This window comes from Bubalus bubalis, chromosome 12 (assembly GCF_019923935.1).
Source record: "Bubalus bubalis isolate 160015118507 breed Murrah chromosome 12, NDDB_SH_1, whole genome shotgun sequence".
NCBI classification, from domain to species: Eukaryota; Metazoa; Chordata; class Mammalia; order Artiodactyla; family Bovidae; genus Bubalus; species Bubalus bubalis.
In genome coordinates this window covers 79687122-79759210 of record NC_059168.1, presented here as the reverse complement: position 1 = coordinate 79759210, position 72089 = coordinate 79687122, and the positions used below count along the sequence as shown (strand labels likewise).

The window sequence follows — 72089 nt, the reverse complement described above, 5'->3', positions numbered from 1 at the left end:
CAACAGATGTTGGAGAGTTAAAACTGTTGTATTTCAAAGGAAACGGATGCATTTACTATAAAGTACAGTAATATGGTTCTTTTGATCATTGTATTATGATTTAAGTCAGACATCTTCATTGTTTGTGCAATTTCTCCAAACCCATGAAAGATGATATATTTCCGTCTGGCAGAAAACCAACACTCTGGATTGGGTACTGGGTTATTTAACCATCTCAATAAATAATTTACACTTGAGGATATTATGCAGAAACCTTTTCAATTAACTGGTGTTGACAGGGAAACTAAATATAGTAGTCAATGAAAATTTTTTTCAACACATTCTTGACCTAACAGGCAGAAAAAAATCTTATTTAAAAAATTATTTACTCTAGAAAACCAAGGCACTAAAGGGAAAAATTGTGAATAATAATGGTTATAAATATGAGAATTAAATATCTACATTTTTTTTAGAGAAAAATTTTAAGTTTAAATATGTACATTATTTTAGTTCACTAAAAGTAGTGTCCACTGGAATAGTGGAAGGAGGCTCTAAAATCTGAAAAATTTTGGTTCAAATTCTGAACCCATCAGGCTTCAGGCAAGTCACTAGGCTTAGGAATAGAAATACCTTCTAGTGTTGTTACAAGGATCAGAGATAATATATGTAAAATATCTCATATAAATAGCAGTTTTTATTATTCTAGAAAAGGGCTTTCTCTTAATTTGTCCCATGAATTGATGATGCAAATCTTAGGGATTAGGAAAAATGTGACATTATTTTAAAAAGAAAATAAGCTCTTTAATTTTTTTTTATTTTAAATTTTATTTTATTTTTAAACTTTACATAATTGTATTAGTTTTGCCAAATATCAAAATGAATCCACCACAGGTATACATGTGTTCCCCATCTTGAACCCTCCTCCCACCTCCATCCCCATACCATCCCTCTGGGTCGTCCCAGTGTACTAGCCCCAAGCATCCAGTATCGTGCATAGAACCTGGACTGGCAACTCGTTTCATACATGATATTATACATGTTTCAATGTCATTCTCCCAAATCTTCCCACCCTCTCCCTCTCCCACAGAGTCCATAAGACTGTTCTATACATCAGTGTCTCTTTTGCTGTCTCGTACACAGGGTTATTGTTACCATCTTTCTAAATTTCATATATATGCATTAGTATACTGTATTGGTGTTTTTCTTTCTGGCTTACTTCACTCTGTATAATAGGCTCCAGTTTCATCCACCTCATTAGAACTGATTCAAATGTATTCTTTTTAATGGCTGAGTAATACTCCATTGTGTATATGTACCATAGCTTTCTTATCCATTCATCTGTTGATGGACATCTAGGTTGCTTCCATGTCCTGGCTATTATAAACAGTGCTGTGATGAACATTGGGGTACACGTGTCTCTTTCCCTTCTGGTTTCCTCAGTGTGTATACCCAGCAGTGAGATTTCTGGATCATAAGGCAGTTCTATTTCCAATTTTTTAAGGAATCTCCACACTGTTCTCCATAGTGGCTGTACTAGTTTGCATTCCACCAACAGTGTAAGAGGGTTCCCTTTTCTCCACACCCTCTCCAGCATTTACTGCTTGTAGACTTTTGGATCGCAGCCATTCTGACTGGTGTGAAATGGTACCTCATAGTAGTTTTGATTTGCATTTCTCTGATAATGAGTGATGTTGAGCATCTTTTCATGTGTTTGCTAGCCATCTGTATGTCTTCTTTGGAGAGATGTCTATTTAGTTCTTTGGCCCATTTTTTGATTGGGTCATTTATTTTTCTGGAGTTGAGCTGTAGGAGTTGCTTGTATATTCTCGAGATTAGTTGTTTGTCAGTTGCTTCATTTGCTATTATTTTCTCCCATTCTGAAGGCTGTCTTTTCACCTTGCTAATAGTTTCCTTTGATGTGCAGAAGCTTTTAAGGTTAATTAGGTCCCATTTGTTTATTTTTGCTTTTATTTCCAATATTCTGGGAGGTGGGTCATAGAGGATCCTGCTGTGATGTATGTCGGAGAGTGTTTTGCCTATGTTCTCTTCTAGGAGATTTATAGTTTCTGGTCTTATGTTTAGATCTTTAATCCATTTTGAGTTTATTTTTGTGTATGGTGTTAGAAAGTGTTCTACTTTCATTCTTTTACAAGTGGCTGACCAGATTTCCCAGCACCACTTGTTAAAGAGATTGTCTTTAATCCATTGTATATTCTTGCCTCCTTTGTCAAAGATAAGGTGTCCATATGTGTGTGGATTTATCTCTGGGCTTTCTATTTTGTTCCATTGATCAATATTTCTGTCTTTGTGCCAGTACCATACTGTCTTGATAACTGTGGCTTTGTAGTAGAGCCTGAAGTCAGGTAGGTTGATTCCTCCAGTTCCATTCTTCTTTCTCAAGATAGCTTTGGCTATTCAAGGTTTTTTGTATTTCCATACAAATTGTGAAATTATTTGTTCTAGCTCTGTGAAGAATACCGTTGGTAGCTTGATAGGGATTGCATTGAATCTATAAATTGCTTTGGGTAGTATATTCATTTTCACTATATTGATTCTTCCAATCCATGAACATGGTATATTTCTCCATCTATTAGTGTCCTCTTTGATTTCTTTCACCAGTGTTTTATAGTTTTCTATGTATAGGTCTTTAGTTTCTTTAGGTAGATATATTCCTAAGTATTTTATTCTTTCCTTTTCAATGGTATTGTTTTTGTTTAGTCATATCTGACTCTTTTCAATCCCATGGACTGTAGCCCACCAGGCTCCTCTGTCCATGGGATTTTCTAGGCAAGAATACTGGAGTAGCTTGTCATTTCTTTCTCCAGGGGACCTTCCCAACCCAGGAATCAAACCCATGTCTCCTGCTTGGCAGGCAGATTCTTTACTGCTGAGCCATCAGGGAAGGTCTTTTTTTTTTTTTTTTTTAATACAGATGCACTTATTTGAAAATTAATTACAGGGCAGAATAAATACCTACTGGTTATGGCAAAATTAATTGTGTTGGCTTTGGAAAAATCATATCTAATCAACTGAAGGCAGGCTGCTTACTAGAATACACAGGACTCAGCAGACAAAAAATGGACAGCAGTACTATATAGAAGCGGTAAACTATAGAAGCTTCCAGGGCAATTTGTGGGGAGATTAATTCTTTTTAGCCTATGAGCCTTCTTTGTTGACATTCTAGCTCCCCTCCTATTAATTTCAAATTACTACTGACTACAGTTGTCAAAAAGGTGACACACTTACTAGAGTTTTCATGCTTGTCATGAGTTTTGCATAAGATTATGTAGGAAAATCCAGCATTACTTTCACAAGTCAGAAAGGCCTTCTTCTCCCTGTGAAGGTTGAAGTCACTCTCTAAGGAAAACTAAGACACCATCTTCCAAGCCAGTTAAGTCAGCTCCATATACCCTGGCTATCAGCAGGGTGGTAGACCGCTTAGTTTTAGATCATTAATTAATGAATTAAATAACCATCCTAATATCTTGTGGGTAATATGTATATTACAGCTCTGTACCGGATGTTAATAGGAAATAAGAATGTTCAAACATGTCCCTTCTTTCTGGTTCTTGAAAACTGACATCTAGACTTCAAATCTTCTCTCACCTTTATTTCTCTGATTTGATTTGCAACAGATAAATAGAACTATTTAGTCCTAGGGTAGCCCAGGTTTCAGTTATGAATGTCTTTTTAATCTGTTCACACTACCCCAAACACTTATGTAGGATTATCCATTATAAGTCTTTCTACAATCTTAATCAAATTGCCTGCTAAAGGAAGCCTGATATTTATTACATTTTTTCTTAAATGGAAAACAGCTGTGATAAATTAATTCACTCACCAGAAATCTCATATTAGAAATGATTCTCAGAGATTTTCTTAACTGCCAGTCTTTCCAACTATGAATAATATATTCCTCCACCCCTGTGTCTTTGAGCATGGCTAATTCACTTGGCCGCTTTTCTACCTCTCTGTGAGGTATACTCTCTAGTATACCTCACCCCCTAGACTAACAATATTTAGATGATAAACGGATATTTAAAAGAAGGAAAAAAAAAAAAAAAAGAATCACTCAGAAGGCAGCATAGTCAGCCACAACAGAACGCAGGATTACAAGGTCCACCTTAAGATCCAGATCCATCCAGAGCATCAACCCCCCTCCCCTGCTTACGCAGGTATCACTGCTAATGTCATCAAACACGCCACCTCAGAATTAACTTCCTCTCCTCTGGTTCTATAATAACAAATCAAGATTCTGATTTCATTCCCCAGGTGAATTTCTTTACTTGGGTAAAAATGTTACCCAAAGGAAAGAGACTTCCCTCTCCTTTTGTGGTTTTTTGTTATCAATAGAAATTTGGACAAATTCAAATATCTGAAACTGCTAAGACCCAAGCATTGTATACTGATATTCCCAAAGACTTGCCATGTTGGCTGCCTCTCATCATCAGCCCCCTCTCTTTCAAGCTGTAATATTCAATTTCTTCATGTTTTCACTTGCTCATTTGCAAGGTGATTTTTATTTACAAATTTATGTTTCTTCTCTCTAGTCAGTAATTCCAGTGGTCTGTTTTCTCTATAGAAAACAAAATCTATCCCAGATAGTTTAAGGAGGAAGAGATAGATTATAGTACACTCGGTGCCTAGAGAATAATGGGAAGTGCTGGAAAAGTGGGATAGGTTATAGTCCCAGGAATGACTCCAGAAACACAACAGTACTGACCTGCAAGGGGGAGTCTGGAGGGCGCCCATGGAAATACGGAGTCACCGCTGGCAGCACCACAGCTAATAGTTGGGATCAAGAATCCGGGATCAGGAGCCCACCGCAACTGCAGCCCCCTCTCAATAACCATTAAGAAGTGAATGGACAGAATTATGAGGTCTATCCCAATTGCCTTTTTCTATCAAAAAAAAAATAAAATAAAATTTAGAAAAACAACCAAAACCCCCTATCAAACTAGACAAAAAGAAATTACTCTGTACCCACAGCCTTTCTTGCCAGCAGAAAATAGCCAGAAACACCAGGAAGAAGTATTTCTTTTTAATTATCTCTTCAAAATGTCACTCTAGGGGTGTCTTCTTGCTGGAAACAGATTTTCATCCAGAATATAGACAATGTATGTTTTTTGTTTACTGTGTTAAAACTCTCCAATCTATGCAAGCTAAAAAGCATGCTCCAGATGTAGGTGGCAAGGAAAATTGAATTGCAATTGGCCACATCCAGAATGTTTTTGGTTCTATTCATCTTATGTTTCTATAAATTTAACATGTTATATTGGAGTTAGCCTATTTTTCACATAGCCTACTGCTCACAGGTGATCGCTTGATGTGTGTGTATGCATTTGTGGGTAAGATTGAAGTTGTCCACTGGAGTTCAGTTCAGTTCAGTCAGTCAGTCGTGTCTGACTCTTTGTGACCCCATGAACCACAGCACGCCAGGCCTCCCTGTCCATCACCAACTCCCGGAGTCCACCCAAACCCATGTCCATTGCGTTGATGATGCCATCCAACCACCTCATCCTCTATCATCCCCTTCTCCTCCTGCCCTCAATCTTTCCAAGCATCAGTGTCTTTTCCAATGAGTCAACTCTTTGCATCAGGTGGCCAAGTATTGGAGTTTCAGCCTCAACATCAGTCCTTCCAATGAACACCCACTGCTGATCTCCTTTAGGATGGACTGGTTGGATCTCCTTGCAGTCCAAGGGACTCTCAAGAGTCTTCTCCAACACCACACTTCAAAAGCATCAATTCTTTGATGCTCAGCTTTCTTTATAGTCCAACTCTCAAATCCATACATGACCACTGGAAAAACCATAGCCTTGAGTAGACAGACCGTTGTTGGCAAAGTAATGTCTCTGCTTTTTAATATGCTGTCTAGCTTGGTCATAACTTTCCTTCCAAGGAGTAAGCGTCTTTTAATTTCATGGCTGCAATCACCATCTGCAGTGATTTTGGAGCCCCCCCAAATAAAGTCTGACACTGTTTCCACTGTTTCCCCATCTATTTCCCATGAAGTGATGGGACCGGATGCCATGATCTTCGTTTTCTGAATGTTGAGCTTTAAGCCAACATTTTCACTCTCCTCTTTCACTTTCATCAAGAGGCTCTTTAGTTCTTCTTCACTTTCTGCCATAAGGGTGGTGTCATCTGCATATCTGAGGTTATTGATACTTCTCCTGGCAATCTTGATTCCAGCTTGTGCTTCTTTCAGCCCAGCGTTTCTCATGATGGACTCTGCATATAAGTTAAATAAGCAGGGTGACAATATACAGCCTTGATGTACTCCTTTTCCTATTTGGAACCAGTCTGTTGTTCCATGTCCTGTTCTAACTGTTGCTTCCTGACCTGCATACACATTTCTCAAGAGGCAGGTCAGGTGGTCTGGTATGCCCATCTCTTTCAGAATTTTCCGCAGTTTATTGTGATATGCACAAAGTCTTTGGCATAGTCAATAAAGCAGAAATAGATGTTACAAGCCACTGGAGTTAGTTGCAAGTTATACTTAGTGTGATGTCCTATGTGAGATCCTATATAGTTTCATTCCAATGGAGGCTACAACTAATGATTAACTATGTAATGTGTGTATCATTGAACGTCCCCATAGCACACATAAAGAGGAAAAATAGCTAAATTCTCATTGGAAAGAATACTCTCATTTGATTTTTTGCAACGTTTACTTTAATGAGATATTGTTGTTGTTCAGTTGCCAAGTCATGTCCAAGTCTTTGTGACCCCATGGACTGTGGCATGCCAGGCTTCAGTGTCCCTCACCATCTCCCAGAGTTTGCCCAAGTTCATGTCTGTTGAATCAGTGATGCCATCCAACCATCTCATCCTCTGTTGCCCTCTTCTCCTTCTGCCTTCAATCTTTCCCTTCAATATAATGAGATACAGATCCCAACTCTGCTGTTCCTTTCCTTTCTACTTTGCCATAATTTTCTAATTTAAGTATAGTCGCTTTTTTATAGCTTCCATTATTTTTTCAAAATACAGTTATCTTCTTTTCCAGTTCACAGGAAATTATAGAGCAAAAAATGTGTGCTCAGAGAAAAAGGGAAAATACACAGTGACTTTTGCAACACCCTCAGCTTCATTTATCTATAGGATGGCTCGTGATAGCTCTGTGTGAGCTTTTGAAAGTTCAGCCAAGCCAGCTGCAGTGATCAGCACGGAGACAATAGCTCCCACACACGGGGCTACATGGATTAAAGAACCCGATCCATCAGTAAATCTGCCAGATGGCAGTGGAAGAAAGCTTGTAACTCTCTCACTTTCATTTCAACAGCAGCAAACAATGTTCCATGTTTAAAATAAACTCTTCCAGATGAGCTAAAGATAAACTCTGAGGTTGGTGGACTTGAGCTTGCTAGGCTGCAGCTCTGAAGTGTTTGATTACATTAACACAAAATCCCTGGGTAGAACCTGCTTCTGTCAACAGAATGCTTAGACTCGAACACCTACTACACAAAGCCATTTCCTGTGCTTTCATGGGTTGGTGGCAGAAACTCACTTGGCTTTTTTCACTGAACTAATAATGATTGCGTGTGTATATGTGTGTGTGTGTGTGTGTGTGTGTGTGTATACACACACACATATATCCCTGTTCAGCATTCCTCAAAGCATGTATACAACTCCTAGATATACATAAAATGGCAACACTGTGTGTAGGTCTGCACAGATAAAAGTGTTTTGAATATATTTACAACTGAAACTTCTATTTACTCACTCATTACTGCTCCCTTAGTAGCAAAAAAGATGCCATTAGGATTTAGTCTTTCTGCTGATGACTGGATAACTATTCAATCTATGGGCTATACAAAAAACAAAAACAGGAAGGAAAACAAAAGTACAAGTATTTTTTTAAGTTAGAATTTACAAAGGAAGCTTGAAAACAGATTTTAAGACTTGCAACTTAAGACAGATCAAGCTGTGATACATCATGTGGGACACGGCAACTTCTGAAGATACAATGACATACTGAAAAAATAATTCTATTAAAAGTGTTCAAGAATTTATTGGTTTAATGCAATCTGTAGGAGCTTTAAATGAGAGGGAAGCAAACAGTTGATGATGAAAATACGTCTTCAGTTCAGTCACTCAGTCGTGTCCGACTCTTTGCAATCCCATGAACCACAGCACGCCAGGCCTCCCTGTCCATCACCAGCTCCCAAAGTCCACCCAAACCCATGTCCATTGAGTCGGTGATGCTATCCAACCATCTCATCCTCTGTCATCCCCTTTTCCTCCTGCCCTCAATCTTTCCCAGCATCAGGGTCTTTTCAAATGAGTCAACTCTTTGTATCAGGTGGCCAAAGTATTGTAGTTTCAGCTTCAAAATCAGTCCTACCAATGAACACCCAGGACTGAGGCTACAAAAAACATTTAGGACCAAATATATCAAATAAATATATTGGGACATTAAAAAATAAAAGATATTCCAAAATTTAGATTAGAAGGCTTTGGGAAAATATGATACAGATACATTCATAACCAGTTCCTCCAAACTGAAATTTTTCTTATATGTCAGTGATAGCTCTATTTTATACAATAGAAGCCTTCTTATTTGAACTTGGTGGGTCACATGAAAAGCTGATTAAAGAAGGAAATTGTAAAAATGAATAATATGCACTGCAACATTATTATTTGAAGTAAAAACATTTAACATGTTTATTCATTTCCCAACTTCTGATATAAAGCTAAGGGTTTGTCTTCACTATTTTTCTGAGTATGAGCTCACTTAGAATTCTATCTTCTAATAGTCACATAAATAGGGTAGTCTATGATTTCCAGATTTTGTGTCTCTAGAATGGAGTGAAAGTTTAAAGCCACTTGCAAAGATTGAATATGGACAACTTTTAGATTTTTGTAATATTTATTTTTAAGTATTTGACAGTTGTTCTGAGACTTTATCCGACAGTAAGTTTCTATTGATTCACCTTCATTTAGCTTTTACAAAGCACTCAGCTTTCTTTTCATAAACTTTCATTTTCTCTTTGTATTTATATTTCATCAGTTTGCATTATGATTAATAACTTCTAGTGTGATTAATAAAAGGCATAGTTAACATACACGTGTAGATTTGGTTTGGTTTCCTTCGCTGCCTCCTAGGTCCCCCGAGCCTTAGAATAATGTCTGACACATTCTAGGTATTCAATAAATATTTATTAAACAAAATGAATGGTACAGAACTTACCCTTCCTAAATGTATCACAGAACAGGTGAGGGCAGGAGTGCCAGTGACAGGCTAGAGGGAGCCTCCCAACCTAGTGCATCCCCATGCTGTGGGCCTCAGTCACCATGTTTTACAAAAAGAACAGAGAACTGGTTATTATAGCCAGTCTGTTAGAGATGATCGCTGGCTAAGAGTGCTTCTACTGTACTTTGATTAAACATCTAGCATAGCAAAAACTCTTTCTTTGTATAACTGAGTGTTCCCTCTAACTTTCCTTTAGGAATACTCTCTATTCCTCCATGTTAACCTGTAACTAACTTAACTGCCTGCTGTCCAGGGAAGGTTGGGAAACATGTGAAGCTCCTTCTGTGGGGCCAAGCTCCTGAAGAGTGATTAGGAACATGTCTTCACTGCAGTGTTCCTTAGCACATTTGGAATCAATTAAATATTTAAATACAGGTTCTCTTAGATCTCAGGCCAGGCCCAGCAGGTTTGTGAGAGAGGGAGCTGAAGGCAGATAACTGCTATTCTTCACACCAGAATCTGGAGCCGCAGAGAGATTTGAAAAATATACTCTCTCCACTTCCTGGGTCTGCAAGCAAACAGTCCAATGAGATGAGAATGATTAAGAGAAACAACATGAGCCTTACTAAGAAATAGGAGTAACAGTGTACTTGAGAGCTGCTGCCTTACACCGTGTCTTAAAAACAAAAAGAATATATTCGGATGCTGCATAAGTACAACAGTATGGCCTGAGTGATTCAAGAATGTTTTTATATTTTTTAAGGATTATCAAAAAAAAGAATATGTAGCAGAAAAAGAATATATACCTGTGGCTTAATAACCTTAAGTATTTATAATCTAGCCTTTTTTATTTAAAAAATTGTTTTAAATTATGTTTTAAAATTATTTATGTTAACTGTGCTTAGTCTTTTTTGCAGCTTGGTCTTCTCTAGTTGCTGTGTGTGGGCTGAGTTGCAGTATGTGGCCTCTTAATTACCCAACCGAGGATCAAACCCGGGACCCTTACATTGGGAGTGTGGAATCTTATCCATTGGACTACCAGGGAAGTACCCAATCTAGCCTTTAAAAAAAAAAAAGTTCGCTGGCTCTTGATTTAGAGGGGTTTTTTTTTCCCATTATGTGTACTCAACTAATTACTATTAACAGTATGGGGACGACAGGACGACAGAGGATGAGATGGTTGGATGGCAACACCAACTTGATGGACATGAGTTTGAACAAGCTCCAGGAGTTGGTGATGAATGGGGAAGCCTGGCGTGCTGCAGTCCATGGGGTTGCAAAGTGTTAGACCCAACTGAGCAACTGAACTGAACTGATTAACACTACAGTGATAAGGTACGTTGGGAAGAGGAAATGAACATGTGGCAGGCATTTTGTTAAACTCTTTACTCTGTTGGTTTCTTCACTGAACAATCCTCCAAAATAGGCATTCATGTCTCAATGACAGAGCCAAGAAAACAGAAGAGATGGTTACTTAACCTCAGGTCACAGAATTGTTCATTAAACCCAATGTCGTGGTATATTTAAGTAGTGGGGCCACTGTCCTAATTAAACACTACTTAGAATCCCACTATATAAAATAGTTACTCTGAGCAAAGCTGAGGTAGAAGACCCAGAAGTCTCACCTTTTCAGAATAACCTGCTTGAAATAGACATCAACATTTCAAAAGATTAAGTCAATAACCAATGGGTTTCCAAATCAATTATTCCATTGTATGGCATGTTACACGCTTATCTCAATAATAGTTTGCTAAAGGTAAGAGTATCACAGTAACAAAACTGCCTTTTTCTTATTTCCTTGTCCAGTGAAATAGAAGTGAGTCAACAGAAAGGGGAAAGGAAAGCAGAAGGTTTAAATAATCTTCAAAATCTAACTAGTTCTACTATAGTGATTAGTCCTTGAGTCCACTGAACATCAAGTGGGAAGGACATCTTCCAAATGGCAGCTCATTTGACCTGAATAGTTGGTGTTTCCAGACAAGTTTCTAGTTTTCCATGATAAGTTAATATATCCAATTTTATTATGGTGCCACAAATAAGAACTCTGAAAGGCTCAACTCTTACAAAAAAGTCCCAAATCCCCTGAAAAGCATCAGGTATCAAAATACAGCCAGAAAAGATGGTATTAACTGAAAAAAAAAAAAAAAAAAAAAAGGTTCCTTTTTAATGAAGTCAAGGTGTAGGACAGATTTATTAGCTTCCATTTTTCCAGGTTGCATTCTGATGTATTTCCTGCCCGTATTTCTAAATTCAGCAGGTCTTTTTTAGGATTATTTTTTAAAAATACATTTCAAAGAACACAATGCAGCTATAATGACTACACCTGCAAAGACACACCTGTGATGATACAAACACTCAGTGCTCCTCATATTCACACCCCAGTGCCCTAAGAGGAAACAGACCTGCTCTACCATCTGCCAAGATGCTGCCTTTTTTAAAAAGAACTGATACTGGTAACCAGATATTACAGTCAGGACTGCTCCTGGTCAAAATGGTCATTAAATTCTGTGTAGTTCAGTCTATTCTTCACTGTCATAATTCACTTTTCCAATATTATGAGATGGTTAAAACAAATAGTTAAAATTATTTTTGATGCTTATAATATTCCTACTTAATTTTAATATTTATTCATACATAATCCATTATTCAATATGTACTGTGTATCAGGTACAATACTTGGTTCTTGAGGAAATAAATCTAGTAAGAATATATTTCCTTGGATAACTCCTATCCCAACTGCCTAATTGGAGTTGTGAACAAATAATTAGTGTACTAAATTGCTAGTTAAATTTCAAGTGCTCAGTAAGCACATGTGTCTAGAGTCTGTCTTATTGGACAGTGCAGACAGAATTATTTCCTCACTGCAGAAAATTCGACTGGACAGCACTGAGTGAAGAGTACAAGGTAAGCCTGTGGCCAGTTCAGGGAGAGTCTCAAAAGTATATTAAAAAGTTTAACTGGAAATTGCTTATAAACTACTGAATTCCACAAATTGCTTTCAGGAAAAGCCTTTGAGAACTCCATTCTCAAAGCATTGCTATAATCTGGTTTACCCACGCAGCTTCTATATTTGAATAATACTTCAAATTTTAGAAATAATACTTCAAATTTTAATATTTTAGAAATATTACTTCTTAAAGCAGTGCACAAAATGTGTGGGAAGAAAATACACTGGCCATACCATCAGTAGAGGCTAGTGATATGATAAAGGATTAACTTCAATGAAGCTTCTAAAGAAAAACACAATTAAGAATCTGTATCAATAAATTTATTCCAAGTAAGAATTTGCATTCACACCAGGCATATTATTTCCCCACAAAAGCCAGTATCCTCATTAAGATATTTAACACTAAATATACCATAAAACTCACAGGTATGTGAAAAACTTCTCAAGGTATCTATTTCAAGTCATTAAATTCTTCAATATTTGTAATCCATGCATAAACATATCACTCATAATTATTTATATGCTTATTATATATATTTAAAACATCTTTTGGGAAATTTTATGCTCTCCAAATAATAACTTCTTAGTAACTTAAAAATACCTCTATGAACCTCTTAGCAGTACTATTGTAAAACCAAAATTGTATTTTCAAGCAGCAAGGATCCAAGACACACCATTCCTGACTAAAGACAGGGCTGATATCCGGTTTTCCAAACAGCTCTCGTCCATTCCTTATCCCTATTTTAATATGCCAACCATTACTTCACTGATATCCCAAAGTTTTCTCGCCACAGACTCATCCATAGCTTTGGGCAACAGTTCTTCTTCTTTACAGTCCCCAAAGTACCTCCCTGAAACACCTTCGACCTCAGGTGAAGAGGCCAAATAAACTGCAGTCTGGGCTCCCTCTTCTGGAGTTTTGAAGAAAGCCCATGACACTAAATTGAAAAGTGGTCTTACGAACAGTGGGATGTGTATGTGCCTCCCGAGGTTAGTCCGCACTATGCCAGGGTGTAACACATTCACAGTGACGCTGGTGCCTTCTAAGCGGCGGGCTAGTTCTCTGGTAAAAAGAATGTTAGCCAGTTTGCTCCGACTGTAACAGAAGCTTTTATTATAGCTCTGTTCACTGTTCAAGTCTTCAAAGTTGATGTCTCCATATTTGTAAAGTTTAGAGGAAACGACCACAATTCTGCTGGGAGCTGAACTTTTGAGGAGTCCAAGGAGAAGGTTGGTGAGTAGGAAGTGTCCCAGATGGTTCACCCCAAACTGCATCTCAAATCCATCTTCAGTCTTCATATAAGGGCACTGGAAGACCCCAGCGTTATTGATCAACACATCCAGTCTAGGCTCTTCCTTCAAATGGCAAAAAGAGAATGGCAGAATTAGGAACACAGGCCTTAAACGTGCCTAAAATGAAATTAAAAAAAAAAAATTCCCACAAACTACTAAAATTCTAAAAAATGCCTCTATGAGTTTTCAACAACTGAGAAAAAAAGACGATGAAAACTTGAGTGCTTATGAGGTGCCTGACTTGTGCTTTTCATGTTATCATCATCTACTCTTAACAATTCTATAAGCAAACGAAAGCACTAAAGTTAGGTGATCTGTCCAGTATCACAGGGTTCCTCAGTGGCAAACAAAAATTTGAAGATGAGATTGACACCAGTGGCCCTATTCTTAATTGGTAAGCTAGACTGCTTTCCTAACTGAGATTTTTAAACCAAAGTGAGACAACCAATGTGAGCTCAAGAGTGGAACTACAGCAGAAGACTGACGGTCAGCACTGTTCACTCCCACGGCTAAGTCAGGATTGCTTTACTCTGGTTTTCTAAAGGTAAAAGGCACCATGCAGATGGAGCAACTTTAAGTTGTTTCCTTTCAACTGGGCCAAGCAATAGAGAGCATCAGGGATACAAATTAAGACCGGAGAGAACATCATGAATAAATCAAAGAAACATTAAGACAAAAATTACAGTTATACAAATATCAGAAACACCACCATGAATCAGATATACCAAGTCTCACAGTAACAGAAAAGGAGACTAACAGGAGGTAGACCCAACAAGCACCTTTGACCTCTATTATGATTTTAGAATTCACAGTTCTTTTTTCCTATATGAAAAGCTTTCAAGCTTCAAAGGGTCCCCAACTTAGAAGATCTATACAGTTAGAGTTCTGCAGTTTGATCATATCCTTCTGCATCCCTCCAGATTAAAGTCCTAAAATTTAGACTGTCAAAAGGGAAGTCTTTTCATTCTTACTTAATGTAAGGTGGCTTTCCCTCATCCTTTCCTGGTTCCTCTGTCTCTTTTGATAGGCAAAGGGAAAAAAAAAAAAATACGTGTTCCAGGTGTAAAGACACAGTGATGACCCACAATTATATAAATCTGAGGTCAAATTTCAAATATTACTGGTCCTTTTGCCAAACATAAATGAAAAGAAAAATGTGTTAAATTTCACAACTGTTATCAGAGCCTACCTGTCAGAGGATTAACTATTTCTCATTCTGTCTGTCTCAGCACCTTTTGCTTTTCCAATAGTCGACTTCAAAAAGAAGGCAAAAGTTCACCCGTGGGGGAAAGAAAGGAGTGTTCGTTTCAGTAATCCTTTGGAAGAGTTTCCTGTATTAATCATTTCTAAGCCATCATTCTTTGCTGGGCTTGTGTATTTTAAGACTTTATCATTTACTGTTTTTTAAGTTCTAGAAGATAAATGAGATAAATACCAAGAATACCAACTTGTGGGAAATTTACACTTCCTTTTTTTTGAATTCTGATTACAGTAACTGAACTACTGAACTTCAGAGCCAGGAAGGAACTTAATACATACTTAGCAGGAAGGACAACAACTTTGTTATCTGTTTATTTCCTTAACTTTTCATTGGTTTGTCAAGTGCCTTTACTTTTCAAAGTAATAAAAAACCATAGTATCAAGGAGTAAGTATACACTGCTGCCCCATCTACATCTTTAATGAATAGGAAGGTCCATTTTTGATCCTTCCAACATCTCTTATAAACTATTACTTCTTATTTTCTAAACCTGTTTTACTTGATAATGTAATACTAGTCCTAAAAACAAAATGAAACAAACCTCTTTAGATCTGTAACAGCTCCCCAACTGTGCATTAAGGAACCCTAAGAGTCACAAGGAACTCTCAGGATGATCTGGAGTGTTTTAAAATTTCAAGGCAAACAAAACAACATGTTGCTCAACATCTCAACTACAGTCTCCAAGTGGCGCACAGCTTCAACATTTTATATTGAATATATTAAATATAATATATTCTATATTCCTTCTGAGGATGTCCTATCTTTGCAAAGGTGAGTGTTTAGCAGTTGTTGTAATAAATGCAAGTATGATGTTAAAAATCAGCAGAGAACAGAAATGAGGGTGGCAAAGTCCAATCTGATTCCGACAAGCTGGTACAGTGAACAGATGCACATTTCCCAATTGTATACTTATGGTTATGATAATTATGGTTATTAAAAAATGAAATAAAAATATCTTTTCTTTCAGCTATGTGTATTTTTTTTTTCCCAAACAGCTATTGTTACAGAAATAAGTAATAGGTTGTTTGGACCTAGTTACTTAATGAATAAACTAAGTTTTTGTTTTGACCCAAAGGAATCATGAAAAAATTAGAACTGTATGGAGCTTCTGTTCTAGACCCAGGAGACTTCTTTTCATATGGGCTCTTTTTTTTTATGCCAGCTAATTTTAGACATCACTCTTTTGAAGACCTCTGGCAAGTCACCTCTGCAGGAAACCCTTCTATCACAAATTCAGCAGAGGACATCCATTTCAGTGTAATATTTACTATCTATACAAAGAAATCCTCTGCCTCACTGGCACACAGAAGAAGTACAGGGGTTAAAAGCAAGGGCTTTAGAGAGATCCTGGGCCAATTACTTAGCCTACCTATGCCTTAGTAGCCTTACGATGCAAAATGGGGATAGTAATGCCTATTTTGCAGGGTCACAGTGAGGACCAGATGACAATAGCAGCCAAAGTCACTTTAATTTCATTAAAAATTAGAAGTGTATATATATATCTGAAATGCTTAGAACAGCTCCTGGCACACAGGCATTTTCAATAAATACTAGGTATGATATTTTTATTTCGGTCCCTATTTAGAGCACATGACCACTGGCGTTACAAGCTCCAGTCTATTTGGAAATTAGGCCAGAGTCTCCACTAAGGATACTACTCAAGAATTCACTGGTGGCAGAGAGCAACTTCCTACTCCAGCAGGGGAAAATTAAAAAAAAAAAAGACTTGCTCCAAAGTCCCTGGCGAGCAACCTCCCCTATCTGCTCTCAGGCTCTCTGAGAGATGGCTTAGTGCAAAAGAGTCACTTGGGACACAGGAAAAAAACAATTCAGAGAACTGGCGTGTCTCCTCCTGGGCTGTCCTCACATGGCAAGAGGAAATGTTCAGAAATTCGCTTATTTTCCTCTTGGGTCCACTTTTTTTCCCCCTCAACATTTTTGGAAGACAGAAGACTGCCCTACCAATTTTTCCAGCTTTCAATTCCCCAACCGCCTCCATCACTCGATCATTTCTACTCCTGGCCTCGGTCATTCCTAAGGTCACACCCCCTCGACTGTGGGCGGTCCTTTCCTCGTTCAACCCACGGCCCTCCAGGCCCCGCCCTGGCCGTCGAGACCCCCCACAATAGCCGGTCGCGGATCTCCAGAAGGTGCCCCAAGCCCCACACCTGGAGCATCTCCTGACAGAAGGAGCGCACGGAGCTCAGCGAGGCGAGGTCCAACTCCTTGACGACGAGCTCGCCGGCACCGCCGGAGTTGGGCCCCGAGTCGGGGCCTGCCGCCGGGCAGACCTCACGACGGAGCTGACCCGCCGCCTCCTCGGCGCGCTCGCGGTCCCGGCAGCCCATGATCACTCGAGCCCCCAGGCGCAGCAGCTCGGCCGCTGTGGCGCGGCCCAGGCCGCTGTTTGCCCCCGTGATCAGCACGGTCTTCCCGCGCATGAGGCCGGAGTCCCCGCCTTGGTGCAGCCGCTGGACGTTGGACCCCACAAACCGCCGGGCGGCTAGCCACAGGATCCCACCTAGTGCAGCCAGTAATGCTGCCGCGGTAGCCACTGCCATAGCCGCCGGGGCCGAGGGCCCACTGGCCCCTGCGCGGGACTTCCGGGGTCGCGGCTTGCCAGGTCCAAAGCCGGCCACCTGTACGCAAAGGACACTGGGCACGCGGCTCGTCGTCTCCTGAAGGCGGCGTGGGGCATGCTGGGACTTGTAGTCTCCTTTCCGAGGGCACCTGATTGGCTAAGAGAGTCCGGCGTTTGTGGTGCCTCGGTGGAATGGGCTCCTATCGCTAGAGGAGGGTGGCCGCAGGTCCTTAGATTTTCAGGCTCCTGGGGCCACTGCCCACGGAAATCCCAGAGTGGTGGTGGCCTTGCCTGTGGGATGCCTAATGACTACTTTGAACTTACGAATCTCTTTTTAGGCTGCTTTACAAATCCCACAATTTAGGGCTAGTTTACTGTGTTTTCCGTTTAGGACACCTGGGACTTGTTAACCCTCAGTTCAGTTTACCTTCATTCTCTGGAGGATGGTCCCTTTAGAACTGAAGTCTGAGGAAACGCTCCCCCCACACACACACACACCCCCACCCCACCCCCATAGCTGATGCTAAGAACTTAAGCAGCCTGAATCAGTTAGAAACAGAATAGGTCTGCGGTTCTCAGACTTCGGCGTTGCATCGGAATCACCCGCAGGACATGTAAAAACAGAAATTTCAGGGCCCAGGCACTAGCGTTTCGAATTCATTAGAAGCCAAGATGGAACCTGAGAACTTTGTATTTCTAACAGGTTCCCAGGTGATTCTGATGCGGCTGATCTGGGGACCACGATCTGGGAACGGAAGACTATTTAGCATTGATCACTGTATAAAAAGTCATCCTCAGATGGTCTTACGGGACACTGAGAGAGATACACTGTGGAAAGCTTGGACTTACTGTACATATAGACTTACAAACAGGCTCATCCACAAGTGTCTTCTTTCCTGTTTGCAGAGGATATTAAATGTAACAAGGAAGTGAAAGTGTTTTTTACATTGTAAAATGCTTCAGAAATGAGGGAGGTGGGGGTGGCTATTGCCACAGAGATACATCTTTGAGCTGCAAACTTCAAACTTTAGGCCAAGTTACTCTTAAGCTGGAATACATTTATCTACTCACCCATCTAGTGTGTGCCAGGCCCAGTGCCCTGTGGAGTCACAAGGAAATAGGGTCCTATTTCTGCCCTCAGGGTGCCTACTGTCTGGTACAGAGACCTCCCTGCCTGCCCCCATTCTAGAATCTTCAGGAAAAAAAGAGACACACAACTTTTATAATTTGAACTATACTCCACAGATGATTTTGATAATCCCTCCTCCACTTCCTTATATTTGGGAAGGATATAACATGCAACCAAAGGCATAATATTAATACAAAGAGCAAACGGGTAGGATGCCAGAAGGTAGTTTCTTATTGAGTGCTGAGAATGGAGCTCAGAGATGGGACGAGAACCAGGAACAACAGTCTTGAAAGGGAGGCCTTTATTCCACCCTACCTGTAACTTGAAGCTGCCTCTCCAACTCACTGAGCCAGGAGCACATGTTTCCTCTCTCTCTTCCTTTCTCTCCTTCCACATCTTCCTATCCTTCAAAGCCCACCTTCATTTCCTGACAACTTCCAGCCCATATAGATCTCTGCTTCAACCTCATGTATGATCTTCAGTTGACACTGAAGACTATTAACCCTCTGGTGTTGGGTATTTGAACTTGTACCTTTGATTTCTTCTAGGGGATTGTTAAATAGGATGGGATGGGATAATATCTGAGTCTGTCTTGTGGCCTTATTATTGGGTAATGCATAGAAAACAGTAGGTACTCAGAAAGCATAATGACTGATATTATTTTAGACTGGTTTACAACCAGTTAGGAAGCAGATCAAAAAGTCTGTGTCAGCAGCAGTCTGGTTTACTAGAACTAGGGATGGAATATGTAGGTGGGGTAGAGAAGAAATGGAGTAGAAGGAGCAAGAGAGGGTATGAGGAAAAGAAATAGCATATAGCTTCTGAAGTGAGATCTGAATTTGAATCTTAGTCCTACCATTTATTACCTGCACATCCCTGGTCAAACTATTTAATCTTTTTGAGTGTTAGGTTCTTCACTGATTAAAAAAAAAAAAAGGAAGGTAATAATGTCATGAAGTTTTCTTTGATGAAAAATAAAGTAACAATTGAAAATAACCAGCTCATTGTTTCTAACATTGTAATAGATTATGAGTACTAACCAATGTTTTTTTTTTTTTTTGTAAATGAAAATCACAACAGAATAACAACAATGAAGCTAGGAAACTACACTTACTGTCACATTTTGAAGTGGAAGGCAAGACTTCTTTCCTCATACAAACATTGGACCTACCTGCCAGAACCAAAGCCAGAGACTTCAAATATGAAGTCGTGTAGTCCACAGCTAGTCCAGAGGCAATGAACCCACCAAATAAGCTTCAAAGATTCTAGGATGCTCTGTCTGGAACTCATCTTGGGTGAAAGTAACTTGTATGAATAACTAGCTTCTTTATTTCTGAATGAGCAATATCAAAATTGTATACTCAGGCAGGTAGAGTGGTATTTTCATTTTTGCACTAATAGAAAGGCAGGGACAACAGACTAAAAAGCTCCAGTTTTCAAGAGTGTACTTAAACCCTATCTTTCCACTTGTGAAGACCCACTATTCTATAACAATGATGGGTAATGATTCTAGCTACCAACATCCAAAAATGAACAATGCTTTGTAAAAGGAAGTAGGCTTCTGACATAGCCCTTTTGCAAGTTCTAAACTTTCTCTAAAGAGTCATCACTATGACTTATACACAGAGGTAGTTGCAATGTTATCAACAGCATTGACAGCTCAAATGGAAGTAGCTTGAAGGTAACTTGAGAGTTCAAAATGTTTTTAAAAACTCAAGAGAAAACCTTTGCAAATTAACAAAGTTGTGAGGTCTAGTCTACCGAAATACCTAATTACCCTAGGGATCCATAGGTGATTCCATAATACCAGACTCGATGCTTTATTTCTCCTCCCCATCCCTAATTGTTCACTTTTGACTAATTCCATAAGGTACATGAGCTGTGGTGGTGCCATATTTCTGCGCCCCTTCAATGTGGAACATATGATCATCAAAGAAGAGATGGGGCCTTATCTTTGCCAAAATGGGACCCTTGGGGGCTCCAGCAAGGAAAAGAGCTTCGTCTATTTCTAGACCCCAGCGGCGAAGGGTTTTCAGCACGCGGGCGCCTGAACTGGCTGCACTCCTGGCTGTAACCAGGTAGGTCCGGATAGGGCAACATAACCGTTCGTCTTTGGCATAAAACTTCTTTTGCAGTCTGCCTAAATCTTCCATAAAGCCTTTCAAGGGACCCTGCAAAAGGAACATATGTCACAGCTGTCATCCATGGAGCAAAAGTAAGTGAATGCTAAAAAGCAGGTGTTTATAAGAAACTTGTAATACTGCATGAAGCATGCAGCATAGACCAGTAATACAATGCTGAAACTCTTCCGTTTATTGTGATTATGTTTCCTTGTATGGAACCATCCTTGCATTCTTAGAATACAAAATAGGATGGCCATATAATTTATCATTTGAACACACATATTTTAAGAGTGAAAGAAGCTTCTGTAAAAAGTTGAACCAGGGCAACAGACATAAACTATCCATGGGAAAATGGGGTTACTCTAAAGTTTAGCTTAGAACTGAACCAAAAGCACTACTTTTTAAATTTATTTATTTTTGTAGAATTGTACATTTTAATATTTATATAAAGTGTACTTTTCTATCTTGTTCAATTTCTTCAGGGTTTGAATCCAATCTTGTCTATATTTACTGTATTTTATATATACACCCTACTTCACACTTACTTTTATCTTCAACCTTTCTGAACACTTACTTTTAGCTGTACTTCTAGCACAGGATAGAGAATTGGATTTTTCTATGTGATACTATCATAAAGTCTTAATTTTTAAAACAAAACTTGAGTTTATAGTAGGGGTGAAATTAAAATGTATGACAGTATTACAAAACATGGGAGGGAGGAATTAAGAGTGTACTCTTGTAAGATTCTTCCATTATACATGATGTGGCATAATATTATTTGAAAGTAGAGTGTTATTGATTAAGGTTATATATTATATATCTGATGCTAACTACTATAAAATCTAACACGAGTAATAAATCATTAATGGTTATGCAATTTTAGGAAGCCTAAAAACATACAATATATACAACAAGTGCTAAGTCACTTCAGTCGTGTCTGACTCTTTGTGACCCCATGGACCACAGCCCTCCAGGCTACCCTGTCCGTGAGATTCTCCAGGCAAGAATACTGGCGTGGGTTTCCATTTCCTCCTCCAGGGGATTGTCCCAACCCAGGGATTGAACCTGTGTCTCTTATATATCCTGCATTAGCAGGCAGATTCTTTACTACTCATGCCACCTTGGAAGCCCCCATGTACAGTAAGTTAAAAAGCAAAAATAATAAGAGGAAAAAAATTAAAGTTAACTAAAGATGAAACAAATCCAAAAAATAGGAAGATGGTAGATTTTAATCTGAGGCTTCCCTGGTGGCTCAGATGGTAAAGAATTCGCCTACGGTGCAGGAGACCCAGACTTGATCCCTGAATCAAGAAGATCCTCTGAAGAAGGAAATGGCAACCCACTCCAGTATTCTTGCTTGGGAAATCTCATGAACAGAGAGACTGGCAGGCTACAGTCCATGGGGTCTCAAAGAGTTGGACACAACTGAGTAACTTAACAACAGCAACAAATAAGTTTCTGCTAATTGAAGGACACCGAACAATATTTAAAGAATTAAAAACAAGTGCAGACTGAGAGAAAATATGTGCAAAGAAATATATGATAAAGCACTTGTACCCAGAATATATAAAGAACTCTCAGAACTCAATAATAAAATGAAAAACAACCCAATTCACATGAGCAAGAGATCTGAACAGAAATTTTTGCCAAAGAATACATATAATGGCAAATAAGCACTTAATAAAATGTTCAATATCATTTGTCATTAGGATATGCAAATTAAAATCACAATGAGGTACTATTATGTAACCACTGAACAACTTAAAACAAACAGATGAAAAACAACTGACATCACCAAATACTGGCAAGGATGCAGAGTAAAAGATCTCTCATGGAAATGCAAAGTGGTATGACCACTTTGGAAAATAGTTTCCTTAAAGTTAAACATATATTTATCCTGTGACCTAGAAATCTTACTCCAAGGTATTTACTTATGAGAAATGAGATTTTATGTTACACAGAATCCTGTGTGAAAATGCTTAAAGTAGCTTTATTTATAAATGTCCCAAACTGGAAATGACCTAAATATTCTCCAGTAGGTAAATTGCTAAGAACATGTGGTTCATCCATAGAACAGGCTGCCTCTGCTGCTGCTAAGTCGCTTTAGTCATGTCCGACTCTGTGAGACCCCATAAACAGCAGCCCACCAGGCTCCCCCATCCCTGGGATTCTCCAGGCAAGAACACTGGAGTGGGTTGCCATTTCCCTCCCCAATGCAGGAAAGTGAAAAGTGAAAGTGATGTCACACAGTTGTGTCCGACTCTTAGTGACCCCATGGACTACAGCCTACCAGGCTTCTCCGTCCATGGGATTTTCCAGGCAAGAGTACTGGAGTGGATTGCCATTGCCTTCTCCGTAGAACAGGCTAGTACTCAGCATAAAAAGGAATGCACTACTGATACACGAATGACACGAATGAATCTCAAATGCATCATTTGAAGTAAAATAAGTCAAATTCAAAAGACTGCATCCTTTGGGGCTCCATTTATATGATACCTGAAGAGGCAAAACATTAGGGACAGAAATCAGATTAGTGGTTGACAGATCCTAAAGAGAGGGAGTACAATGACTTACAAAGAAACACAAGTGAATTTTGTTAGTATTTTGAGTTTGATCATGGTTTCATGTCTGTACATGTATGTTTGCCAAAACTCTCAGAACCATGCACTAAAAATGATGAATTATACTATATATGAAGTACACCTCAACAACTCTGGTTAAAACAGACACATACACACCCATGTGCGTGTGTGTGCACACACATACACAGAGATCACTATTCTAGAATGGTGAAATGAGACAGATATCAAATCAGGAGACAATGAGAATGGATAAATTAATCCTGTCCAGCTGTCCCATTTGCTGGTGACCCTCAGATCTCCTCCATTTGAGACAATTGGACATTGTTGTGACCAAACCACAAGCCCCACGGCCAACATAATTGAAAGTCATGGTTAGGAATCATACCTCATAACTTCTTTCCCATCAGTGGAAACATCTGGCAAAGTCTGGTCTTTATAGAAGAGCTACCCTTTCTATGTGAAAAGTAGTGTATTTTCCCACCGTCAGAAGGACCGTATTATGGAAACAAGTATGCTTAATAAAATTCATTGGGTATTTCTCCAATAACTAGTGTTGAGCTTCACAATTGTTTAATGGGAAAAATGATATAAAATATGGAAAAAGAGGAACTGATAAGTACAGAATCTAAAAGAAAGTTTGATTATTTCCCTGAGATGAGGAAAAATGGTGTTTTAAGATTATCTTGAAATAATTATTTGCATAATTTTTAAATGCTATTTTTTCGAGATCTTGTACATTTTAATAATATTTAAAGGTTAATATACGATTGGCTCTAAATTTCAGCAAAGCAGGCATGTCAATTATAACAAAGGATATTCCTCGTATTAGTAAACTTTGTTAACACTGAACAACTTCTTGACATGAGCTCAAGACTTCTAAACAAGCTATTTAGGAAAGGACTATGAAGTTAAACACACACATGAACACAGAATTTAAATATCACTTGAGCTGTAATGTGCGGTAAGTTAGTAAAACATTCAGCTTTCAACTAGTCTCTTCATGGTTTTATAAATGTAATAAAACTGACAATATTTAAGTACATCTTAAGTTCAAGAAAAGCTGAGAAAAAAATGCCAATTAAAAAAAGGTCTTGGTAAGATTCACATATTAAACCTGAATGATCTATTGTTTCCTATCCAGTTTGGAGAAAATTTTGATATTCAGATCTCCTTTGGTTCCGAAGTTGTAGGTTTTATTTATTCTAGACCATAACTTTAACACTTCAATTCATGGATTGATTTCCCAAAATCTAAAATTTTAATTTCAGTTTGATTCATTGTTCATAATTTGCACTTTTTTGAGGCTCATTATTTGACTGGGTTCAAACTCTAAGTTTTGCAGATTTTTCTCAATCATGTTATGCCTTCATGGAGTTTGAGGTCATGGATGAGAGATTCAACAAGTTTACTGACTGGCTGGAAATGATCTTACTATTTTGAGAACTTATTATGTAGAATTGGCTAATTTGTAAGCTGTATTACCTCTCTTTCTTTACTTATAATTTAGAGGAGATGAACTCTTTATCATGAGGAGAGGATAGAAACATTTCCAAAAGGATAAAAGAACACTAAAATTAAAAAAAAAAAAGTTGGCAGCTTTAAAATGAGGCGTTCATGAAAGAAAGAGAGAAGGCTACAAAGGATAAGAAGTGAGAAGTGCCTAAAAAAATTTATAAATCATCACAGTGAAGAAATAATTACATCTATATGTTGGAAAATAAGTAGATCAAAATTAAGCAGCTTCACTGAACCTACCTGACCAAGAGGCTTATTGTCTGCTAGGGCTTCGTGTTGGAAGCATTTGTCCAGCCCGTGATCCTTGGTACCGTGTTCAGGCTCCTCACAGAAGAGGACGGCGTCCCCATCAAAGACCACACGGAGCTGTGTGTCGCAGTAAGACATGTCCTTGGCGCCTTCATACATCGTTGCAGAGGCGATCCCTGGCAGACCATTGGAATTAATAAACAGTCTTCTTAGGACCATGAGTTTTAGTGTCTACTATTTAAAAACAAAACAAAGAACAGTCCTCCCGGACCTTGAATTTCCTCTCTGGCTGTGACCTGACAACCACACATCTCAAACGAGCTGTCTTTGAGCTGCCTCTGTTGCTATAAGGGATGGGAGAGTGTAAAATGGGTGTAGGACAATCACTGAAGACGTCCACCTCAAGGAAGGTCAAAGCTCTAAAAGACAAACTTAAGGGCTGCCACTTGTGGAAACATCTTAGCAGAAAATCCAATGACGATGATGTAAACAACATAATCATTGAAGCCCAAGGAAACACTAGTGAGACTTCTTTATTAACGAGAAAGAAAAAACCAAGGAATACCTTCTTGTATTGCTTCTAGTACTTTGTCAGAATCCGCAGAAACATACAAGTTGGTAAGATATGCCTTCAAATAGCCAATGGGGCTTTTTCCTCCAGTCAGACAGAAGCGGTCAATTAGTAATCCTATTATCAGGCAAGAAAGACTTTGTTATGGCAGAGACTAAAGACAGCATGCTTACTGGAAATGCAAATGAAAGCTGCCTTCGGAATAACTGAGTGCCTAGAAAAATTTTAGAATTATGTTCATAGTACCAATATTGAAAAATGTCTCAGTTATTTTATATAATAGTAGGTATGTCTGGTGCGTGATAATTTATGAAGTATATCCAGATAGGCCACGCCAGTTTACTGTCACAAGAGCCGTGATGGCAGGCACTAGTATCCTCATTATAGAAAAGGAGACTGAGACATAAACACTTGTTTCAGCCCACTAGATAACATTGACTCTTGTCTAGGCTAGAAGAGTGCACCTTTACTTCAGCTATAGCATCCTCACTCGATGAGAGGGCCAACTGAGATGTGCTCTATTTTTAAGTACCATTTCTGTATTTTCTTAGTAACAATACAATGTAATAGCCAGTAGTGATAGGATTTAAACTATTTTCCTAAAACTGAAGAACAAAAGGTCTGAAATTGTCTCTCTTGACTTGAAAGTTTAAATGAGGTCATTATCAGACTAAAAATTAATAGACCTTTAAATGCCTTCTGAATCAACAACAGCTTTTAAAAAAACACTAGATGCTTGTGAGAAGTCTGTAAAATAGGCACTTCCATACACTGTGGATGAAAGTATGAATTGGCACGGACTGTCTAGAAAGTAATTTTGTATTTAGTGATAAAAGTATTTTTAAATTAAATTAATTTATTTTTAATTAAAGGATAACCGTTTTACCAAATTTAAATCTTATTTTTACTTGGACATACCCATAAGACTGGATATGTCACTTAGCAAATAGGCTAAAGGTCTCCACATAAGTCAGGTAAATTCATAAGAGGAAAAATGGGGACCTCCCTTGAAACTCTCTAACACACTGATGGAGATGTCATGAAGAGTCTAGTGTCAAACAAATTTTCCCTGTAAAGGAATAAAGACAGTTTTGCTGGCATGGGTATGAATTTGATGTATGGGGCAAGCAGCCGGGGAGAGTCAGATGTTAAGAGTGGAAAGGAAAGGTAAAAACCTTAAAACCTTTAACACACATCTGTGGTGAGCAAGAAGTCTGATCACACAGAGAAAGCCCTAGGCTGACGGCACCTTGAAGTCAAGTTCAGAAGTGAAAAACGTAAAACAGAGAAATATATTGCAGGGCCTGGGATTAAGACTTTGAAATTCACACTTGACAAGTTAAGTCCAGAGCTTTGGGCCCGACTCTGGACTGAAGTTAAAAATGAACATGGCCTCTCTTGTTCTGACATAGGCAAATAAACATTCTCACGCAGAAGGGGGTGTCAGTATCAAAGAGGCTGCATTAGTTAGGCCACGGCGAGCAAAATAACATGGCTTCTCTCTTCCAGAGCAGCAAGCTGTTCCTCCACACGGTATTTATTTTACTTACCGTAGTGATTGACGCTGTTTATAAGCCGCACTCCCACTTGGGCATGGTTATTAGTCATCAGTACAATATCAAATAAGTCCTGTTCGTCAGGATACAGCTCACGGAGTCTGCAGTTGACATGCTGCAGTGCCTGTAGGTTACAAACACGGACATGTGTGAGGAGGGCCAGGCAAGGTGGGCATCGGGGGTCTGGAGGGAACGGATCCCTTAGGTGTCCAATTCAAGCTCCGAAGACTCTTCCCTGAGAGACTGTGGCTCCTTTAAGGCAGGGTTATGCCATTCATGTCAGTATTTTCAGCCTCTCATACAAAGGACCTCAGCAAATGTTTATTGAAAGATGGGTGATGTTTTGGTTTACTAGAATTATTTCTGTGAGGTAGACATAAGACCAGGCTAACCCTTTTAGGGTTTGTCTATTTTTGTTTTTGATTCATAAAACCTGCCTTTTTTGATCATCTGATGATTATTTTTTATTGTGAAACATATAGGCTGCCTCAAGAGTTCTCATGTTATCCTTGCACAGAGGCCATGTTAATGGTCTCTGTATTGTTCCAATTTTAGCACAAGTGCCACCAAAGTGAGCATTTTGTCTATTTTTTAAATGTGAGTCTTTAGAATAGGTTTGTGGTTTCCTGCAATGATTCCACTATGCTCCATAACTACTTTCTACTTACAACTAGCAGAGGTGTCATTTGTTTCTGCCTGGTTATGATGTTATTGTATCATATTTGTATAAGCTGTATAGGGGATCAGAGCTAGAAGTGCTATACATTTTGGTGCAAATTCCAAGATTACTTTCTCTATTAAAATCATGCCCCTAAGTGCCAAGAGCATCTTGACTTTTTTAATGTGCTGTGGGGCAGGAGAAGCTAATGTGAATTTCATCGTATTTGAATGGGGTGTTTCATTTCTACTACTTGGAATTGTAAACTCACTATTACTTCTGGTTATTGCTCCTTCTGTGGAGGGAATGATCGTTTCTGTTACAGATCTCAGGATGTGGACTCAGAATTCCAAACCTCGAGCTGCAGTCCCTCCCTCAACAGTGTTGAAGTTTCTTTGAAAATACAAAGTGACCTAGGGTCAACTTGCAAATGGCAAGAATGACAAAGGTAGACTAGGAATGATAAGGAAAACTGGATGAGATCCTAAGGGTTGGCATGGGTCCTTGCCTGCCCTCTAAAGTCCTGGAGGGCCAGAGACAGCTTTGCAGAGTACCTTGACAAAGCGGAAGGCCGGCCCTGGGGTCAAGACGACATTCTCGTTGGTAAGCTGATACTCCATGTATTTCTCCAGACCCTCTTCATCATAGATTTTCCTGCTGTCCATCATGTTGAAGAGTGCCCCGGATGACACAGCAACAGTGATGGCATGCTTGGGTTTGGGCTGCAGAGAGGGGCACCAACAGGAGGACAGTCACACAGATACAAAAGGGTCAGAAATAGAGCTCATGCCAGGGTAGGGTGGGAAGCAAATAGGTGGTCCTGGCTTGGAGGACTGGGATGCTGAAGACAGCCAAGAATGGGATCCTGGCATCTACAGTGCAGAGGGGCAGGTTTAGGGAGGAGAAGCAGTGGCCTGAGTGAGCTTCCCTGCACCACGGAGAGGAGCTAGGCCTCAGGGCTGGGCTGTGTGGGGGTAAACCCGGGTGCCCAGGGGAGGCAGGCCCTGCTCACCGGCCTGGGGCGCAAGCAGTTGGGTGTCTTCTCGTACAGTGTTCTCACAGACGCCCAGTAGGCCTCATTCTCGTCCTCCTCTTCCTCTCGTTTCCTGGCCAGGTCAGACACACAGTCGTGGTCCATCTGAGAGGGGTAGAGCATCCTGCGCTGAGTATAGGATTTCCATTCGGAGGGAGGCGTGCGAGAGTATTCCCGCTGGTGTGTGTCCCTGGAATCGTGCGAGTCCCGGGAGCGGGACATGTCTCGTGTGTCCCGGGACTCTCTCTTATCTCGGCTCTCTCGCATCTCCCGCCCCGTGCTGTGAGACCAGGTGTCAGGATTCTCAGACTTGGTGGTGCGCCGGGACGTGGTCTGCAGCTGGGCCTCCGGGGACATGGAATTCCGTGAGTCGAGTGGCATGTTTTGCGTGGGTGGCGAGGGCTGCGCTGACAGCTGTTTCGGTGACTCTTGATGGCTAGGGGAGGTGGATGAAGTCCGGGAGGTCGTGGAGCTATTGGGGAGCTGGAACAAGAAAGTGGGCCTCTGGGTTCCATGCTTGCTTAGGATCCCTGTACTCCTCTCCGCCCAGCTGGCATCAAGGAGCTGTCCCTTCTGTCTGTTCCATTCCTAGCTCTTACATGGATCCTGGTTCATCTCAGCTTCTTTTAAATAGGGCTTAGTAGTAGTAGTAGTAATTTAGTCGCTAAGTCGTGTCCAACTCTTGCGACCTTATGGACTGTAGCCTGCCAGGCTCCTCTAGGGATTCTCCAGGCAAGAATACTGGAGTGGGCTGCCATTTCCTTTTCCAGGGGATCTTCCCAACCCAGGAATCGAACCTGGGTCTCCTGCATTGCAGGCAGATTCTTTACTGACTGAGCTATGAGGGAAGCCCTTAAATAGGGCTTAAGGGGCTCCAAATGTTAGACATTTCTGTTATGTGAACACAAAGACAGCTCTCATTTTCCCCAGCTGCCCTGTCAGCACCTCTCACTTTCTTTGTTCATTTCCTTTTGTGATAGACAGGGTGGAGGTCCTTTTCCTTGCTCCTACATAGTTGGCACACACTTTGCAAAGTTCTGTCACTTTGTTCACATACACCTGCTTAGTCAGAGACCTCCAGGTAGGACAGAGGGCTTGAGTAAGGGACCTTGCTTGCCCCTGTCTCCACCTGCCACCTCCAGTTAACTCAGCGAGTGGCTGGACAGGAAGTCCCCACCACTGAAGGCACTATAAAGCATCATCTCGGGGCATGTGTCTCCACCTTTGCCCCCTGTAGTTAAAGCAGCGAATGCTGGGAAGGTCGGCAGGCTGGAGAATCAAGTGACTCCCCTTCAGAGTTTCTTGTGCCAGGGAAGTTCAACTGGAGAGAATCATCTTCCTAAACTGGAAGCAATCTTTCTAGAGAAAGGACTCTTTCACTAAGGTGTAAGAGAGATTATAAGTATCCATATATCATTCCAGCTTTTGTGACTGTTTCACAAGTTTCAAAAGGCATGTTCTTGGTTAAATTATTGAGCCAGTCCTCCTCACAAAGATAGACAGATTGTTTCTCCCAGTGCCTGGGACCAGGTCACCCTCTGCATTCAAAAACTTAATCTCACGACAGACTTTTTATTTTGTGTGACTAGGCCTAGTTAAGGGCTCACAGTGTCACACAGCCTAGTATTCTTCAACAATTTATCTCCTTTGTTGACCTTTTCACCCCCTCTTCTGAGTCTTGAGTACTCAATGAATAGTTTTTAAATGTGTGAAGTAAGGAAGGAGAAACCATGGAGTTTAATCATTCAGGGAGCCGTTAAGAGACCTAGAGACTCTAGGTTTTGATCTAGTTCTGTGGGCATTACTAATGAGAAATCTTAGGTGACTCTGTGTTTCAGTTTCCTTACGCTGGGGATTAGTGGGGGCGGGAGTGTGTGACACTAATTAGCTGAAAGATATAAAATACACAGAACAGGGCCTGGCACATAGAAAGTATCAGTGCACATTGCTGTTATTATTACTATTATTCTTCAATGTGCTCTTCCCTTTCGTGTCCATCTCTACCTTAAGACTGGTGTTCTTGCTTCTGGACTCCTCTGCTGATGGAGGTCTGGTGGATGGGCTCCGTGAAGTTCGAGACCACTGATTTCGCACTACGTACCCTCGAGAGTCTGACTTCGGCAAAGTTAATTCTTGTGATCCCTTTTGAGGAGAGAAGAGACCCAGAAGTGTAATACCCCACCCCCACCCCCTGACCTTCCACACATGTGCTGATGAAATAGCCATGTCGAGCTAAATATGGCAGTGCTCAGTGAGAAGGTCCCTGCCCTCTATAACCTGTAATTCAGCCTTAGCCCTTGTGTATTTTTCTAGCTCTGATTGAATCCTAACTTCTGTGAGGATCTATGAAGTGGGAATCTACCTGGAAGGGCATCCAAAACCAAGAAGCAAATCTGATATCTCATGTTTTTTCACCTGTGACTCCAAGAGTCTTATGCGAAGCTTAGTAGAGTTGAGCATTCTTCCTCCCTTTTCCCCACATCTTTCCTTAAGGATAAGCCTGTTATCAGATGCTGAAAAGACATCTCCAGCACTTTTGACCAGACTGCAAAGATGAAAGCAGCTGGTACCTGGTTAAGGCTGCCGCAGTGCTCCAGGCACTGCAGGAGAAGGAATAGCGCCCTCTAGCACTCCCTTTGGGAGGAACAGGATGGAGGAGACCATGGAGAGGCAAGTGGACATTTCTATTCCCGTATCCTTCCCCTCACCCAGATTGCCTGTGGCTCCCCTCCAAAATCAATAGTTTGATCTCTGCTCACCCTGATCATCGTGATCTGCCGGCCCTGTTCCCACAACAGGCACATGTGAATATAAATACGTATTGTGCGGCAGGGGCTAAGAAGTACTTTTCCCTCAGCTGCACAAAGGCAGCGTCTACACGACGGGTGACCCCGCATGGAGCAACATCTCAGCGAGTGATTCGGTATGACTGCACGTCTCATCTGAAAGATGGTGCAGAAAATGGTCAATGTGATGGCCAGACTCCCCTTCCCTCCCTGATTTGAACATAGACCAGTCTCTTCCCTTAGGCTGAGCAGAGGTTTCTATACCACTTGTTCTGTATGAAGACTGGGATGTGGACTGGACTGGGAGGCAGGGACCAGCTAGCTTCTCCTAGGTTTTTCTTGACCTCTCCACAAGGGCATTAGGTATCCCTTAATGTACATCTTGATAGTCAGTCTTTTCTCCCCAGACTCCACTGCCCCCTAATATTTTTTGTTATGCTGTCTACTCTTTAATTTTCTCACCAACTCTAAAGAGGTCAGCTCACCTGAGTGGTCAGACGAACTGATTTCTCAGAATCCTTTCTAGATTTGTCTCCTTCTAGGCTGTCTTTTGAGTACCTCGATCCAGTCTCATTCTTGACATGGAAACAAAGAATGTTTATTAATTTTTTACCTCAGGGACATTAGAAACCTTGGGTATGGGGAATGAAAGGATAAATAAGGATTAGAATTTGTCTCTTTGCCATTATCAAAAAATATAAATTTTAGATATTATTTTCTCCCCTGTTCTAACAAGCGTGAGTAAAAAGAATACATATCAGAGAACTATACGAACAAATTTTTAATATAGAAATTTGTTGATGTATAGATTTGAGGTGGTGGTAGTTTAGTTGCTAAGTCGTGTCTGACTCGTCTCACTCTTGTGACCCCATGGACTGTAGCCCAGCAGGCTTCTCTGTCCATGGGATTTCCCAGGCAAGAATACTGGAATGGGTTGCCATTTCCTTCTCCAGGGGATCTTCCTGACCCAGAAATTGAACCTGGGTCTCTTGCTTTACAGGCATTCTCCTGCATTTCAGATGGATTCTTTACCAACTGAGCCACCAAGAAAGCCCAATAGATTTCGAAACATGAAACATTTATCATTTGAAAAATGATAACGGGGGAAATACTTTGGGATAATTTCCCAGAGGTCAGTAGCACTTAGAATTAAGTGTGGAGTTGCTTACACAGAACATTTTTTTCCCCATTACTCAGAAGGTTGCTTCTTATGGAACTTTTTCATTTGCCATGTAGAATCGAAACTTCTCTCTCTTTTTTTTTTTCCATAAACCAATTTTCTGTAGATCTGAGCCTCATCAATAATAGATTTTTAAAATCAAAGACCTTAATCCTGTAGAAATCAATCAATAGGCATGTATTCTATCCGTATCATCTAACTATTCATAGCATCAAGAGTGAAAAGAGGTTTCTTATCAATAAACTAATAGGGAAGGCCATGCAGGGAAACACAAGATAACTTATTTCATGGACATCTATTCCTTTTTTTTTTTTTTCATTTTAAATTGCAGGAAATACTATTTTACTGAACCAGTATTTCTTTTTTTTTTTTTAATTTTATTTTATTTTTTAAACTTTACATAACTGTATTAGATTTGCCAAATATCATGAACCAGTATTTCTATTGCTTCCTGCCAATTCAGTAACTATAATGCAGTCAAGATTAATATTATTTATCTATTTAGGGAGCTCAACTTCCAGCATAAACTGAGGTTTTCAAGGGCAGTCTGTTAATCTCTTTATGCTCTGTGTCTTGCACTCACGAAAAATCTCCAGTTGAGTGATTGAGTCTGTGTCTGAAGAGAATGGCATAGCTGTGCAGTCCTAGAACTAATCCTAAAATCTTTTTGTCACCATGCCCCCAAACACACACACACCACCACCACTGCCACCATCACCACCATAAAATCCCACCACTTCTAACTCCAAAAGATATTTTAATCCAGTCCCTCTTCTCCATTTCTTTTACCATTGCCTTGTTCTAGGCCTTTAGATCATTATGGACATGTAATCTTAAAATACAGCTTTTAACCAGATTTTATGGCCTCAAATCCTCTCAACTTCTAGGTCTATCTACTCGATTTATTTATGATATTTATAAAATATAAATCTACTGATGCTTTATTTTCAGGTGCATTCTTCATTCGCTTGGTTAGAGAGACAAGAGACTCATGCTGTATCCTGTCCACCTCTAATTTGTATACCCTCCACTCTACATCTTATCTCTGTTCTATTTATGCCAAATGACTTGTATTTGTCTGTATACCACCCTTATTTTCTTAAAACCTCCTTTTCCCCTCAGTGTTCTTCAGAACTAAGCTCAGCATGACCTGGGAGAAGTTCCCAGTGTTAAACATTCCTCTGCGTTGCCTGTGTCTTGTGTACACACTTTTACTGAGCGCCAAATTGAACTTTGTTTATGTATTCTCTTTCCTACTAGGCTGTGCATTCTTCAAAGATAGCAACTGTGTTTCACCTCTTACCACTAGCATATGAGCATCTGCTCAATGAATGCTGATTATTGGATGGACTTATACCACATGCTTTCAGCTCCTTTTCCTCCACTCTCCATATTCTTTACCTCTCCTTTTGTCTCTATGCGTGGTCATCCTCTAAATTTGATTGCTGCAAAGCACTGCCCCAGAGCAAAGGAAGGGCTGACATCTATGTTTCCTCAGTTCTTTGGCAAGATTCTAGGACATTCAATTCACTGACCTTCTTTTTCTGTTTCAGAGATGTTTGACTCATTTCTCTAACTACTGATATTCTTTTGTTGTTATGTAGATTTTCTTCTCCCCAGCTCCATTTCCTGTTGTTTCTGTTGCTCAGTTTAGGTTTGCATTTAGAATGTCAAATTTATGACATCACATGTGATTCCATAGTAACCAGCTGACTGTGTGACTATGTGACTTTTTTAAAAAAGAAATAGTATTTATTTGAGTGCATCCATTCATAACCATTGTCTGGGTTTTTATGAATCAATGTCTAAACAATGTTCAAATGTTTAATATCATCATCAGCATTACTGTTTCCTTCTTTTTAAATCTGTCTAATATTTCTAAGTTACTCATCCTATCAATCCCGTTTGTGGGTGTACATTTTCTGGTACTGCCAAAATGAATGGCAGACTCATTTGTGGGCCTGATCATTTCTTACTATTTATCCTGACAGACTTTGGAGAACTTTCTGAAAATCTGGAGACTATTTTTAACCGCTGAGACCTGTTCTACGCTTGAGTGTAGCTTCAGTGTTTGGTGTATCTTTCACAATGGCAAGGCCACGTCCATTCATTAAGTTAAAGTACTTAATGTGGATAGACATAGTGTGGCAGAATGACACTTTCACTGTTTTTCCTGGTGGTTGCCCCATCCCGAAAACATCTAAACATACATCTGTCCCTCTTGTGTACACACAGAGAAGAATGTGTAAAATCCAGTCCCTGACTCTGGTGTATAAGGTCCAATAATGTTCTTCACTTATGGTTCTGCTTTTAGGTCAGAGACATGTGCCATGCCAATCTGATATTGTCAAGCCATCATGGACTGAGACAGGAGAAGTTCTGACAGCTTTAATCAAAGTTCTCCAGAGGTCTTCTAGATAGTTGGTTATGTACACACCAGGTTAGACCACCTGGTTTTCCATCCTTAAATTCTGTCCCCTCCCAGCCCCCATTTCTCACTGTGATCTCTGACAAGTTGTTGAATTATCCTAAATCTCAATATCCTCATTTAGAAAATGAAGATAATGATGGTATCAGCACCAAATGGCAGTTGTGATAGTTGAAATATAAAGTTTTGAAGACAGTGGCATTCATGAGTTAGCAGTGGACACTGTCCATGTCACAAAAAGGATAGCTTGGGGCATGTTGGGCCTCATGTTAGTCAACATAGCTGCACCTTTCCTGAGGCAACAGAATAGCTTACGGAAGGAAAGAAAAATTTGATTTTCCTGTTGTCTTCATCTGCCACTTGAATTGGTTTGCTGCGTCCCTTTTCTCCTGCTGTGTTACAAATAGCCATTTATTTATCAGTTTAAACAAGTCTGTTTATTATCTCATAGTTTCTCAAACTAGAAGTCCAAGTGGGCTTAACTGAGTTCTCTGCTCAGGATCACCTAAGGCTGAAACCAAGGTGTATGCCGGGATGGGTCGGAAGTTCTGAGGAAGAATCTGCTTCCAAGTCGGTTCATGTTCAAGGAATCCAGTTTCCTGCAACTGTAGAGCTGAAGTCCAAGTTGCTGGGTGTTGGCCAGTGTCTACTCTCAGCTCCCAGAGGCCATTCTCAGGTCCTTGCTCCAAGCCCTCCCTCTCATTAATGGGGAACCTCCATCATGTTGAATTCCTCTCTTGTCTTGAATCTCTCTGCCTTTCTCTTCTGTTAAGAGACAGAGACAATGCTTTGTTCTTAAAGAAATCAAATGATTAGGTTATGCCTACTTGGAAAAATCTCCTTTTAATGTAACCAAGTCAGCTGATGAATAACCTAAATGATAGCTACAAAATCTCTTTGTAGAACATATCATGGAGGTGGTGTCCCACTTCATACAGTGGGAAGGAATCATTTAAGGATAAGGGTCTTCTGTGGGGCCATCATATTAAACTGTGTCCACCACACTCACTTAACTTACTTTACCTTAGTGACCTTTCAAATCCGGAGCTAAAAGAGTAAAACCCAGGCTTGCAAATTATTGACCACCATCTTCTACCTCAAGGAATATAGGCTAACTAGGACTTCTTTAGGCACTTGATTTAAATACCTTTTCTATTTTTGAAAGTATGGGCTGGGAAAGTTAATAGATGGAGAGGTGTCTGAGCTTATTCTTAAGTCTCTTGGATTCAAGTGTTTGGATATTTTTGGAGGAGTGATGAACGTATCCCTTTAGCCCTTTGATAGTCTGTGACTGTTTAAGCAGTCGTGGAACAGCCCTGGGAGCACCTTGAAGCACCTACTGAGTGTTTGTTGTTGTTGTTTAGTTACTCAGTCATGTCCTACTCTTTGTGACCCCATCGACTACAGCCCACCAGGCTCCTCTGTCCATAGGTTTCCCAAGTAAGAAAGAATACCGTGGGTTGTGATTTCCTCCTCTAGGTAATCTTCCCAACCCAAGGACTGAACCTGCATCTCCTGCATTGAGAGATGGCTTCTTTACCACTGAGCGACTAGGGTGGCTAGGGAAGTCCAATGATTTTTTTTTCCCCTAAAAATAAACTCAGCAGTGGCCACAGGACTGGAAAAGGTCAGTTTTCATTCCAATCCCAAAGAAAGGCAATGCCAAAGAATGCTCAAACTACCTCACAATTGCACTCATCTCATACGCTAGTAAAGTAATGCTCAAAATTCTCCAAGCCAGGCTTCAGCAATATGGGAACCATGAACTTCCTAATGTTCAAGCTGGTTTTAGAAAAGCCAGAGGAACTAGAGATCAAATTGCCAACATCTGCTGGATCATGGAAAAAGCAAGAGAGTTCCAGAAAAACATCTATTTCTGCTTTATTGACTATGCCAAAGCCTTTGACTGTGTGGATCACAACAAACTGTGGAAAATTCTGAAAGAGATGGGAATACCAGACCACCTGACCTGCCTCTTGAGAAACGTGTATGCAGGTCAGGAAGCAACAGTTAGAACTGGACATGGAACAACAGACTGGTTCCAAATAGGAAAAGGAGTATATCAAGGCTGTATATTGTTACCCTGCTTATTTAACTTTTATGCAGAGTACATCATGAGAAACGCTGAGCTGGAAGAAGCACAAGCTGGAATCAAGATTGCTGGGAGAAATATCAACAATTTCAGATAGGCAGATAATACCACCCTTATGGCAGAAAGTGAAGAACTAAAGAGCCTCTTGATGAGAGTGAAAGAGGAGAGTGAAAAAGTTGGCTTAAAGCTCAACATTCAGGAAACTGAGATCATGGCATCCGGTCCTGCCACTTCATGGCAAATAGATGGGGAAACAGTGGAAACAGTGGCTGACTTTATTTTTGGGGGGGCTCCAAAATCACTGCAGATGGTGACTGAAGCTATGAAATTAAAAGATGCTTACTCCTTGGAAGGAAAGTTATGACCAACCTAGACAGCATATTAAAAAGCAGAGACAGTACTTTGTCAACAAAGGTCCATCTAGTCAAGGCTATGGTTTTTCCAGTGGTCATGTATGGATGTGAGAGTTGGACTATAAAGAAAGCTGAGTGCCGAAGTGCCGGGGACCAGCCCCGGCTGATCCAGGGTATTCGAAGGAGAGACGGCTAGGCGAGGGTCAGGGAATAACTGCTTAATTACACTTTAATTAAGGATACAAAGAGTAATAGAATAAGGATAGCTCAGTGAGGAAATTCAGTGGAGAAAAGCGGCTGAAATAAGGATAGCTCAGTAGGAAAATTCAGTGGAGAAAAGAAGCTGAGTGGCTTGGTTTACGGGGAAAATCAATATAACCCATGACACCAGGTTAGCTCTGACCACGGAGGCCGCAGGCGCCCTCTCGAATAGCGGAAGGTGCCCCACCTTAGACACCTTCTCGAGTGGGTCTTAGAAGCCCAGGCAAATAAATGGTCGCAGAGGACATCCGCGCTCCAGATGGACGCTCAGCTGGAATTTGGGAGAGAGAGTGACATGGGGAGACCAAGTTTCAGTGAACAAGGCCCGCACTTTATTTTCCAAAGTAGTTTTTATACCTTAAGGTATGCATAGAGGATAATGGGGGAAGGGATGGAGTCATGCAAGGACAGCAGTTCCTGGTTCTAATCTAAGCCAGGCTTTCAAACTTATCATATGCAAAAGTTCAGGTGATTGACATCATCTTCTGGCCCGGAGGCCTGTTAACATTTTAAGAAACTTATTTTTCTCTAAAGGTGATTATTCCAAAGTCAGGCACCAGCCTTCCAAAAAGCATTGGACAAAGCTGCATTTTACATTTCTATACACCCATTATATCAATCAATACACTGCCAAAGACACAGTAGGTAAGGAGTATGGAGACTTAGCAGCAAACATTGGCCCAACAAGTGAAAAACCCTTCACCAATACATTTTCTAATCAATCTTTTAACTACTCAAAGGAATCTGTGTTTAGGCAGTTTAGAACATCTCCTGCCTCTCACAGTTGGGAGGCTCTGAACAATCACATGTGGCCGGAAAAACCCATTCAGGCAGGCTAGAGGATTTCCAAAGGAGTTTGTAGGTTGAAACACTGTCACATCCAGGAATTATTAACTGGAGCTGTAAGCTAACTCTCTTTTCAGAGAGAGGTAGTGGGGGACAGTCCCCCGTAAAGTCAGAGGTGTAGGTGAAAGCACAAAGCAGAAAGTAGGCAGACTCTGGTTTTGGGGGTAGATGCTCGAGAATTTCCAGGGGGACTCCTGAGGCTCGATCCCGCCTTTGTGTATGCCGAGCCTCCTTCCTCATGACCTTTGTCATGGGCGGAGTGCCTCACGCTGGCTCCCGGCAGTGATAGAATTCCAGTTGAGCTATTACAGATCCTCACTCAATATGCAATATGCCGGCTCCCAGCACCGAAGAATTGATGCTTTTGAACTGTGGTGTTGGAGAAGACTCCTGAGAGTCCCTTGGACTGCAAAGAGATCCAGCCAGTCCATCCTAAAGGATATCAGTCCTGGGTGTTCATTGGAAGGACTGATGTTGAAGCTGAAACTCCAGTCCTTTGACCACCTCATGCGAAGAGCTGACTCATTTGAGAAGACCCTGATGCTGGGAAAGATTGAGGGCCGGAGGAGAAGGGGACGACAGAGGATGAGATGATTGGATGGTATCACCGACTCAATGGACATGAGTTTGGGTAAACTCCAGGAGTTGGTGATGGACAGGGAGGCCTGGCGTGCTGCGGTTCATGGGGTTGCAAAGAGTCGGACATGACTGAGCGACTGAACTGAACTGAAAAATAAATGTGAGGATAAAGTGATTTATCCTTTTTACACCTTTCTGTAGAAATGAAGTCATCTCTCATGATTGACCTTCAAAATGTATACCTGAGATATCAATGTGGGTTTTCAAGTCAAATAAACCTGCATTTAAAAGCTAGCCCTGCTACTAATTGTTTGGTAAACCTCTCAACACCTCAGTAAATCCCCCAACATCTCTGAACCTTGTTTTTTATCTCTATAAGATGGGTATTTTGATATCTAGTTTGAGGATCTCTTAGGGAGAAAGATATGTGGAATGCTTTTAATATATTTGGCCCAGAATTCCTGGTTTTGTGGCCAACTGAGTCACACACATTACTTTGCAGTCCCTCTCATCAGGAAGCGGGGATTTCCCACCCCTTGAATCAGACCTGCCTGTGACTTGTTTTATCTACAGTGGTGCTAGGAAGTAGCATTGTGTGAGTTCTAGAACCTGGGCCCTCAAAAGCTTGCAGTAGCTCATTTTCCCTTCTGAAATGCCTAGGGATGGTCTGAAATCTTTATGAATGAAAAAACATGGACCATGAGAGCTCATGATTTTGATAAGGCAATGTGTCCAAAGTCACAAAATCGGCAGTGGATAGAATCAAGTTTCTAACTCAATCCTATCTGCCTCTGAAACTTAACAATGATTGTTTTTTTTTGTTTAATCACACTTCCTCATCTGGGAGCTTCTCCAGTGGCCATTCTTCTATCCCCAGCTTAACAGTAGGTCAGTTGGAAACCCTATGCAGTTAATTGAATAGTCTAATTAATTAGATCAGAAAAGCCTTGCAAGTTTCTAAGTATGAACCTTATCCAATGAGACCATGTCTCTACAAGTCACAGAGCATGAATAAGGAGAAACTTCTCATATAAATCCTGCTGATGGTGTTTGTGAATAGTACGCTTGCTATGAGCTGATAAGTGGAAATTCCTCATCCAGAATATTGATTGAAGGGCAGCATGCATATACCAGGCCCTGCCCAGATGGCAGGTATGTGAGTGTTCTGTTTACATGGGTCAAGTCTGCAAAGTACAAGTTCTGGGATGATTATCCAGAGAAGAGAGTATGCTACTCAGCATTCACCAGTGAAGAATAAGCTGTTTTTGAAGTTCATATTTCTTGAGTGTGTCCATCTTGATTATCCATATGACTCAGGAGAAAATTTGAATTTAGGTAGCCAGAGAACTCTGTCTGTGGCACAGGCTAATGTGATGTGATTGATGGATTGGGAAAGAATTAAAAAATGTAAAACACTTGTAATTTAGAATTTATTTTTTTAGATTTTTTTTTTAATGTGGACCATTTTTAAAGTCTTTATTGAATTTGTTACAGTATTGTTTCTGTTTTACATTTTGGTTTATTGGCCTCAAGGTATGTGGAATCTTATTTCACTGACCAGGGATTGAACCTGTGACCCCTGCTTGGAAGGCAGAGTCCTAACCATTGGACCACTACGGAAGTCCCTAGAAAATATATATTTTTAAAGTAATCTGGAGGGGAATCATAAAGTTAAAGATGTTCTTTTAAAGTATAAGTCCTTTAAAAATAGAAGTGTTACTTAATTGCTATGTAGATTAGCATTCTGAGCTTCAATCTTCCCTTCTGTAAAATAGGAATTAAGTGTTTATATGCGTCTCACAATTTTGTCATAAAACTTGAATGAAATCATGCAAGTAAAAGCATGTAGCACAGTTCACAGTGAGTTCTTAATAACACATACCTCCAAGACAACTTCCATTAAAATATATATATATATATATATCTGCATGTTTGAACAGGGAGAAAAGGTCAATTGGAAGATGGCCAAAGGGCTTAAAAATCAGGCAGGCTAAGTAGAAATTGGTGACCACTTTCTCATAAAGGTGAGAGAACTTGGTGCCAGTGTGAAATCAGGGTCTTGATCTTTTTAAAAAAATCATGAGGAATTTTTTCCACTTCTCATTTGGCTAAGCCAAAATGGTCCATGTTCACCTTTTTTCCTCCATCCTGCCTTCAACACTTACTTTCATAAGTAAAGTTAACAAATGATCCCATTTCTCCCATTAGTAACAGCCATTAGCAGGAATGTTCAACACTCACCAACATTAACCAAACCCTAATTAGCCAAACACGGCCTTCCACCCCTTACAATGCACACCTTTCTTTTCCCATGCCTGCTATGACTCTCCTAAAAGAAACATTTATAGAACTCCCCTCCTTAGCCCACTCTCCCTCACATCATTAATCAGCTTGCTATGCCTCATCCAAAGGGGGGAAAAAAATTATTCAGTTTCCTGTTGCATGCCGGCCAGATGAGCAAGTGCTAAGCAGGACTTCAGTATGTACCCTCATGTTCACGGCACATACGCAGCTGCACCTGGGACTACAGTGTGTTAAGGAGGACGTGTCCTGGATTTCACAGAGGCCGCCTTTTAAATGTCTGGTAATGTATGATGCTGTGGTGCTTCCACTTTCCAGAGCCAAGTCTTGAGCAGAACAAAGCAGGGGAATACTTTCTAACCTGGGACCTGGAGGCTGCTATCGGCTTGCTTGGAGAACCCATGATCTGAGAGGGGCTCTGAGGACTCAGCTTCAAGAAAAGGAAAAAAGAGAAGGCTGAGATGTCTACATGTATGCATGTTCATCACACTGCCCCTGCATTGTCACCAAGTTATTTCCTATGTGGAGGTGACAGTGGTAGGAACTTCATTTCTGGGCTCCAGGAGCTCCCAGGCAGCATGTCTGCCTCCTTGGCCAGGTAGTATGTTGTGGAGATAAGTAATGGGTTTGTGGTCTGCAGACTTGGCTTTGAACATTAATGCTGCCATTTCCTATGGGTCTCTGCAAGTTCCTTAAGCTCACAGCCTGTTTCCTCATTTGTAAGATAGGAATGATAATAATACTGACCTCATAGAGAGAAAAGAAACAAGAAATGTGAAGGACGAAGCACAATGCCTGGCACAGAACAGGCACTCAGTAACCATCATTGTCCCAGGTCCCCTGCCTCCTGATTCACCTGCAAAAACAAATTTCAGGGACGCTGGGGAGGATTTTATCTGGACCCTGTGACCACCTAGCGAGGGCCTTGCCCTGAACTTTAGTGCCCCATGAACAGGAGACTAGGAGTCTTTTCTCTTTGTTTTACTTTGGCCTGTTTTTTATTTGGGGTCTGTGTGATTTCCTGGCAACAGCCCCGTTGGTGGTGAGAAAATATGCGTGTTTGCTATTTGAGGAGCAAGCAGCTTGTTTCTAGAGGTCCCTCCCCCCCAACATGGTTGTAAAATGTAGGTCAGCAATGAATGTCTCTTAGCTCAGCACAGCTCAAATTAGAATCCCAAGTCTAGTCTACCTTGGATTCTGTATTCCTGGGGATGCATATGGGCCAAATTGACTTTCATAACACTTTTCAGTCTTTTGAAGTTTGACTTCAAGATTGATAGCCTTTTTTTCTTTTCTGGTTAGTCTCCTTGGCTGCCCACTTTCTCCTTTCCAGTAAAATCACAAAGTTTACTTCTACTCCTGTGTTCCTATTTTGTGGATGGCACTACCCTCCTCCCAGTAGTTCAGGTAAAATCCTGGATTTATCCTAGACCCCTGCGTCTTCCTCCCTATCACATCCTGTTGCTCATTAGCATCTTTTGGCTTAAGATCATTAATATTCTTCAAGATCAGCCATGTCCTCCCATCACACATCCTTTTACTGTGTTTCCTTTCTTCTGAAAGTAGTCTCTAGTAAGCAGCATATAGATGGGTATCTCTCTCTCTTTTTTAAAATCAATTCACTCACTCTTTGTCTTTTGATTGGCAAATTTAGTCCATTTACATTTAAATTAACTTAATTATTTTCTAGATTTTTTGTTTGTTTTGTAATTTTTCTCTGTTTCTTTCTTGTATGTCTCTAGAAAGAACAACCCTTAGACTACCCAAGAAAAAAAAGAGGACTCAAATTATTAAAATCATAAATTAAAGAGAAGTTATAAGTGATACTACAGAAATACAAAAGATCTTAAGAGACTACTACAGACAATTGTTGCTTAGTTGCTATGTTGTGTCAGACTCTTTTGCAACTCCATGGACCATAGGCTCCTCTGTCCATGGGATTCTCCCAGGCAAGAATACTGGAGTGGGTTGCCATTTCCTTCTCCAGGGAATCTTCCTGACCCAGGAATTTAACTCATGTCTCATGTATTACAGACACATTTCCTGCATTACAGATTCTTTAACACTGAGCCACCAGGGAAGCCTATACAATTGTATATCAACAAATTGTGTGACCTGGAAGATATGAATAAAATCCTAAAACATACAATTTTCCAAGACCAATGAGAAGAAAACATAAAATCTGAATGGATTAATAAGGGATTTGAAACATTAATGAAAATTCTTCCAATAAACAACACACCAGGACCAGACAACTTGACTGCCAAGTCTAAAAACCTGCAAAGATTTAATACCTGCCCTGAGATTCTCCCTAAAAATCAAGAAGGGAAACCTTCCAAACATAGTTGATGAATATGAATGTCAGCATTGCCCTGATACCAAAATCAGACAAAGATACCACACACAAAAAAAGAAAACTGTAGGTCAACATCCTTGATGAGCAAAGATGCAAAAATCCTCAATAAAATATTAGAAAACTAAATCCAAAAATATATTAAAGGGATCATACACCACAGTACCACAGTCAAGTGGGATTTATTCTAGGGACATAAGGATGATCCAACATCGGCAAATCAGTCATTGTGATACATCATATTAACAAACTGAGGAATGAAAACCATATGATCTTCTCAATAGATGCATAAAGCACTTTTGACAAAATTCACCATCCATTTACGATAAAACTCTCAACAAAGTGGGTGTAGAGGGAATGTCCCTCAACATAGTAAAGGCCATATACAATAAACTCATGAATAATATCATACACACTATTGAAAAGCTGAAAGATTTTCCTTTAAGATTAGGAACAGGACAAGCATGCCCCTATTACCACTTCAGCATAGAATTGGAAGTCCTCGCCACAGAAATTGGGCAAGAAAAAGAAATAAAATGCATCTGAATTGGAAAGGGAAAAGTAAAATTGTTACCATTTGCAGATGACATGACACAATATATGGTGAACCCTAAAGATTCCACTAAAAAGCTGTTAGAATTAATAAATGAATTTGGTAAAATCATAGGATACAGAACAAGTATACAGAAATCTGTGCTGTTTCTATATACTAATAATAAGCTGTCAGAGAAATGAAGAAAATAATTTACAGTTGCATCAAAATAAATAAAATACCTGGGAATAAATTTAACCAAGGAGAAGGAATGAAAGAAATCAAAGAAAACACAAATAAATTGAAAGATATTTCATGTTCAAAGATTGGAAGAAATGATGTTGTTAAAATGGCCATATTACCTAAGGCAACCTACAGATTCAGTGCAATCCCTATCAAAATAAATCACAATGACATTTCACAGAACTAGAGCAAATAATTCCAAAATTTGTATGGAACTACAAATGATGCTGAATAGCCAAAACGATCTTGAAAGACGGCAAAGCTGGAGGACTTATGCACCTTGATTTCAAGCTACCACGAAACTCTAGTAATCAAAGCAGTGTATTTCTGGCACAAAGTTGGACACATATCAATGGAACATCATTGATAGCTCAGGAATAAACCACACATATATGGACAGTAAATTTATGACAAAGGAGTTAAGAACATACAATGGAGAAAGAATAATAAATCTTCAATAAGTGCTGTTGAGAAACCTGAACAGATACAAACAAAAGAATGAAACTAAACCACTCACTATTTTACACCATACACAAAAATGAACTCGAAATCAACTAAAGACTTAAATGTAAGGTCTGAAACCATAAAATTCCTAGAAAAAATATGGGCAGTGATTTCACTGACATTGGTCTTAGCAATGTTTTTGTGGATCTAACTCTAAAAGCAAGGGCAGCAAAGGCAAAAATAAACATCGAACTAAGAAGATGTGTTAATAAAGTATATTTCCTCATGCATTTATGCATTTTTATAAGATTATTATTTTATACATTTCATCATATCAGATCAGATCAGATCAGTCACTTAGTCATTTCCGACTCTTTGCGACCCCATGAATCGCAGCACTCCAGGCCTCCCTGTCCAACACCAACTCCTGGAATTCACTCAGGCTTATGTCCATCGAGTCAGTGATGCCATCCAGCCATCTCATCCTCTGTCGTCCTCTTCTCCTCTTGCTCCCAATCCCTCCCAGCATCAGAGTCTTTTCCAATGAGTCAACTCTTCGCATGAGGTGGCCAAAGTACTGGAGTTTCAGCTTTAGCATCATTCCTTCCAAAGAAATCCCAGGGCTGATCTCCTTCACAATGGACTGGTTGGATCTCCTTGCAGTCCAAGGGACTCTCAAGAGTCTTCTCCAACACCACAGTTCAAAAGCATCAATTCTTCGGCGCTCAGCCTTCTTCACAGTCCAACTCTCACATCCATACATGACCACAGGAAAAACCATAGCCTTGACTAGACAGACCTTTGTTGGCAAAGTAATGTCTCTGCTTTTGAATATGCTATCTAGGTTGGTCATAACTTTTCTTCCAAGGAGTAAGCGTCTTTTAATTTCATGGCTGCAGTCACCATCTGCAGTGATTTTGGAGCCCAGAAAAGTAAAGTCTGACACTGTTTCCACTGTTTCCCCATCTATTTCCCATGAAGTGATGGGACCGGATGCCATGATCTTCGTTTTCTGAATGTTGAGCTTTAAGCCAACTTTTTCACTTTCCACTTTCACCTTTGTCAAGAGGCTTTTGAGTTCCTCTTCACTTTCTGCCATAAGGGTGGTGTCATCTACATATCTGAGGTATTGATATTTCTCCCGGCAATCTTGATTCCAGCTTCTGTTTCTTCCAGTCCAGCATTTCTCATGATGTACTCTGCATATAAGTTAAATAAATTAGGGTTAGGGCTAGGGTTCATAGATTTCTGTTTTATTCAATGGGTAAAAACTCACTAATATCATCATTTATTTAGATGCACAAATTTTTTCCAGATTTGGCCAGTAAAAGCTCTTCCAAGTAACCTCTTACGTGTCTTTGATTTGCCCTCATAATTCTTTCAGTTCTTTTCTACTTTCTGAAATAACAGAGCTCTAGGGATGTATTTTACACTTCCTCTCTTCCACCTGTGAAATTAGGTATTACTATTTCTTGAGAGCTCTGTTTTGTTTAGTATTTAGAAACCAATATATAGGCATTAAGTGGCTTGCTGCTTCTCGTATGTCACAGCTTCTAGTTTCTTCCAGTTGGTGGAGCTTTGTAATAGATACACACAGACACACAAACACACATCTATGTTTATTTCCATATCTGTTTATCTACCTACATGTTTATAGTATTGAAACTCATGAATTTATTCTGGTATCCCCAATTGCAATCTAGCTCTATATGATTCACTTTAATCTCTTTTTCTGTATTTGTAATTCCCTTATTTGGGCTTCCGTCAACATATTTTTTCCCTTAGTTCTAGTGTAAAGATTGGATAGTGTTGGAATTGCTAACCCATAACACTGTAGTAGTTTTAAAAATAGATTAAGAGCCTTCTTCCTTGTTGTCCTGCCTCCAGTGTTTCTTAACCCCAATTTCTTACATACACATAGCTATCAGACCAACTTTTAAACATTTGAAACTAGAAACACTCCTCTATACTCAAGAGATAATGAAAGATAAAATTCAAAATATTCAAAAAGAACCTAGGCCATTTTGAGAAAAATATTTGAAATCAGAGTAAGTACCATGTTTATGGGCTTCCTGGTGGCTCAGATGGTAAAGCATCTGCCTGCAATGTGGGAGACCTGGGTTCGATCCCTGGGTCAGGAAGATCCTCTGGAGAAGGAAATGGCAACCCACTCTAGTATTCTTGCCTGGAAAGTTCTGTGGATGGAGGAGCCTGGTAGGCTACAGTCCATGGGGTCACAAAGAGTCAGACATGACTGAGCGACTTCACTTTCACTTTCTTTCACCATGTTTATGAAAAGGATTAGATTAGAGTCCTAATTTTGTTAAGTTATTTAGCATCCAGGTCATTGAAGATACTTATCCTATCTAGCAGTTATTCACTATTAAATCTGAATAATATTCTAATGTGAGAAACTTCTTAGCTACCCATATTGACTTTGACTATATAAAGACCTTGTGAACATTTGAGTTGTGTGCATGGAATTTTCATAGTGATGAGAAAAAAACATAAGCATGATATGTTTCAAAGTACAAATAGACTTGTTTATAATATGAGTTGGTTAAGAGTCTGCCTGCAATGCAGAAGACACATGTTTGATCCCTGGATCAGGATGATCCCCTGGAGAAGGGAATGGCAACACATTCCAGTATTCCACCCTGGAGAACTCCATGGACAGAGGAGACTGGCAGGCTACAGTCCATGGAGTCACAAAGAATTGGACATGACTGAGCAACTTAAAAAAAAGCAACTTATATATTTTTTAGAAGTCTTTATTGAATTTGTTATACTATTTCTTCTGTTATTTATGTTCTGTTTTCTTCTGGCTGTGTGACATTACCAAGAAATGAACCCACACACCCTGCATTGGAAGACAAAGTCTTAAAACCACTGGACCACCAGGAAAGTCCCTTCATGGTATCTTTGAAATAACTATTGAACTAAAACTCCATTACTTATTTTCCTATGGAAGAAGTCAATTATTTATTAAATCTTTACCCTGCTTTAAAAAATAGACTCAAACATGAGAGCTGGGTATTTCCCCAAGCACTATATTCCTCTTAAAAACTAAGGATGTGATACCTGTATACAGTGGAATATTACTCACCCATAAAAAGAGCAGATATGAGTCCATTGTAGTGATGTGACAAACTGAGAGCCTATTATCAGTTCAGTTCAGTTCAGTCACTCAGTCGTGTCCGACTCTTTGCGACCCCATGAACTGCAGCACGCTAGGCCTCCCTGTCCATCACCAACTCCTGGAGTCCAACCAAACCCATGCCCATAGAGTCAGTGATGCCATCCAACCATCTCATCCTCTGTCGTCCCCTTCTCCTCCTGCCCTCAATCTTTCCCAACATCAGGGTCTTCTCAAATGAGTCAGCTCTTCGCATCAGGTGGCCAAAGTATTGGAGTTTCAGTCAACATCAGTCCCACCAATGAACACCCAGGACTGATCTCCTTTAGGTTGGACTGGTTGGATCTCCTTGAAGTCCAGGGGACTCTCAAGAGTCTTCTCCAACACCACAGTTCAAAAGCATCAATTCTTTGGCACTGGGCTTTCTTTGTAGTCCAACTCTCACATCCATACATGACCACTGGAAAAACCATAGCCTTGACTAGACAGACCTTTGTTGGCAAAGTAATGTCTCTTCTTTTCAATATGCTGTCTAGGTTGGTCATAACTTTCTTCCCAAGGAGAAAGCGTCTTTTAATTTCATGGCTTCAGTCACCATCTGCAGTGATTTTGGAGCCCCCCAAAAATAAAGTCAGCCACTGTTTTTACTGTTTCCCCATCTTTTTTGCCATGAAGTGATAGGACCAGATGCCATGATCTTAGTTTCCTGAATGTTGAGCTTTAAGCCAACTTTTTCACTTTCCTCTTTCACTTAAATCAAGAGACTCTTTACTTCCTCTTCACTTTCTGCCATAAAGGTGGTGTCATCTGCATATCTGAGGTTATTGATATTTCTCCAGGTAATCTTGATTCCAGCTTGTGCTTCCTCCAGCCCAGTGTTTCTCATGATGTACTCTGCATAGAAGTTAAATAAGCAGGGTGACAATATACAGCCTTGACGTACTCCTTTTCCTATTTGGAACCAGTCTGTTGTTCCATGTCCAGTTCTAACTGTTGCTTCCTGACCTGCATACACGTTTCTCAAGAGGCAGGTCAGGTGGTCTGGTATTCCCATCTCTTTCAGAATTTTCCACAGTTTATTGTGATCCACACAGTCAAAGGCTTTGGCATAGTCAAGAAAGCAGAAATAGATGTTTTTCTGTAACTCTCTTGCTTTTTCCATGATCCAGCGGATGTTGGCAATTTGATCTCTGGTTCCTCTGCCTTTTCTAAAACCAGCTTGAACATCAGGAAGTTCATGGTTCACATATCGTTGAAGCCTTGCTTGGAGAATTTTAAGCATTATTTTACTAGCGTGTGCGATGAGTGCAATTGTGCAGTAGTTTGAGAATTCTTTGGCATTGCCTTTCTTTAGGATTGGATGTGATGAACTTAGAGCCTGTTATACAGAGTGAATTAAGTCAGAAAGAGAAAAGCAAATATTATATATTAATGCACATATATGGAATCTAGTAAAATGGTACTGATGGAATTTTTGCAGGAAAGGATTGGAGACACAGACATAGAGAATGGACTTATGGACATAGCAGAGAAAGGTGAGATCTGGGCAAATTGAGAAAGTGGCATTGACACATATCCTCTATCATGTGCCAAATGGATAGTAGAAAGCTGCTATATAATACAGGGAAGCCAGCCTGGCCCTCTGAGATGAATTAGAAGGGTGGGATGGGGGAGAGGAGGGAGACTCAAGAGCGAGGGCATATATTTATATGTAATTATGACTGCTTCACATTGTTGTATGGCAAAAGCCAACACAACATTGTAAAGCAATTTTCCTCCAATTAGGAAAAAAAAAAGCTAATGCAAGCAAGAGAATTTTGAAACTACTAAGTTAATGGCAAATGTTATCAGATTTACATGCTCCATGATGCTTCTCTAACATTATATAACCCTCTATTATCAAACATATTACAGGACACTTCGATTGTCATTTGTATGTCTGTCCCTCCTGGATCACCTTGATTATACTTTGTACTCTAGTGCATAAATTGGCCTGCTTCATCACAGGCCTCAATAAATATTTCTGAAGGAATGCAGGCTGGGTGACTACCTTTTGAAATGAATGGACTTCTCTTTCTCTAAGATCTCTTTAACCCATTCATTTCCAAGCTTGATCTTACAACGTGAAACTGACGTAGGAAACATATCTACATTTCCACAATAGGATCTGCAAGGCCATAGATGGATTATAAGCAAACACATATATTGAGAAACTGCTAGATGCCAGATGACTACTCTATGTGTTTATTTGTTTTCAGTCTTACAGCTACTCAGTGATGAAGGGAATAGGAATCTCACTTTGCAGATAAGTGTCATGGGAACTGAGTAACTTTCTGGGGAAATGAAGGAACCAAAACTAAACTCTGTTTATCTGACTTCAAAACAATTTTTTTGGCTATGTGACTGCCCACCAAAGTTCGGATGATATCAGAGCTATGCCAAGTAGGAACATCAAGAGGAAGCACAATGAAAAAGTTAAGTAATGTATGAAATTATGTTGAGGAGCATCACCAAAATAAGTGAACTTATCAAGTACAAGTACTTATCAAGTACCACTGGCTGGTACAAGCAGCTGGTTGTATTGGGGAGGATGTGTGACACTTCTGGTGGGACAGCAGGTTTTTATAAAGTGTGGGTTAATGGAGTAGATGATATTTTGGATACCATCAAGAAAAATGGGCTTATTTTATAAATGAAGAAACCAAAGTCTAGAAAGAGGGACGGACTTAACCTAAAGTCATAAAGCAGATCGATGATGGAACCAGGAAGAGAAGCCAGGGCTTTGCAGTCTGTCTCTTCTTACTATATCTAGCTGCTTTATTTTATTTTATTTTCTCATAGTCCATCTTTCTCATTTGCTTCAATTCAATAACAAAACTCTATTGAGAATCAGCTTTGTAACAAGCTATATTAGGCATTTGAAGTCCAAAGGCAGGAGAATGGAATCGGGTTAGTAAAACGCTCGTCTCTTTTTCTCTCTGTCTCTCTGTTTTTGACAGTGGATGGCCTCCTCCCTGAGTGCAGACAGAGGTCAGAACGTGCCTGTAACATGAACATGTCTTTCGTGTTTTGTCCTCTCTTTACTGTGCATATGTTCTGAGGCTCAGTGTCACATTATGCAGTGCCCACTGATAAAGAGTAGGCCAAGAATGGACGGGCATGATTATGAAGAGGGGAAAATGTCCAGATGTTAGTAGCTCACGATGTTTTAATTTGGAGTAGTTGTGCTTTCCCCAGCACCATCACCAAAGGTTTGTCCTTGGTTTATTTGTGTTATCACAACAGTGACGACGGAGTTAAATGCCGCCTTTGAAAAGAGGATTTTTGCTTGTTTCATTTATATTCTACTGTTCTTTCATTAAACATTTCTAAATATCCATGGGGCCCAATTCTTACAAAAATAAATCAGATAAACCTAGGGTTCTTGCCAAGTCAAATATCTACAGTTTCTGGCAATTATGTAATTTCCAACTCTGCTTCAGTAACTATTGCTGATAAGTCAATCGTCATAAAGAGAAATGTTCCAGACCAATCTTTATTAGTGTGTCCTTCACTGATATAGGCAAAGTCTTATTTTAAAAGCAGAGTTCTAACTTTTTTTTATCCCTAGTGAATAGCTTCTCATCATAACAATTTATATCTGGATAATGTCATAGTAAAATATAAAAATGGTAAATTAAAGCCCATGAAATTAGGTTCTGCTGCTATTAATAAAAACTGCTCTGGTTTTCACCATTTTGTTATGATGGCACTGTCTTATAATGCAACTTTGCAGTAATGTATTTCTGGCATTGCCAGTTGATTTGGCCCAGATGAAAGCAATATTTAGAAAGTTACTCTGTAGAACTGCTTTAGGAAGAAAGAACTTGAGAATCATGTGCTAATTTAAATACCTTCTTAAAGTTGAAGTTAAACACATTATTGATCAGGAAAGGCTTTTAAAGAGAGAGAAACTGCTATTGTATAAGTGGTCTAAAATAAACAAACTGAAAATACCAGCCTGCTATGTTTTTCCAAAGTTATATATCTGGTGCAGATAAACATTGCTTAACATTAATATATTAAAATGAAAACATTATTTTCAAATAAGGATCTCTGCCTGTGCTTTGAGAGGAATCCTCTGGAGACATTCTTCTCTGTAGCTACAACTCACATGCTATGAACTTGCTTTTATCAGGGTCATTCAGACCGTAAAGAATCTGTCTGCCTGCAACACAGGAGACCTGGGTTCGATCACTGGGTCAAGAAGATCTTCCAGAGAAAAGAATGTCTATCCACTCCAGTATTCTTGCCTGGAGAATCCCCGTGGACAGAGGAGCCGGTGGGCTACAGTCCTTGGGATTGCTTCCCTGGCAGCTCAGCTGTTAAAGAATCTGCCTGCATTGCAGGAGACCTGGTTCAATTCCTGGGTCAGAAAAATCACCTGGGGAAGGCATAGGCTACCCACTCCAGTATTCTTGGGCTTCCCTGGTGGCTCAGCTAGTAAAGAATCTGCCTGCAATGCAGGAGACCTGGGTTCAATCCCTGGGTTGGGAAGATCTCTTGGAGAAGGGATATGCTACCCACTCCAGTATTCTGGCCTGGAGAATTCCATGGGCTGTATAAAGAGTTGGATACAACTGAGCAACTTTCACTATAAGTGATACCATATGGTATTTATCTTTCTCTCTGACTTACTTTACTCAGTATGACAATCTCTGTATCCATCCATGTTGTAGAATATTTTTGCTCAAATTTTCTCATTCATTTCCTATATTGGCCTAGGAGGCAGGCTTTCATTCTTATTTTACAAATGAGGAAGCTGGGGCTCACACCAGGTCTTATGCAGTTTCATTACAGCACTCCTGGCAAGTAGAAACCTTGAGACTCAACCAGACTTTCTGCTTTTTGACCACTCCCCATCTGAACACTGCGTGAGAGTGGGGAGGTGGTCTTTTGTGATGAACAGCAGTAGAGGTTTGCCATTCTGAGGAAAATGCCCAGGAGATAAACCCAGCTTTTGTTTCTGTGAGGGGAAAATAGTCTGGTGCAGTCATCTGAGTTTAGATGCCGTCCTCTCATGAGATGGAGTGATGGCAAGGATGAGTTAATCATTCTTTCCCAGCTCACACTCCTGTGAATTCAGTGAGAAAGGAGCAAACTGGTGGAGCCCTGTGTCAAAGAGCTCAGACCTTCAGATTCTCTAACAGCGGGCTTGGTTTGCAAACAGTTATCAGAAGTATTTTGTTGATAGGGACAATATAGTTTAATTTTTGGAGGATTTTCAGATGCATTTCATTGCCAGAATCAGTTTAAAATAAAAATTGGACAAATGGGAATAGAGCTTTATTCCTAATGGCTAGGAGTCTTTGCTTTCAGTTTTCTACTTCTTTGTGTATACTTAAGGGCTGGCTGAATAGAAGCTTCCAAAGGACATGTGGAGACAATCAGCCTAGATAGTTAAGAAAAACTCAACTGAAGAGCTAGACTGGTTGAAGAGGACTAGAAGCAGGGTTCTATAGGCTGTTAAGGCAAATAATCTATAAGTAAAGTGTATAGTGTTACAAAGGGTAGGTCTAAAAGAAAATATGCTAATTGCACACCAGGAAAGCATTGGCTTTTTTCAGTTCAGTTGCTCAGTCATGTCCGACTGTTTGCGACCCCATGAACCACAGCACGCCAGGCCTCCCTGTCCATCACCAACTCCCGGAGTCCACCCAAACCCATGTCCATTGAGTCTGTGATGCCATCCAACCGTCTCATCCTCTGTCGTCCCCTACTCCTCCTGCCCTCAATCTTTCCCAGCATCAGGGTTTTCTCAAATGAGTCAGCTCTTCACCTCAGGTGGCCAAAGGACTGGAGTTTCAGCTTCAACATCAGTCCTTCCAATGAACACCCGAACTGATCTCCTTAGCATGGACTGGTTGGATCTCCTTGCAGTCCAAGGGACTCTCAAGAGTCTTCTCCAACAACACAGTCCAAAAGCATCAATTCTTCGGCCCTCGGTTTTCTTTATAGTCCAACTGTCACATCCATACATGACCACTGGAAAAACCATAGCCTTGACTAGATGGACCTTTGTTGACAAAATAATGTCTCTGCTTTTTAATATGCTGTCTAGCTTGGTTATAACTTTCCTTCCAAGGAGTAAGTGTCTCTTAATTTCATGGCTGCAATCACCATCTGCAGTGATTTTGGAGCCCAGAATTGGCTTTTTAGCAAAATGCAAAACAAAATACTGGAATAATTTTGAAAGCAAATGATATTTAAGTCACAAAAATTAGAATACAGAAGGTGTCGTTTCTGTTTCTTGGTTTGCATCCAATGCGCGTTGGGCTAAGAGTATAGATTTCAAACTGTTGGACGATGGTGCTTATCCTCAGTCTGTGTGTGTGTGGACTGTGACAGGTGAACAGTACAGTTGTAGGGTGATGAACATATAATTCATCAGCTGGGGTCTTAGGGCCATTTATGTGATTGAATAACAAGAGTTAACTATGATGCTGTCTTACTTGTCACTTTCTCTACTAGATTATAAAACTTCTTTGCAGAAATGGAATGTTTTAGTGAATTGGAGGGAGGGGAGGTTATTGAAGGAGGAAGCTGGGCCTGCTATTGTGAATCCCTTTTGGTGTGGCGGGTCATGTGGTTATAAGGTCAGACAGTGAACATGTCCCCTTTTGAGGTCCTCTGCTGGATTCTTTCCTTTTCCTGCTGATCTGGTTGTCAGACTTCATATTGCTGATCTTTCTTTTAAACAACAGTATCAAACAATGAGGGGTATCTTTTGAAGTTTCAGGTCAGTACTTAATGAAGGATCCAGAGAGCCTCCTGGCTACTAAAATCTTCTGGAGGATGAGGTCTCACCTATATGTGAGGCAGGGCATTTGAATCCTGCTTCTTTTGGTCTGTATCTTTATTGTTCATGCATCAATGGAATAACAGCTGCAGGCCAATAAAACAGCAGTTGTCCATGTGACCCTCTTGTCCATGCTCCGCCTTTGAGATAGGCATCTTTGGGATAAGATGAAAGAAGTCAGATTCTTCCTTCTTCCAGTGGTGACAGGTATTCCATGGGTGACTCCTGGCTTCCTGCTTTCTGTGTTTCAGGGAATGACCCACAGTTGATGCAACCTCATTCTCCTGCAGCTGTCATGGGGTACAGTGGTGTGGCTGGGTGGCTTTTAGAGATAGGGAAGGATGGCTGGGCTCCCACGTATTTCACTTAGAATTAATTTGGAAACTAGAACACTTGGATTCTCTGCTGCTCTTGTTTTATCTGGGACTGTTCTACAGGGATGGGGAGAGAGGGGTCTGCAAACGCAATGATAGTGGGGCATCCACAGCGAGGTGTACAAGCTTGGAATCTCTGCGTGCTCCCTGGAAGTGTGCTCCTCTGAATTAGAAAGCCATAGTTTTAGCTTGATAAACTATTTTCCAGTTAATTCAATTGTTTAGCTCTTGCTGGAGCTAGAATAATGAATACGCAGAGTAGAGATTGTGGCTTTATGAAATGATATCATAAATGTGATAGCCAGATTGAACAAATAAAAATTCAGGGTGGCCAGTTCAACTGGCATTTCAGATAAACAGTAAATGATGTCTCACTGTAAGTATATTGCAAGAATTGCATGTCCTTTGTCACTCATTCATGTCCAACTCTTTGTGACCCCAGGAACTCTAGTCTGCCAGTCTCCTCTGTCCATGGGGACTCTCCAGGCAAGAATACTGGAGTGGGTTGCCATGCCCTCCTCCAGGGGATCTTCCCAACCTAGGGATCAAACTCATGTCTCCTGCATTGCAGGTGGATTCTTTACTGCTGGGTCACCAGGGAAGCCTGAAAATATTGCATGAAACTTCTCAAATATTGCATAGAACATACTTAGAATAAAAAAGCTGTTTATTATAAATTCAAATTTGATTGAGCATACTCTATTTTAGGGGCTTCCCAGGTGGCACTAGTGGTAAAGAATCCGCCTGCCAATACAGGAGACACAAGAGACACGGGTTCAATCCCTGGGTCAGGAAGATCCCCTGGAGGAAGACATGGCAACCCACTCCAGTATTTTTGCCTGGAGAATCCCATAGACAGAGGAGTCTGGCTGGCTACAGTCTGATGGACATGACTGTGTGACTGAGCACTGTATTTTATCTGGCAACCCTATTCATGGATAATTAAGGATAATATTGATGTTGTTCACAGAAACCAATTTATTTGATCAAGGATAATTTCACTAAAATCAATAGATATATTAGATTTTTGTCCCCATTTTTTAGGCAAATTATAGCAATAGGATAAAATACATGTTTTCTGCTTTATGTTGTGGAAATATGGGAATACCCACACAAATATGAATTTTCATTTGTCCCCAATACAATAATATGCTATACAGGTTTGAGTTTCTTTTTGTTTAACTCATGAAAGTGATGCCTAAATATAAAATTAGTATACATAGTGAATCATGGATTGGATATGCTGGGAAGATTTAAACAGATAATCTTATTCTGATTTTATTAATTTATGTTCCTGGTAGAACATTTATAAAATACATAATAAAAATACGCCTGTAATGTTTCATATATATTCTTACAATTTTGTTGCAACAAAATGTTTTGAGATTTTGTTGTAATACAATTTTGTTGCCTTTTTAAAAATTCACCATTATATCATGAATGTCTTTTTATTTCATTAAAAGCATTTAGAAAATATTTTAAGAGAGACATAAATTCTTTTTCCTTATTGTTTTGATTTCTTTTCCTGCTCTAATGTTAAAATGAAGATACTGGTACATCACTGCTTATTAGTATCACTGATTACTTTCTTTGGATATATTTATGGAAATACCTTTACTCCGATCTTTAGTTCAAAACATTTGTAAGACTTGAGCTCTGTGTTGCTAGTGCTGTTAGATGGAGACCCACGCTTCCTGTGCTTTCTGTTTCAGTGTTCTGGCAGGAGAGACGTCTCCTGGAGTTTTTGTGCCTTCCTTCCTCTCCATACTCCTTTCCACACAGATAGGCATGATGCATCTAATGGGTGAGTTTGGAAGCAAGTGGTTTGGTTTAGCTCCTAAATTCAATTTCTTTCAGATGTGGCTGCTCTTATAGAGGGTACCTCTGGGTCTTCTCTTTGCCATGAGGACATATTACCAAGGAACTCTGGCCAGCTGGACAGGCCTCCAGTTGTCCACTCCACTTTTGGGTAAAGTTTGGAAAAAATTTTAGAAAGTTCACTGTGACTTTTCATTTAATTCATATCCTCTTATCTAGTTATTTTAAGTAATGCATCTGATGTTGGGTCTCTCTGACAACCATGTCTGATTCTCAACTAGTCCCGAACTCAAAGGGTGAAGAAAAGTGTTAGTATCACAAAACTCCAAATATAAGCTCCTTGACCAAAAATAATTGAGCCATAATTAGAGGGACTAGAATTCAGAGTTGAAAATAGCAGAGAGGAATGAGGTTTTCATACCACTAAGCACTGGCATGAGGTGTTACAGCTGTCTTTGCATTTTTCTTACAGTTGGGGGTCTTCAAGCTTGGCAGTCAGTACGGTGCTTGTTGCAGCCCTGTGGCTGGGATTATTAGTTCGTATGGGGCATCAAAACTCTGGTAAACATGAGCTGCATGGCCCTCAATGTGTCACCTTGATCTGATTACAAAGACATGGCTTTGGGTGAGATTGGAAATTAGGTTGCTGAGAAAAGTTACCTCTTAGTTCCTGTTAAAGATGATTTTACAATTAGAATGTAGACTTTTAAACTATTTTCCAGTGAAATATATTTTTTCCCTTCTCTGTACTTTGGCATTTTTTAGCATGGGTAGCAGTCCAGGACTGAATACTTAAAAGATAGCTAAGTTTCATGAAGAGTGGACAGCAGCCATGTGCAGGTTCTGTCAGCTCTGTCTCAATCTTGTGGAATTCCAGAGACATAATACATTTTGCTTGTTCACTTCCCAAATCTCTTCTGCTTTTCTTTAGTCGACGATTTAGCACTTCAACTTTGGAGCTTTGTCCTAGATTTCTAGACATTTTAGTATTTGATCTGTGAGAAAGAATTTCATGTGTTTTAAATCTTCCATGGGGCAGCTCTAGGTTTTGGGAGAGTCTGAAGCTTAAGAGAAAAAAAAACAAACAAACAGAAGTTTTAATATAATATTAGGTGTGAAAATAAAAATTTATTAAGACAATGAAACAAAATCACAACAAATTACTGGTAGCTTGGTGATCCAGATTTCTCTTTTTGAAATCTCTTTGCCAGTTTATCAGAAATGCTTAATATCTAGAAATTCTTCCTGGTTGTAGCCTTACTTTCCTTTCCTGCCACAACACTCTGTGGCTTCTAGAACTCATAAGAGCAGGCCCCGATGTATAAGCTTTATTAAGCTTCATCAGTTTATCTCTGCCTTCTTCAGAGCCTGTCCTTCCATGCCCTATTAGTTATCTGAGAGGACATTTACCTTTCCCAAAAGGATGAAAACATGCCTCAGGGAGATTATCCTCCCCACTTAGAATTTTGAGGTTCCTTATGGACAGAAAAATGTAGTCTAACAGAAGAAAAGTGCTCATATCAAAGGGTGCTAAGCTAAATTATATCCTCTGCTCCATTCATAAGTTAAAGTCCTAACCTCTAGCCCCTCAGAATGTGAAATAGGGCCTGTATCTGGAGATAGGGCCTTTAAAGAAATAATGTAAAATGTTAATCTCTCAGTCATGTCCAGCTCTTTGTGACCCCATGGACTGTAGCCCACCAGGCTCCTCTGTCCATGGGACTTCCCAGGCAAGAATACTGGAGTGGGTTGCCATTTCCTTCTCCAGGGGGTCTTCCCAATCCAGGGATCAAACCTGGGTCTTCCTCATTGCAGCAGATTCTTTACCATCTGAGCCACCAAGGAGGCTCAAATTAATGTAAAACAAGGTCATATGGCTGGGCCCTAACTCAGTATGACTGGTGTCCTTGTAAGGACCGGAGATTAGAACACAGACAGACACAGACATAAGACAGTGTGAAGGCAAAGGGAGAAGATGATCACCTACAAGCCAAGGAGAGAAGCCTCAGAAGGAGCCAAAACTGGCAACACCTTGACCTTGGACCATCAGCTTCCAGAACTGTGAGAAAATGAATTTCTAAACAGGAAGTACCTAATCCACGCGGGTATCAGATGTGGGAAAGCAGTGGATTGTCAGGTATGGTAATCATAGGGCTGAAGACAGAAGCCTGGGCCTCCCCACACCCTTTTAGAGGTGACTGCTAACACACAGGCCTAAATTGTTGATCTTAGCTCTCCCGGCAGTGTTTATTTGAACAATTCAACATTTCACTGAGTAGCAGGTGATTAAGCATGAATTTACAGAGAAGAGATCCGTAGGTGGCACAGTCAGAAAACAGCCACCGCCTGTAGTCAGCGGTTACTCCAACCAAGAATGAGATCTGAAAAGGCAGCAGGAGGGATGGTTACAAGGCATTTGCAACAGTTTGGAATGCAAGACAAAAAAGTGCAAGACAGAGGACGAGGAGCTGGCTCTGGGAACTGCTCGCAGGGAACTGACCCAGTTCTCCAGAGAGGACCCCTCAGGGCACAGCATTCTGCAGGCTCTTGACTCCCCTCATGCTTGTGGTCTTGGAAGCTGTCTGATTTAGTATGCCATCTTACTTGAAAGCAGTGGCCACTCCTTCAGCCTCTATTTCACTGTATTAGTTTGCTAGGGTTGCTGTTCAGTCCCATCTTTTTATAGGGCATAAAAGTATTTGATGCTGATACTAAGAAAATATTCATTGAATGCATTCAGAGATTTCTGAATGAAATGTCAGATTTCTCAGACACTGGAAGGAAGCCTAGTCTCATGGAAAGGGCACATTGGAAATGTTAATGGCTCATGATGACAGAAAGATAAAGCACCATGTTACCAAGAGAAGTATCTTGCCATTCTATTGTAGAGCAAGATTCTAGTCATGCATCACATTTGTCTGAGGATGATTTAAATTTAGAAGTATCCAGGCCCAGCTCTAAGATCTGACTCAGGAAGCCTGGGGTGAACCCTGTTAACCTTCATTTTCATTAATACCCCTTGATGATACTGCTGTGCAAAGCTGGGAGCCACTGTTCTAGACTATCCTTATTGATACTGGAATCATTCATTGAACATTACAGATCTCTGGTAGAGACTTAGAGTTTATATCCATTTTTACTTCCACAAAGTTGCTTCATGAGGTTTGTATCTTATAAATTTGCTTTAGAAGTGCTGCATGAAATATTTCAAGTTTCAATAAATTTATATTTGATCATTTTCCACATTCAGTTTTATCAAAGAAAATAAAATGGGTTGATTATTAGGAAATAAAAATATACTTATGTTTAAAAAACAGAAAAATCCCATAATTTTTTACTAATTTCAATCTTAATTGTAACAATTCTATAACTGTTTACATCTCAATGATTCTTTTGGCTAAAATGTGAACCTCTTATTTACTTTTTTAGCCTGTATTTCTTGTTGTCTAGTAGACACAACCATTGGTATGACTTGCTAATTCCTTAATTTCAACCAAATTCCTTGCATTATTTCCATCCCTCTTTTTCTGATACTTCTCTCCAAAACAAAGAGACAGTGGTCTTCTAAAGAAGGATGATTTCTTTTTTGTCAGTTCGTTGTTGTTCAGTTACTCAGTCATATCCCAGTCTTTGCAACCCCATGGACTGCAGCACACCAGGCATCCATGTCCCTCACCATCTCCCAGACCTTGCTCAAACTCAAGTTCATTGAGTTGATGATGCCATCCAACCATCAGGTTTTTTTTTTTTTTTTTTTTTTGTCAATTACATTCCTTAAAACTTGTCTTCAGTTTGGATTATTCTGTCCTTCTCAGTATACAAGTAAGCTACAGGCCATAGTGATTATTCCTTCATAGATTTTTCTGGGTTTTGTCCCTTTTCCTCTTTTTCCACTGTCCCTCATTCATACCTCTGCTATCTGCTGTAATTACCTATTTATTATGGATTGAATTGTATTGTCCCAAAATTAATATATTGAAACCCTAACCACCCCCCACATGACTATATTTGGAGATAAAGCTTCTAAAGGGGTAATTAAAGTTGGATGAAGTCATAAATTTGGGACCCGGCACTCATCTCACACGCTAGTAAAGTAATGCTTAAAATTCTCCAAGCCAGGCTTCAGCAATACGTGAACCGTGAACTTCTAGATATTCAAGCTGGTTTTAGAAAAGGCAGAGGAACCAGAGATCAAATTGCCAACATCTGCTGGATCATGGAAAAAGCAAGAGAGTTCCAGAAAAACATCTATTTCTTCTTTATTGACTATGCCAAAGCCTTTGACTGTGTGGATCACAATCAACTGTGGAAAATTCTGAAAGAGATGGGAATACCAGACTACCTGACCTGCCTCTTGAGAAACCTGTATGCAGGTCAGGAAGCAACAGTTAGAACTGGACATGGAACAACAGACTGGTTCCAAATAGGAAAAGGAGTACATCAAGGCTGTATATTGTCACCCTGCTTATTTAACTTCTATGCAGAGTACATCATGAGAAATGCTGGGCTGGAGGAAGCACAAGCTGGAATCAAGATTGCCAGGAGAAATATCAATAACCTCAGATATGCAGATGACACCACCCTTATGGCGGAAAGTGAAGAACTAAATAGCCTGTTGATGAGAGTGAAAGAGGAGAGTGAAAAAGTTGGCTTAAAGCTCAACATTCAGAAAACGAAGATCATGGCATCCAGTCCCATCATTTCATGGGAAATAGATGGGGAAACAGTGGAAACAGTGTCAGACTTTATTTTTCTGGGCTCGAAAATCACTGCAGATGGTGATTGCAGCCAAGAAATTAAAAGACGCTTATTCCTTAGAAGGAAAGTTATGACCAACTTAGACAGCATATTAAAAAGTAGAGACATTACTTTGCCAACAAAGGTCCATCTAGTCAAGGCTATGGTTTTTCCAGTGGTCATGTATGGATGTGAGAGTTGGACTGTGAAGAAAGCTGAGTGCAGAAAAATTGATGATTTTGAACTCTGGTGTTGGAGAAGACTCATTAGAATCCCTTGGACTGCAAGGAGATCCAACCAGTCCATCCTAAAGAGGATCAGTCCTGGGTGCTCATTGGAAGGACTGATGTTGAAGCTGAAACTTCAGCCCTTTGGCCAGCTGATGCTAAGAGCTGACTCATTTGAGAAGACCCTGATGCTGGGAAAGACTGAGGGCAGGAGGAATAGGGGACGACAGAGGGTGAGGTGGTTGGATGGCATCACTGACTAGATAGACGTGGGTTTGGGTGGGATCTGGGAATTGGTGATGGACAGGAAGACCTGGCGTGCTGCAGTTCATGGGCTTGCAAAGAGACATGACTGAGTGACTGAACTGAACTGAACTGAATCTGATAGGACTGGTTTCCTTGTAAAAAGAGGAAGAAACACCAGAGCTGATCCAATCTCTTTCTCTCTCTAGCCTCAGACCACATGAAGACAGAGAGAAAGATGGTTACCATTTATAAGGGCTTTCCAGGTGGTACTAGTGGTAAAGAACCTGCCTGCCAATGCAGGAGACATAAGAGATGCAGGTTTGATCCCTGGATTGGGAAGATCCCTTGGAGGAGAGCGTGGCAACCCACCCCAGGATTCTTGCCTGGAGAATCCCATGGACAGAGGAGCCTGGAGGGCTGAAGTCCATGGGTTTGCAGAATCAGACATGACTGAGCAACTTGCCATGCTGTCCTCCAGGGGATCTTCCCAACCCAGGCATTGAACCAAAGCCTCACACATTAAAGGCAAATTCTTTACCATCTGAGCCACCAGGGAAGCCCAAGCGCACACACACACATACACACACAAAATTCACTTACGATAACAATTTTAATTGCTTGCCTACTGTTCATCTCTCTGTGTAGTGCAGTATTTTTAACCTGTTTCTTGTTTTGGAAAGCTGTTTAGAGAGTAGGTGAGAAAATAGAGAGCTAAGTGTATAAAGTTAGCCACTACCCTTTTACTCATTCATTCATGGGGCAAACTGGTCACTTTGTCTTTCGGGCTCAAAACGCCTGTATTTGTAAATTGAGTTTTTGGATAGAATATGTTATAAAGACCTTTGTCTGACTTCTGCACAGATTTCTTTGACATCTCAATAAGCTAGTCTTCCTATTTTTTTGTAATACACTTCTGTGTATTTGCATCTGTACTTTATTACTTTCATTTCTCTTATAATTACCTGTCAAAAGTTTATACCTATTAGATTTTAAAGTACCTGTGGTCATGGAATATGCTGGACTTCAGCACCTGGTATGATGTTTCATATGTCACAGGTGCTTAATTTTATTTATTGATCAAGTGAGTAGTCATTTCTCATTCGGCCAAATGATGACACTCTTATTTCTATATGCTCAGTCACCTATTAAGAATTTTATAGAATTTTTATCAGGGTTTCCCTCATAGCTCAGTTGGTAAAGAATCTGCCTACAATACAGGAGACCTTGGTTCAATTCCTGGGTCGGGAGGGTCTGCTGGAGAAGGGATAGGCTACTGCTCCAGTATTCTTGGGCTTCCCTTGTGGCTCAGCTGGTAAAGAATCTGCCTGCAATGTGAGAGACCTGGGTTCAATCCCTGGGTTGAGAATATCCCTTGGAGAAGGGAAATGTTACTCACTCCAGTATCCTGGCCTGGAGAATTTCAGGGACTGTCTGGTCCATGGGGTCACAAAGAGTCAGACACGACTGAGCAACTTTCACTCCTTGGGATAACTCACTTGAGGGGATAAAAATATTGGTCTTGTTTTCCTCTGATGGATTGGGCAGAGTTAATGGTGGCCCTGTCTGCGGAGTACACTGGAGCAGAAGGTCTTGGGGTCAAGTGGACTTCTCAAGGAAGCTCATTCAAGGTGGCCAGAGGAATCGTATAAAGAAAACTGTGTTGTTGAGAAAAACCAAGGTTGAAGCTAGGAAAGTGGTGGTAAGTGACAGATGTAGCAGGTAAGGTACGGATGATGATAATGGGCAGCAAGTTTAGTAGACAGAGTGGACGGCAGTATGAAATCAGCTGCAAAAAAGGGATTGAGAGAATGATATAGAACCAAAACAGTGAGCACAACACAAGTGCAGGCTCTTGTGATTGTCTTGTGCCTGGTGTGCCTGTAGGTGGGCAGGGAAGTACGGGATTGGTGACCTAAAGAATTACCGAGGATAGGGGAGTTTTAAAGGCCCTGAGTAAATCATTTCTGTGGATTTATAAGATACCTCTATTCTCTGGTAGGTATAGCACTGAACTTAAAAATGGGCCATAAGCAGGTAATTTGCTTTAAGTTCTACTTTTTAGAAACTAAAATGTTTTCCCATTAATTCAGTGTTACATGAAGATTGATTAGATTTCCAAGACAATCAAATAGCACTATTTTATGTGTATTTTTCTAAGAATGTTATAGAAATGTTTAAATGGTTTGTTTTTTTGGGAAATCAAACATATGATATCTTTTCAGATTGCCCGATTAAGGAATAGTTCTAATATATGTGTTATGCTTAGCTGTTTCTTAGTCAGAAATAACTAAAATACTTCTGTAACTTACCACTGTTTTGCTTGAAATTATGATAATTTTTTTGATTTCTTCATCTTGTGGGAGTAAGTGCATTAATTTCCATTTTAAGCCTCCATTTGATATTAAATTTAGAACAACTTGTTCAAATCTTGTAGCTTTTATCTTGAATAAATATTGCTAAATTTTTATTGAACAACTTGGCTTAAATTTAGTTTTGGAGAGTCACCAAAATCTTTTGCTTCTTCATTTATTTAATCAAATCTAAATTCATTTTCATTTTCCTCCTTGGTAAAGTTATTTCATTAGGCATCTCTTTGCCCAGCTTATAAAATGTAAATCTTTTCTTGTAGTGGTTCATTTAAATAGCACACATTCTTTGCTTTTATATTCAGGAATGTAGTATGTATATTGTTTAAATTTGGTCCCATATTAAATTATTGCCAGGCTTTTTTCTCTTCTAAGACCGTGAAGAACCTTTTGAGGTTACCCTATACTAACCCTTGCATGCGTGCTAAGTTGCTTCAGTTCTGTCTGACTTTTTGCAACCCAATGGACTGTAACCCGCCAGGGTTTCTTCAGGCAAGAACACTGGATTGGATTGCCATGCTCTCCTCCAAGGGATCTTCCTGACCCAGGGATCGAACCCACATCTCTTGTGTCTCTTGCTCTGGCAAGTGGATTCTTTACCACTAGCACCACCTGGGAAGCCCCTAAAATATAGTATGCTCAATCAAAGTTGAATTTATAATAAACAGCTTTTTTATTCTAAGAGATGAGGGTTTGAGAGTCAACACCACTAGACTGATTTCTCTTCCTGGTTCTGCATCATCACACATCCGAGTTTATTGTTCCATGCTGTTCTCCTTTGGCTGCCCATTGTCCTCATTGTTCCCTAATTACGCCCCTTCTCGCCAAACTTGTTGTAGCCCTAAAACTATTCATTATAATTGTTCCTTGGAAGAACTTGAGGTACTGTGCTGAGAACCTTCATGTTTTCCAAGGAAAGTGCTATAAAAATTGCACGTAAACAAGAATTATTGTTTTAGATGAGCTCTTCCAAGACAAATCATCCATGCTACTAGTTTCTGGCACAACCCTATCACTAACCATCCATCTTAATCATATTTGAAGCTGAAACACTTTTCTTACCTCATACTCTTCCTTCCCTCCTCATTTTCTGACATTTCCAATTCTTGCCAAATATTTTTTTTTGATTAGAGGTTGCATGGGTTACTACCTGGACTGTGATAATGTCTTTAGTCAGGCTGAGGTTTATATTGAATACTGAAGCTCTACAGTGAGGGCTTGGGACTAGTATATTTGCTGCTCTTTTCTTAAAGATATCTCTGTTGAGGCAGCTAATAGTCAGACAAATAATGGCTGGTTGACACACTTAAGTCAGTTACTGAACCATGGGCATTAATTGTCCTTAGTGAAATGTAACTTCTTTACAATGGCAGTAGGGGATTGGGAAGAAAGGTTGGGAATTTGGGAGATCAGAGTGAAGTAATGACTGTAGCTTTATGTTCTTCCCTTTTGTTCATTGAGAAATAAGAACAATAGCCTACTTATGTATGTGTTAGGTACTTCTGCTAAGCAGTTTAACATGAATTATACCATTTAATCTTAATAGTACAGTGTTGAAATAGATACTGTACTCCTAATTCATGGATGTAGAGACTGAGGCTTACTGAGTTTGAAGTACCTTGTTTTCTCACATACCTATCAAGTGTCAGAGTCAAGATTGAACCCAGGCAAGTCAGTTTTTAAGGCTTGAGCTCCTAATCATTGTGTTAAATTTGGGTTTTCCTTCATTGTATTGGATCTTACCTTTTTTTAAAAAAATCTTCTAGTGTGTTTTATGTCCTTATTTCTTCATCCAAACCTTGGGAGACTGTACATTTCACAGCTCTATCCAGTACAAAAGATCCTAAATTACTTCACTGGAATTAGCAATGCAATATTAATTTTCAACAGAACATTAAGCTATGTGAACTCCAAAACCCGTTTAATTCCTGACAGCCTGTGATTTTGGAGCGGGATCTGGGTCTGGGCCACTGCTGCACCCTTTTCTACATAACCTGAGATAAGAAACATTACCTCTCAGGGCTTCAATTTCCTTTTCTGTAAAATAAGTATAAAGAGACATATCTCAGAACTGATATGGCATTAGTGAAACATTGAGCACAATGTCTAGTGTTTCCCATCTTTATAACTAGATTATTCAGATGGTTAATTTTCTCAGCCATAATTAATGTTTTAAGATGAATCTCATGTCTTAAGATCCTGTTAATTAGAAAAAGCATGGTCATTGTGGTTTAGATAAAGTGTGTGTTTTCACAAAGGCAAGGCTTTATCAACTAATGGACATCTATAGAATCTCAAAATAGTAAGTGACCCTAAAGATGATCTAATCCATATCTTTTATTTTGTATATCTCAATACCAAAACCCAAAGAGATTAACTGGATTTCCCCAAATCACACACTAACTTGGTGGTAATTTCAAAGCCAGTACTTCTTTTACCTGATTCCAGGCCTATGTTTTACTGCAGAATACTAACAAACTCAGGATGAAGGATGGGGTTAGAAGGTAAGCTATTTTAATTACATTATAAAAAGAGCTTTTGATGTCCAGTTTATTTCTATTTCTATGCCAGTAATTGTTTATGCTCTAAACATTATTTATAGTAAAGAACTAGGGGGGAAATCAGACTGTAGAATTCACCGGACCTGGATTTAAGATGCAGATCTATTACTTATTAGGTATTTGGCCCTGAAGTTTAAAACTGTTTCCTTATCAGTAAAATGGGGGTAATGATTATAATTTTCTAGTGGTTAGGAGGATTAAATGAGATATTACATGTGAAGTGCTTAGAGAAAGTCATCATTTTATAAACAGTAACACCTAGTGCTGCAGTATTAACACAATGGGAATCACTTCAGTTACCACTACAGCTCTACCACCCATGGGTGAATTTCCAGTGTAATAAAAAATGCCTGATTTCTAGTGAAAGTCAATAAATGCCAGGAGCAAATATTTAGCCAAAATGTCCTTTGACTATAGCCTGCTCGCACCACTGACTGATTTAGGAAACTCTCCTGAAACACCCACATGATGCCTAGTGGTGAACCAGTCCATACAATTTTAATACATGGGCTTTTACTGAGAAGAGTTGCTTACTGTCACCAGAAAGCCAATTATATTTCTCTTGCATTTGGGTAAGTAAATCTGAGAAAATACATCGTACAGTTAGTTATGGAGAATGGGGACTTCAAGGAAGAGACTGATGTCAGGAATAGCAATACTCCAAATGTTTAAATAAAGCTAACACTAGATACAAGTCCTGTTTGCTGTTTAAAGAGGTCTACGGTGACACTCCGATGGAGACAGGAAAATGCATATATATGCAAGAGTGTCCGTTGTTTTTAGGAAGGACTGTGGCTAAAGGAGCTGGTTTTGTAGAATGATAAGCACCATTAAGTGAAATGCTTTTTTAAAATTTTTTCTAACTTTTGCTTGAACAGTGAAGTGCAACAGTACATTTTTGTCTCTTATTAATAACTTCTTGAATCATAGAACTATGAGAGAAATGGATAATAATCCATTTTTATGGAATTCAAGGCAATTGATATCTGGCATCCTAGAAATGTAGGCTATGCTATTTCAAATTGGAAGGGTTCTTAAAATAATAAATTCTGTAGTTCATCTTATACCAAAGAAAATCCAATATTTTCTGGGCTAGATTTTATACAAATAACAGTGTCCCAATATCTGTTTGCAAATGTTCTCTGTTTACTTATATTAGCTGTGTTTGTAAAAAATTAGGATTACTATTACAAAATAGTAGTTTGATTACTTTAGTCCAGTGATAATGGAATGTAGAAGGAAGGGGAAATTGAGTCAGTGCAAATTTTGTAAATTAATTCAATGTGAAACCTTGGAACCAGTTCCTAGACTCTAAATTGATTAGACATTATGACAATACATTGTTCAAATATAATGGATATGTAGAAATTGGCTTAGATTTGACTGTTTATTATTGCTATGCTTGACAGTATTTTAAAGGACTATCTAAACATATACCAGTAATCTCCTTTTCCTTCTTCAATCATTAAAGCTACAAGTTCAGGAAAAATCTAAAGAGGATGGACAGACAGAGTAGAGAGGTTGAGATTGTGATAGAGGTAGAATAGAGGTAGAGACAATGAAAGAGGAAGAAGGAGGAAGAAAAGGAAGAGGAGAAGGGGGAAAGATGAGGATTCAAGAAAGGATGGAGGGAGGAAAGGAAAGAGGGAGGGAAGAAGGGAGAGAGAGAGAGAGATGAATTAAATGACACTTGGCCAATGGCCAGAGCAGCTATTACTCACTTTAACTTTTATCCTATAATCCAAAAGTGAGAAGCAATAGCCTTTACAGCTGCATCTCAGACATAGCAAAGGGTTCTAATCAGTTACTCTTGTAGAAGACTGGCCTATCCTCAGAGATATCTTAGGCTCTTATGAAGGACCCATATATCTGTTCATCTTTGAGCGCATATTTTATATTTCTGTTTTTCTGTCCAGAACAATGCTGTCCTTACTTGCCTGTTGTGTCTTAACTGTTTTCATTGCCATGTAAATATTTCATGATTTGGAATATCGCCACTTGCAATCATGTCATCTTTAAGAAATTTGAGCATGCTACAAGTACACATTATCTTCAGTTGTGATGAGTTGATTAATTACCGGATACTAGTTAGCCAAAGATAGAAGTCATTTTTATGCTATTAATCATTTTTCCCGCAAACTCTATAGTAGTTGTCAAAAAGGAAAATTATATAAACATTGTATCCATTAATATCATCTTAGTTTTTGAAGAATGTCTCATGATTCTTCAAGGATGACATACTATAATTTAAGAACAATTTAGATCTATTAATGTCTAGCTTTTAAAAAGGAAGTAGATGTAGCATGTGCAACTCAAAAGGAAATCATTTTGACATTAGTAGAGAGATCTATATAAGATATGAGTATTTTTGGATCAGAAGATAATCTACTTAGATATGTGCCTTGTATTATATAAATAATCTAAGTCAGGAGAGAAGAGTCTGTGTAGGTTGGAATCTATGAGCTAGAATAGAGCCAGGTTTTTAGCCTTATTACCCTTGGGCTTCTGTTATCCTTGGGCTTCTCTTGTGGCTCAGCTGGTAAAGAATCCGCCTGCAATGCAGAAGACCTGGGTTTCATCCCTGGGTTGGGAAGACCCCCTGGAGAAGGGAAAGGCTACTCACTCCAGTATTCTGGCCTGGAGAATTGCATGGACTGTATAGTCCATACGGGTCACAAAGAATTGGATATGATGAAATGACTTTCACTTTGATTACCCTTACTTCAATCTTGTACAGCTTAATATTGCATGATTTAGCTATCTTTTGTGAAGTAGGAAAATGAATTACATTTATTCACCAGCCACTATGGGATGGCCATCGTGAGTCACAAACTATGTTAGGCATTGAGGGCATAAATAAAAATAAGATAAATTCATACCCTTCAGGAGCACAGATGACAAATGAAGGTCGACAGGGTTCTAAACATTGTAAAGGCAAAGGGCAGCCCTGGGAGCCAGTCCAGACTCCTTCTCAGATCAGATCAGTCGCTCAGTCGTGTCCGACTCTTTGTGACCCCATGAATCACAGCACGCCAGGCCTCCCTGTCCATCACCAACTCCCGGAGTTCACTGAGACTCACGCCCATCAAGTCAGTTATGCCATCCAGCCATCTCATCCTCTGTCGTCCCCTTCTCCTCCTGCCCCCAATCCCTCCCAGCATCAGAGTCTTTTCCAATGAGTCAACTCTTTGCATGAGGTAGCCAAAGTACTGGAGTTTCAGCTTTAGCATCATTCCTTCCAAAGAAATTCCAGGGCTGATGTCCTGCAGAATGGACTGGTTGGATCTCCTTGCAGTCCAAGGGACTCTCACGAGTCTTCTCCAACACCACAGTTCAAAAGCATCAATTCTTTGGCGCTCAGCTTTCTTCACAGTCCAACTCTCACATCCATACATGACCACAGGAGAAACCATAGCCTTGACTAGACAAACCTTTGTTGGCAAAGTAATGTCTCTGCTTTTGAATATGCTATCTAGGTTGGTCATAACTTTCCTTCCAAGGAGTAAGCGTCTTTTAATTTCATGGCTGCAGTCACCATCTGCAGTGACTTTGGAGCCCAGAAAAATAGAGTCTGACACTGTTTCCACTGTTTCCCCATCTATTTCCCATGAAGTGATGGGACTACCAGCTGAGTAAAGCTGGACAAAGCACTCTGCCTTTCAGAGCCTTTTTTCCTCAATTACAAATTAGGGATGACAAAGGCAAAACTTGTATCATCTAAATATAATTAAATATACAAAACCTTCTCTCAGAAAGATTTCAGTAAGTCCAAATAAGAATAGAATAACATCTTAGAAGTGATAAAGCATTAAACTTACAGGAGTTATTTTAGGAAGGAAATATGGCAGAGTGGATGGGCTTGGATTTGGAGTTTAACTGAGCTAAATTCAATTCGCATCTCAGCCCTACAACTTAAATTTTATATGGAATTGAGTTGTCATGAATATTAAATAAAGTCACTCATTCATCCATCCAACAAAGTTCTATCATATGCCAGGCACTATTCTAGAACTAAAGTTGAAAAACTTGCTATAAACGGGCCAGAGAGTTAAGTATTTTAGGCTTTGTAGGCCATGCAGTGTTGGTTGCAACTACTGAACTCAGTTGTTGTAGAGTAAAAATAGCCAAAAGAAAACAAATAGGTGTGCTTGTGTTCTGATACCACTTTATTTCAAAAAAAAAAAAAAAAAAAAGCAGGCGGTTGGCTGGATTTGGTTTGTGGGCTGTAGTTGGCCCACTCATGCCTGTTATGAAGCTAAACATGGTCTTTGATCTCATGGTGATTTTATTCTAGTGGGCAATATAGGCAAAACATAAGAAAACAAAACAAAACAAAAAAGCAAGAGGATGCAGATAGCCTTTCTCTAACCTCCTGTGGAAATGACTGGTTTATCTTTTAGTGCATGATAATGAGAAGGAGCTTGATGACGCTTATTGAGTTGATATGTGCAGAGGTATTTTCTGCTTGTTTTCTTCTGTAACTAAGTTTCCTTCAGTGTTGAATGCAGAATCGGTATTCATCAAAAGGCAGTGAATTTATAAATTCTCAGTTATAAATTGTGTGCCTCAACAAGATTCTGAGACCAAACATCCTGCTAAATGCTGATCTGTTGGGGGTCATTTATTATTTTACAAAACATCAGGTAGGCAGTGGTGTTCACTAGCTTCAAGATGAGTTCTGACTCTGCATCATTTCTGGGAGTCTGGGAACAGAGTA

At 39.9% G+C, this 72089-nt stretch overlaps 2 protein-coding genes and 1 non-coding gene across 4 annotated transcripts; all 3 read right to left on the bottom strand.

The window, feature by feature from the left end:
• Window positions 1-12428: 12428 nt before the first annotated feature.
• On the bottom strand, window positions 12429-17352 carry RDH14 (retinol dehydrogenase 14). The gene is made up of 2 exons (XM_006054314.4): window positions 16843-17352; window positions 12429-13478 (listed from the first exon to the last, which is right to left on the bottom strand). The coding sequence occupies exons 1-2, from the start codon at window positions 17233-17235 to the stop codon at window positions 12861-12863; spliced, it is 1011 nt and encodes a 336-aa protein (XP_006054376.3). The 5' UTR covers window positions 17236-17352; the 3' UTR covers window positions 12429-12860.
• Window positions 17353-20022: 2670 nt separating this feature from the next.
• Window positions 20023-34286, bottom strand: LOC102406031 (cytosolic 5'-nucleotidase 1B). 2 transcript variants are annotated; one of them, XM_025261528.3, is made up of 10 exons: window positions 34173-34286; window positions 31943-32032; window positions 31431-31613; window positions 30676-30813; window positions 28651-29154; window positions 28193-28360; window positions 26975-27104; window positions 25419-25541; window positions 24845-25029; window positions 20023-20555 (listed from the first exon to the last, which is right to left on the bottom strand). In XM_025261528.3, exons 1-10 carry the CDS (start codon window positions 34203-34205, stop codon window positions 20232-20234), a joined length of 1878 nt encoding a protein of 625 aa, XP_025117313.2. In that variant the 5' UTR covers window positions 34206-34286; the 3' UTR covers window positions 20023-20231. The 2 variants fall into 2 exon arrangements, with proteins under 2 accessions (XP_025117313.2, XP_006054375.2); XM_006054313.4 differs by lacking the exon at window positions 31431-31613 and having other exon boundaries at window positions 20024-20555.
• On the bottom strand, window positions 27453-27559 carry LOC112578318. The gene has a single exon (XR_003102609.1). It is a non-coding gene; the product is annotated as a U6 spliceosomal RNA (small nuclear RNA).
• Window positions 34287-72089: the final 37803 nt, after the last annotated feature.

What these genes read in the sequence shown, in the direction of transcription:
- LOC102406031 (XM_025261528.3), bottom strand. Translation starts at nt 34,205, where the DNA reads ATGAGTCAAACATCTCTGAAACAGAAAAAGAAG. An exon ending in ACTAGAAGCAATACAAGAAG is followed by an intron (nt 25,030 to 25,418) that starts GTATTCCTTGGT and finishes ATGGTCTGCCAG; the next exon opens with GGATCGCCTCTGCAACGATG. An exon ending in ACAATAAGCCTCTTGGTCAG is followed by an intron (nt 20,556 to 24,844) that starts GTAGGTTCAGTG and finishes TTCCTTTTGCAG; the next exon opens with GGTCCCTTGAAAGGCTTTAT.
- RDH14 (XM_006054314.4), bottom strand. Translation starts at nt 17,235, where the DNA reads ATGGCAGTGGCTACCGCGGCAGCATTACTGGCTGCACTAGGTGGGATC. An exon ending in TCTGTCAGGAGATGCTCCAG is followed by an intron (nt 13,479 to 16,842) that starts GTGTGGGGCTTG and finishes TGCCATTTGAAG; the next exon opens with GAAGAGCCTAGACTGGATGT.